Raw genomic sequence first — 72,089 nt, forward strand, 5'->3', positions numbered from 1 at the left:
TAAAATCTGCACCAGGGCATTTTTTAATAGAACAGCACTTGACTTTAGAAAACTGTGTTATAAAGGAGAAGAGCTCATTTGTTCTAATGGTTTTGTTCATGACACAGGCAGAAGAGTGGATTCAAATCCTCCATCGCAAGTTGCAAAAAAAACAACAACACCTTCTATAGATTACATATGTGATACCTTAATGCCTTAATAACTGGTCAATCGGAATGCAACCCTTGTATGTATAGCCACCTATGGCCAATTTGTGGAATAATTATATAGTCACTAGGTGGCACTGGACTTAGTTATATCTGAGTGGAGTCAGGAGGTTCCTATTTCTGTTCTGTTCTTGCTTTAAGAGAGACAATAAAGTTCTTGACTAGCTTCCAGTCTGGTGTGCTCCTGTAAAAGCCTTCCATGGCAACCAGGAACCTCCTGTTTCTGCTGTCTGTGACTAAAAATCAAGGACGTTATCAGGCCTCAGGACATGACTGGTGGGCAACATTCACCTGGGTGGGTCAGAAGTCATGTAGGGTTTGCCTTATTGGCTAGTGGGAAATCAACAGCAAATCCTCCAGCTCATTGACATGAAGGTGGAAATGGTGGATGCAGTTGTTTCACTGGGATCTTATCTCCTGAGCAGTACCCTGCTCCCAGTGCTATTTTTCTAGGAAACAAGGTACCAGAACTCACCACGAATGCTTTCCTTGTTCTCTTATAATGGCAATGGTGCCCACCTGAGAGGTGCTGGAATCGAGTTCTCGTGAGTTTTGCCTGCTCCCCAAATGGATTTTGTTTGTTTGTTTTGAAGATGTGTAGGCACCAGTCTTATTAACCCCTGATATTTGCGGCCCTAGGTAAAGTTAAAGGGACCCCTGACCAATAGGTCCACTCGTGACTGACTCTGGAGTTGCGGCGCTCATATCGCGTTATTGGCCAAGGGAGCTGGTGTACAGCTTCCAGGTCATGTGGCCAGCATGACAAAGCCGCTTCTGGTGAACCAGAGCAGCACACGGAAACGCCATTTACCTTCCCGCTGTAGCAGTACCTATTTATCTACTTGCACTTTTGACGTGCTTTCGAACTGCTAGGTTGGCAGGAGCTGGGACCGAGCAGTGGGAGCTCACCCGTCACGGGGATTCAAACCACCAACCTTCTGATCGGCAAGCCCTAGATTCTGTAGTTTAACCCACAGCGCCACCTGCATCCTATTTGCTGTCCTACGGCACCCCAAATTTGTGGGGTGCTGCTTTGTAGATGACCATGTATACATACTTTGATAGTAGGGTCAGGATTATTGTTGCTTTTATTATTTCATTTGTTCCTTGCCTTATAACAAATGGTCTCAAGATGCCTTAGAACTCCACTTTAAAAAAACACCAAACCATTTCAGTACAAAGATGACACAGAAGAACAAAAACCCAATAAAGAGCCAGCACCAAAACTGATCAAACCCTAGTTCTCAGGATAGGACACCCATCTCCCCCAGCACCAAACGTCAAGAGCAGTGTGACTAGGCGGCTGCCAATGGACAGAGCTCTCCTTCCCTGAAGTTTTTGTTTATCTTCAAAGTCCTTTGTGGACCAGAAACAGAAATGTACTAGAGACTGATTAGGAATCACTTAAGAATGACTGGTGGAGAAATGAGCAGCAGAAGCTCATGCATAGGGAGCATGCTCTTAGGCAAAACTCCCAAACTAAGTGTGAGCAGGCAGTGGAGGAAGGGAGAGCCTTTTTGTCCAAAGTAGACACTTGCCGTGCTGTGTCTGCACAGAAGCCTCTAGCAGCCTGTACCAGCTTGTACGAATGTCACTGGCCTGCGCAGTACCGCCTCGCTCTCATTCTGTTCTTCCTTGCCCTCAGTTGTTCACTTTCCTGTCTCCGGCTGGACCCAAACGGAGAATCATCTTTTAAAAGCACCGAAACTGCCAAGATTCACCAAATCAAACTGGTCCTGTAATACAGACCTGTCTATTTTAGGAAAAGTTTAATTAGAACAAGCATGCCTTCCAGATGACTATAAAGCATTGGGGATAGCGCTACATCCATAGCTATAGCTCCTCTCCCCCATATGCCAGCTTGGTAGTGGGTGATCCTGGTATAATTATTGCAAGAACTATTTTTTTCCAGCTCTCCTGGCTGTTGTTAACACGTGAGCAGCAAAGGGGGGGGAGAGGGAGAAGAGCACAGAGCTAACATTAGACAATAGAAAGTCTTTGCGAACAATGAGTCAATTACTTCTAAAGAACAGGGACACTGGAGGCGAGGGAAAGCAGGGGGCATTCTGAAACTTCAAATGGTTCAGAAAATAGCCATCAGATTATTGACTGTGATTGGCTCATTTGGATATATCTCAGCCTCACCAGTTAAAGCATCTTCACTTGGTTTCCAGCTTGTGCTGGGTGGCATAAATTGAAGCACTGGTTCACCTGTCCATCTTTTAAGTTCACCACCAGAAACCCTTTTCGGTGCACCTTTTCTTTCAGGGGATAGCTGAGTGGTGAACAGATAGGGTCTTTTCTTGCGGTGGTGCCTGGATTATGAAACACCCTCTCCAGAGATACTTGCCCACATATGCTACTGAGTTTTAGGCACCAGTCCAAAATCTTTTTGTATATTCTTGGTTTTAATGAGCACCAATTCTTTCTTTTTATTGTTGCTGCTATTGTTTTATTGATGGCATTTTATGGTTGCTTGTGTTTTGCTGTCATTGTTCTTTGTTTACATTATTGTTGGAATCTGCTTTGGGGCAGTATAAGAATCATAGAATCATAGAATCACGGAGTTGGAAGAGACCACAAGGGCCATCCAGTCCAACCCCCAGCCAAGCAGGAAACACCATCAAAGCATTCTTGACATATGCCTGTCAAGCCTCTGCTTAAAGACCTCCAAAGAAGGAGACTCCACCACACTCATTGGTAGCAAATTCCACTGCTGAACAGCTCTTACTGTCAGGAAGTTCTTCCAAATGTTTAGGTGGAATCTTCTTTCTTGTAGTTTGAATCCATTGCTCCGTGTCCGCTTCTCTGGAGCAGCAGAAAACAACCTTTCTCCCTTCTCTATATGACATCCTTTTATATATTTGAACATGGCTATCATATCACCCCTTAAACTTCTCTTCTCCAGGCTAAACATAACCAGCTCCCTAAGCCGTTCCTCATAAGGCATCGTTTCCAGGCCTTTGACCATTTTGGTTGCCCTCTTCTGGACACGTTCCAGCTTGTCAGTATCCTTCTTGAACTGTGGTGCCCAGAACTGGACACAGTACTCCAGGTGAGGTCTGACCAGAGCAGAATACAGTGGTACTATTACTTCCCTTGATCTAGATGCTATACTCCTATTGATTCAGCCCAGAATTGCATTGGCTTTTTTAGCTGCTGCATCACGCTGTTGACTCATGTCAAGTTTGTGGTCTACCAAGTCTCCTAGATCCTTTTCACATGTACTGCTCTCAAGCCAGGTGTCACCCATCCTGTATTTGTGCCTTTAATTTTTTTTTTTTTGCCCAAGTGTAGTGCTTTACATTTCTCCTTGTTAAAATTCATCTTGTTTGCTTTGGCCCAGTTGTCTAATCTGTTAAGGTTAGACAACCTTAAGAAATGCTGACCCTGTCTCCCTTTCTCCTTTGTTTTCCCTCTGTGTAATTTTAGACTGTATACTCCTTGGGGAAGAGATCTGTCTTCTTCTGTGCTGTAATGTGTGACCTAATTACAAGGCTTGTTGCGGGGCTTGTTGTCGTTGGCCTCCATCTGTCTCGAGTGACAATGGAGTCTGCCTCCACAGCACCAAAGTGACCTCCCCAGGGCACAAGCCAGGCAAGTGTGTACGGAGGTCCTGGGCTGCCCAGATGAGAAGACCTCGCTGATGTAGTCCAAAGGAAAGCAGAGCAATAGGTTTGGCACCAGCGTGGCTGCAGAAGTTGCTGGAAGGAGGGGTACAAGACGCCATCCAACCATCTTAGGGACTCTGCACCAGATTTGTGTATGGTTTACTCCTGAGCCTTGTGGGGATAGGCAGTTAATAATAATTCGAAATAAGATTTCAGAATCTTAGAAATAGGTCCCTCTGCCAAAGAAGCAAGACACTAAATTTATTCCTTTCTTTAGAAATGGAAAGATTACCGAGACTTTCGTTAACCTGAGATTTGTGCATGCTTTCTGGAAATTGCTTTCATACAATATGCTATCCATGGCATTCCAACCCCTTTCTTTTGTTTTTAGCACCTGAGGTTTTTAGAATACACACACCATTGTTCAGAGCAGAGCAACCTGTTGATGTTGTTGGAGGTCTTCGTACATTGTTTAACTACAATCCCCATCATCCCTGACCATTGGCCATGTTGGCTGGGGCTGATAGGAACTGAAGTCCGGCAATGTCTGGAGGGGCTGAGGTTCCTCATCCCTGGCTCAGTGAATCAGCATCTGCTTCGTAATAGTGACATAAAGAAGTTAAAAAGAAATTGCAGCAATGGGAAGATTTGAAGTGCTGTGAGACACAAAATATATTTTGGGACATCTGTTGGATTTTCATCATCTTCTTTTCCATCCTTTTTTATCTTAGCCAGGGACTGTAAACTGTATGATTCATTAAATATATAGACATCTGGCTTTACTGTATATTTTGGTATGCTTGAAGGCAGTACAGAAAGTTTAAATTTCAATCTATTTTTTTTTAAAAAAAGCCAGAGCACCTAGAACAGAACATTACAGATGGTGTTGCTGATAATATCAAATTGAGGTTATTATGTTTGCATAAATATCAGAAGCAGCTCAATGGATTTATGTGCTATTCCCCATATGGACGGACCCTGTCCATTAGCAGAACAAATGAGGAGTTATAGATAGTGCCAGGCTGGGTATCAGCTTAGGTATCACACTTAAACAGACAGATTTCTTCATTTATCTCTCTCTCCTGCTCTCACACACATATACACAAAATTATTCAGATCATTATTCATTCAAGTCATAATTACAGTGGTACCTCGGTTTATGAACACAATTGGTTCCGGAAGTCTGTTCATAAACTGAAGCGAACTTTCCCATTGAATGTAATGGAAAGTGAATTAATACGTCCAGATGGGTCCGCGGCGTTCGTAAACCGAAAATTCATAAACCGAGGTGTTCATAAACCGAGGTTCCACTGTACGTATATCCCCATCAGGGACACTGTTAGGGGGTTAGCCCTAGACACCAGAGTCTCAGATCTTTCATTCCTGCTCCTGAATCTTCTGCCCCCTTTTCTTCCTTTTTCTAAACTTAAAACTTTCTCACATGGCAGCCAATTCATGGCACAGCACCATGACGGTGAAGCCCGAGCCAACCAGGTTGGTTCATTAAGGCAAATGGGGCACTGTCCCACCAACCAAAGCCCGTCCTCACCAGCCTTCACCTGTCTTAACCAGTCAGGTGGTTGCTCTGCCTCTCATTGGCTCTGGCTCCACCTACTTTTGAATCTCTCTTTTGAATCTTCTGCCCTTCTAGCACCAGCCTCCACGGTCAGCCACCCTCTATGGTATCTATACATATAGATTGGCACATGCAAACATTATGCAAATGTCTGCCATGGGTCTATGCCCTGAGTTCTGTATGCCCCTGATCCTCATTGTCAGTGTAACCAGCTGCTACTTATATTACCATCTATTCAATACTATTCTTTTAATCATTTGATTAACATGAAAATATTACTGCTTACATTAAGCATTGGTGTACAAAAGGCAAGTATCCATCACCTTAAAAATCAGGGTTGCTGCTGCTTTTCTTTCAAAAGGCCAATTTTACCAGGTCAAATCAATGGGTCAGCCAGCCAACCCAACATACTGTCTCTGAGAAGGGCCAGTGCTTGAATCTTTAGTGTATTCCTGTTGGTGGACTATGACTCCCTTGACCCGTAACAATTGGACATGCTCTCTGGGACTGTTGAAAGTTTTAATACAAGAACATCTGGGCTGGAAGTGCCACCGTTTTGGCTACCCTTGAAATATATTATTGACATCAGGCTGAAGTGTTGAAGTGGGAAACTGACAAGGATCACAGAATGACTCTATCATGCATTGTGCTTCATCGCTGTGAATTGTGGGCACACAGTGGTGAACTTCATACTTCTTCTCAAGGCATTTTTCAGCCAGAATTTGCTGAAAATGAGTTCTGGCACCTCTAAGGCAACAAGGGAGGCGTTCATGGTGAGTTCCGACACCTCTTTATCTAGAAAAATAGCACTGCTTCTTCTACATTTTGATTTGTTTTACAATTTACACCAATATTCCTTCTTGGTACCTTTTCTTTCTTTCTTAGTCTCTTGTGGTACAGTGCCAAGATCTGCATGATCAGCCAGTTGCAATCCAACAGGCCGTATGGGCTTCCAGTTGCATAGAGTTATTTGCCTGCTAGTTTATTTTGCTTTCCTTCCAAATATTGAATGGTGTGGTGGATTTATTTACTAAGCAATGACAATTTTCAATATTGTCTAAAGAAAAGTATATTCTGGTTTCCTAACTACAACAGTGTCGAACCAGAACCTTTCAGCACTTTGCGCTGACTAAAGGAAATTAAACTCATCACTCAGTTCTGATGCTGCCGCCAAAAGGAGAGCTGTCTTTGCAGACCCTCCAAGTGTCCCTATTTTCCAGGGACATCCCTGATTTAGAGAAGCCATCCCGGTTTCTGATTTGATCCTGGGGTGTCCCACTTTTCCTAAGGATGTCCCTATTTTCATTGGAGAAATGCTGGAGAGTATGTGATCCCCAAGCCAAAGAGAGAAGTAACTATGCAACCTTTAGAAGACATCTGAAGGCAGCCATGTATAGGGAAGTTTTTTAAATGTTGGAAGGTATGGTAGGAAATCTTTTGAGCAACATTCCTCTTCAACCAGGTCTTTGGCTGATCAATATTCTACAGACTTTTAAATGTGTCTGTGGGAAGGGGGGCATTATTGAACCGCCCTGATGAAGAGTGGTATATAAATCTACTAAATAAAAATAGATAGATAGATAGATAGATAGATAGATAGATAGATGATAGATAGATAGATAGATAGATAGATAGATAGATAGAGCACTGTCATATCACTTTAACAGTCATGGAGAATCCTGGAACTGTGGTTTGCTAAGGATCCTGGGAATGGCAGAGTCGGTACCCTTAACAAACTTAACTTTCCAAGACTCTTTGGGGAAAGATGTGACTGTTAAAACAGCAGGAGTGCTTCAAAGGTAACCTATGGCCCCTTGGACATAAGTATCCCCAGGAGGGATTTCCATATGTAAAATAATCCACAGGTTCCAGCTTTCTTTAAAAAGAACAAAAAAGAACAAGAGAGAATAATTTCCTGAGACATAATGCGAAATGAACAGACACCATTATTCTCATTTTATTCTGACTTGCCTACAGTGTTTCATTTTGGCTCCCACCAGCCCCCCCCCCTGGAAAGATTCCTGCAGGTACCCATGCCTTAGGATGAGTTTGTACTTCAGTTCCCATCATCCCTGACCATTGACCATGCTGGCTGGGGCTGATGGGAGCTGGAATCTGATAACATATAGAGTGTTACAGTTTCATCACACCCATGCCCTAGTAGGTGGAAGAATTTGTGGCCTTGACATCCTAAACAAAAGATTTCCCCAAACGCAGCATGTTGCCCTGCCTTCAGCTCTCTCACCGCACTTCTTCTAGCCCTGTACTGCCAAAGCAGTACAAATGGGGAAGGTGGACAAGTAGCCTTGTAGAGATGTAGAAAAGACTGACCCAGAACTATCTGATCAAGAATGATGCTGGTACGCCAACTGAAACAATGCCACAATGATACGAATTTCCCTCAGACAGCGACAGTGTGTGTATTAGCTTAAAGTGGAGTCCCCTGAGTCACTTGGGAAGCAGTTGTGGTAAATGCTCCACTGGAAGTAGATACAGGAAAAGCACACAAGTGCAGAAACCATATTTTGATCCCACTTCTAGCTTACAGCAGCAAAAACAAACAAACAAACAATGGTTGGGTAGCACTTGGAGGCTTGGGTAATTTTGGACTTAATGGCTTTATAAGATCCCTGTGTTAAGATGGTCATGTGTATTAATTTTTAGTTTTTAGTTTTTTGGGTCCCCCCTCCCAAAATTGTTTTAACAGAAAGAGTGCAACATGTAACAGGCAACAAAGGATCTATGATTGAAAAGAAAGCAATGGCTGTCCAGAGAAACAATGCTTGACTTCAAAATGTGGTAAGTCAGAGCTCTTGTGATTGGCAGCCATCCTGCTCCTCCTGTACTGTGAGGTCCTTGACACCCCCCCCCAAAAGTCCTTCCCTGACAGTACCACTGCTAAGAGCCTCCCACTTTATTTCTTATTAGAAATATGGCTGAATGCAAGTGGAAGCAGAGCAGGGTGTTTCCCCTCGCTTGCCAAAGAATGTAGTTTTACCTGTTTGCAATCCAACCTTATTGCTGCCTTTGTTTTTACACAATGAACATCGTTCTAGTGGAAAGCAATCTAATTTATGAGGAGGGGAAGGGATCTGGGTGCAATCTGCACTGCGCCTGCAGATTCAGACAAGAGCTTTGATCACGCATCCATCATTTGTACTTCTCTAGACAAGGCCACGGAAGGAAAAATCCAGACTTCAAAGAAGATGTGTGAGGAATACAGAAATCCTTATTTTTTTATGGTTTTCGCTGGTTTCACTCACTGGCATTTGCCATAGTCTGTTTATAATCTGTCTTCAAATTCATCATGCTAGGTTTTTCTACAGCCCTAAAAATATCAGAGGCAAGGCATGATCTACCATGAAGCTGTCCTGCACAAGTCCCACTGAAGGGAATAAGAGTTATAGTCTCTGCTAATAAGCTGGTTGTCAGGAATCATTATTCCTCTGAATTGCCCAAAGCCTGCCTATCTCCACCAGATTACTTTGGAAGGTTGTGACAGTCCCTGAGAAAACTAGAAATTTATCAGGCAACTTTTGGGCTCTACATTTGTACAAATTCTTTGGGGAGTCCTCTCCATGGGTTCGGGTTCTTGGTTCGGGTTCTACCTTCCAGAGCAGGAGAAAACAAGCTTGCTGCATTTCCCATGTGACAGCCCTTTAGATATTTGATAGCCTCCTCTTTTCCTCCCTCAACTGTTCCTCATTGGGGTTAGTTTTCAGACCCTGAATCACCCTGGTTTCCCCTCCTCTGTACACATTGCTGGACTCCAACTTCAGTTGCATATTTAGACCTTCAAACCTCCCCCTTAAATAAATTCAGACAAGACTCAAATTTTGGTTTGGTTTTTTGGCAGAATTTAGGCCACAACTTTATTGATTACAGCAAGTGAGTGGTTGCATCTGGTTCAACTGGCTCCCTGCACCCTTGCAGGCAGCACTGACCCAGGGCTCCATCATAGGTCAGCTTAGGGTGAACACCTGGAATGGCGGAAAGCCGGGGACATGCTATGTCTACCACCCAGATGTCCCCCTGGACTCAGGCACGGGCACAACCCCCTCACAGGGTTGACCAAACCATTGAGTCCCTGGATTCCTTTAACGGAATACCCTTCACGTAGGGATGGCGAGAGTGTTCCCCCATCCCTATCACCTGAAGCAGAGCCTATCCGCAACCTTACAAGTTGTGATGATTTACTATGCAGCAGGCGAAACCCAAATGGCACCAGCCAATCAGCCAAGTGGGGAAAATTCCTGCTGTGCCCCTGTCCCAACGACAGACAACACACGGCGGCATAGCAAGATCAAGCGTGCAAGCCCTAAATATAGGGAGAGGTGGGCAGGTGTTCCGATGCACTGACCAAGAGAGAAAGCTCAGGGTCACGTGCATAGGCATATATAGGTCACTTGATCCATTTTAAGGGACCCAGGTGGCTCTGTGGGTTAAACCACTGAGCCTAGGGCTTGCTGATCAGAAGGTCGGTGGTTCGAATCCCTGCAACGGGGTGAGCTCCCATTGCTCGGTCCCAGCTCCTGCCCACCTAGCAGTTCGAAAGCACATCAAAGTGCAAGTAGATAAATAGGGACCGCTCCGGCGGGAAGGTAAACGGTGTTTCCGTGTGCTGCTCTGGTTTGCCAGAAGCAGCTTTGTCATGCTGGCCACATGACTCGGAAACTGTCTGCGGACAAATGCTGGCTCCCTCGGCCTATAGAGCGAGATGAGCGCCGCAACCCCAGAGTCGGTCACAACTGGACCTGATGGTCAGGGGCCCCTTTACCTTTACCTGATCCATTTTGGCTAGTGTCCCATTGGTCAGATTGACCCCAGCATCAAGGGACCTACAAATAGGATGTTGTGACTATCCAATCATACCCACCCACAACACAAGGGTTTGGTTGCCAGGTCTCACCTCTTTGAGGGAGGACACGATTTAAGCCCCTCTCCCCCACAAACACACTGTGATTCCCCCCCCAATGGATTTCAATGTGTAGAAAAATATTTTTAAAATGGAAAGGTTCTCCCCAATTCACCCTGGTACAAAGACAAGGCCATCCATTATTTCCTTGCCACAAATCATGTGAACAAATGACATGTTCAGGAGATTTAAACAACAAGCCACTACAGTTCATTCTTGTAGCCTTCTGGCATCTCAGTCTCCTAATACTAAATCTGAAGTCTCCTTCTATAATAACCTCTTAAAGCTGCTTCATATTGGCTGCAGTTCATAAAAAGACAGGTGGTAACCCTCAAAAATAATAGTAGAAGCAAATATTTATTTAATTTAAAAAAATTGTCAATATTTCATACACAGTTTAAAGGGAGTTTCTTCTTAAGGATCAAAATGCATGTTTCTTAATTGTAGCTTTGAGATTAGTTAGCTATATCTATCGTGATCTGTCTACCTACGTATTTACTTAGCTGCCTATCCATCTATTTATCTATGAGAGAGAAGAAACAGCACCTGGTATTTCTTGGGAACAAATCAATAGCTTCTAACGCTTCCAGAGTAAATCTGTACAGTACAGGAGTATCTCCCAACTCACCGGAAGAAAGGTGTTCTGTAAACAAGGACACTGCAGAATTATAGTCATCTCTGCCTTTTGAGGTGGTGGTAGCTCTCTCGGTGGTGGGGAATGGGTGGGGAGAGAGCCCTACTCTGGTAACATTTGATCAGAAAAATAAGGCATGAGGACAGGATTTAAAGCACCATAAAGGTTTATAAAAACCAAAGTAACTATCTGCACGACCATGGACTTAATTTCTTGTAGGGTATTCTCTTTCTCATCCTGTTTTTACTGACGGTTGCAGAAGTAATTTGGTAATGCATATTTCTTCATACAAAGTATTGATTCCTCAGAGGAATAGTTTCATATATCCTTGTTCTTCTAAAGCCATTCGTTCTGTTTTTTTATGGTTTTAGAATTTAACGGTTTTCTAGTTTTATGATTTTATAGAATGCGCTACCTCAATATTTCTTATGAGCTGACGGTTTATAAATAGTCCCGTAAAACAAAATAAGATGATAGAGATCTGGGTTGGAATTTTTGCTGCCTCACACATGCACAAAGAATACTAATTTTGGTATTAACTTTGGGGCAGGAAGTCAAGTGATAGTTACACGTTACATGTAAACAATGTGTGCATTTTTTTTAAAGAAAAAGAAAGAAAAGCTGCATCAGAAGCAGAGAATTTAGAACAAAGAAGAAGCAGGGATGCTTCACCTATTCCTTGGCTGCTATTTCTGCACATCAGATTGCCCCCTCCAGCTGATTACCCCAACAAGCTTCCAAAAGAGCTGTAGCTCAGGAGCATTATTATTATTATTATTATTATTATTATTATTATTATTATTATTATTATTATTTTGCATGCAGAAGGTCTTGAGTTCAGTCCCCAGCATCTCCAGGTAGGGCTGTGAGAGACCCTAGCTGGAAACCCTGGAGACCTGCTCCCAGCCAGTGCAGATGATTCAGAGCAGAGCTAGATAGACCGGTGGTCTGATTCAGTAAAAGGCAGTTTCCTACATTCCTACAAGCATGTTGCAGTCTCTGCTCCTCCAAAGCAGCTTTTCATTTTTAAAAAGCGAGACTAGGACCCAGCTACATGCATTTGCACATAACATGTCATTATCCCCCTTAGTATATGTAGCATCGTGTTTTAAAAATCTTAGCAAATGACACTGTTTAGCTCCTTTACCTAAACTTTGGAAATGCGAACGGATTCCCTCTTCAGTTTCAGCTACAATTATGTTCAGAAAAAACAAATAAGATGTTCTTCCAGCCTGCCCGTGAACATGGCAGCTTTAGATGTAGCAGGATCTGTTATGTGATTTTTCTCATCTATTTCTCTCCAGTCCATAAATGTACTTGACCTCTCTATTTTACTTACCAGATGGCAGCAGCAACTACTTTTTGCCTACTTTCTTTCTAAATTCATGCATCTCAAACTGCTTTTTTGGTGATCTTGTGGCCCCAGCTAGTAATTTATCATCATTGAACAGATTTACAGAATTTACATGGAAAATGCTCTTTTCCACTCCCGCTCCAAAACAAATGGAAATATTTTCTTCTGCTAAAACTGACTCCCACACCTTATGGTGATGATTCTCCAGTCTTCATATAACAATTCTATAGCAGTGGAGTTTAAGTGGAATCAATATTCTTATGCCACAGCTTACTTTGACTGTCACAAATTTGTCGAACTATATACTATTTGCATCCTGCCCGATGCTGACCTGGTCCTTAACAAACCTTGAATTTGGAATGAAGAGAGAGTTCTCTCTTTTGTTGACCAGGTTCTTCTTCCTATGCAGAAGTGGGGCTTGGTCTGAGGGATGGAAACAAAGGACTGGTGGGTGGGATGATTTCCCCCAGTTTGGCAAGAGAGAGGGGGAAGGACCACAGTTGGATTAAATGCCCCACCTCCCCAAAGTGATCAGTACTGTCAGTGCTGGTGGCAGAATCCATCAGTTTGGTGCTTAGGTATGCCTATATAGCCACATACCCCACAAAAAGATAAGGTAATGTTTATAGTCCAAGAGCCAATCAAAATCCTTGTTCAAATGTCTATGTCATTTCACATTATAGAATTTATGAAATGTCTGCTGTGCCTTAAGCTACACAGTTTTACCTTTGAATGAATTTGGATTTACTTGGATTACCTTCTTGATTTATGTTTGTTTCTTTTGAGTTTTTAAACCTCGATGAAGATTGGTTATATGGAACTTAGTTGTACAGCAACTAAGCAATGGTAACGACAATTTTGTGGAAATACAGAAGTATACCTGAAGGAGCGTCTCTACCCGCATCGTTCTGCCCGGACACTGAGGTCCAGTGCCATGGGCCTTCTGGGGTTCCCTCGCTGTGAGAAGCCAAGTTACAGGGAACTAGGCAGAGGGCCTTCTCGGTAGTGGCACCCTCCATGTGGAACGCCCTCCCACCAGATGTCAAAGAGAAAAACAACTACCAGACTTTTAGAAGACATCTGAAGGCAGCCCTGTTTAGGGAAGCTTTTAATGTTTGACAGACTATTGTATTTTAATATTTTGTTGGAAGCCGCCCAGAGTGGCTGGGGAAACCCAGCCGGATGGGCAGGGTATAAATAATAAATTATTATTATTAACCAGAGATAAAGTTTTATTACGATGTTTATATGAATTTTAAAATTTGTTGAGGTGTTCCCCCCGACTCTTTTTTTTTGTGTGTAAATCAAGTCCTCCTCCTTAAAACAAGAGGAAAGCTTTTCATCAACTCAATTCAGGATTTGTTGACTTGAAAGTAGCATAGTCAGCAGCAACATCTCTGAACATTTCCTTCACCCTGCTCCATGGAAGCACCGGACTTGAAGTTTGAAGAGTTAGGGCAGAATGAGGTAGCTGGTTTTGAGTGTCATGAAAGGGCATGCTAGTTATTTAAATCATTATTCTTGTATTTTTACTGCTGTGGTGGATGGGGCGAGAAAGAGCTTGTGGGGTTTTCTGCTTCAGGCGCTACAATAATTTGAGGACTTGGTGGCAGCAGCGATGGCGGTGGTGATTTGCTGCTGTGCTTTAGGCAGCAAGCGGCTTTAGATCAGCCCCCTTAGGAGATCACACAGCCATGTCCCAGATAAATGAAGTTCTCATGTTGACTGGCCCTTTGCTCAATCATGAATCGGGGGCAAATTCACTTTGCTGGTACTCACAAGCACCCCTAGCTGTATTTTCAAAAGGCACACCTCTGTGTATAAATCACTTAGTATGTCTTCACTTCCTGCCTACGACAGGATGGAACCCAAAGAAAGAGCAAAAAGGAAATCTGAGCGCTAACATTGAGTAGGCAGGCTTTTGTACCACAGGTCAGCAGTCTAACATTTTCTGTTTTATAGCCCCCCGTCTTGACCATGCTATGCTCCAAACTGAGTTGCTACATGCCTTCCCACGAAAAGAGCATCAACACATTTTCAGCTTTAATGATCTCCACTTTAGATTGTGAAAGTTATAGCATCAAACAGCTCTCATGCTTTCACACTTAAGTTGCAATATGGGTCAAAGTGAGTTTGTGTGCCGCAAACTGATGCTGAAGTGCCACAGACTAGTGTTTGCTGCAGACTTCTTCCATGTGTTTGCTTCCATTCATTTTAATGAGTGGTGCTGACCTGGTTGTGGTCTCTCGCCAGGAGAAATCCCACTGAAATAAGTCTATTGAATTTTGCCCTGACACTGAGCAAGACGGTGTCAGCATCAGACTGTTTGATTGAAGTCCTTCAGTGCTTCTTTTAGCATGAACTATTCATGGTCCATTTATGAAATATTTCCCCCTTTGCTTCTCTAAGTTGATCAGATGACAGATTCTGCAGAACAAAGAACTGTCCGCCTTATGTGAGGTGAATCAAACATCAGCACTGCCTGTGGAATTTGTGCTAATATGTCATGCAAATGATGCCTTGGGCCACTGTGTGTTAAATATTTTAAACAGCTGAAGACGTTCTAAGATCCAGAAAAGTCATCTACTCCTTTAAGGAGACCAAAAAAAGTTTGTTGAACAGGTCTGATAAAGTTCAGCAAATTGTGTGAGAGAAAGGTCCTTTCAGGGTGTTTTATAGCTGATATAAACCATAGGATATACACCGTAGGAGATACAATCTGAAAGGGCAGGTCTCCATCTATAACTAGAAATGATAAGATTCAGCAGCTGGAAGCATTCACCCATGGTAAGGTCAAAGTGCATTTGTAGCCCCAGTTCTTTGGAAATATAGATGTGATCACAAACCCTTGGTTGACATTGGGATTGATTTTTTCAGGGTGGCATTTACTATTGGCTGGAGGGCCAGTACAAGACCTGCAAACTTCATTTTACACAAGGGAAAGTCACACATTGTTATTTATACAACTTCTATCACACTTGGCAGCCAGAACAAATGAAGGAGGGTGGAGGAGAAACAAACCAAATAGAGAGGTCAAAAATGTAAAATGTGCAGAAGGGGAAACGTGAAAATGCCTAACATTTTGGATAATGGAACAACTTAATCTAGGAAGTTGTGAGGTCTGCTCTGGAGGAAATTTGATAAGCATCTGTCAGAGGATATTTAAGTGTAGCAAATCTTGCCAGTGTGCACAGACTTGGATGGGATTGTTTTTGAAGTTCTTTCAAACACTGTGATTTTAGCAGATCAGAATATGTGAGCAGCGTTCTGTAAAGCCATTCTTCTTGCTTAAGATCGGCAGGAAGACACTTGTCCCAGATGCTGTCTTTGGATGATATCCAACGTTTGTCAATAACTTAAGTTCATTGATTTTAACAGGTCTACTCTGAGTATCATTTAGTTGGATATTACCCTTGGACACGGGTGGCACTGTGGTCAAAACCACCGAGCCTAGGGCTTGCCAATTGGAAAGTTGCCGGTTCAAATCCCCGCGACAGCCACGGGGTGAGCTCCCATTGCTCGGTCCCAGCTCCTGCCAACCTAGCAGTTTGAAATCACATTAAAGTGCAAGTAGATAAATAGGGACCGCTCCGGCGGGAAGGTAAACAGTGTTTCCGTGTGTTGCTCTGGTTTGCCAGAAGCATCTTTGTCATGCTGGCCACATGACCCGGAAGCTGTCTGCGGACAAACGCCGGCTCCCTCGGCCAGTAAAGCAAGATGAGCGCCGCAACCCCAGAGTCATCCGTGACTGGACTTAATGGTCAGGCGTCCCTTTACCTTTACCTTTACACTCTTGCAGGGCTCAGAGTACGATAGAACCATGGTGATGGAATCCTCTCCCCACTGGGAAACTATGGTTGTGTCTGCCAAGTTGCACCTTTGCTTTGCTTTGGTAGGCAGGTAGACACTTATTTGTTTTCTGGCTTTCCCATTAGTATATTTCTATTTTGTTTGTTTATTTAAAAACATTTACAATCTGTTTAATGTTTGAAAAAGTGGTGAGATAGGTTAGATCTAATATAATTTGGGGATTCTGCCCCTTACTTTCTAGACAACAAGGGTGGAACATGTTATGAGGACAATTTTTTAAAATAAAAAATAAATATGTTTTTTGGGAGGAAAAAAAACCAAGGGTGGAACATTGCTAGTAGCTAGCAGATAATCCTTATCATTAAAGAACTCCTGAATCTGAAGCACCACTACACATTCAAACACCTCACCTAAAAATGAATGATTTGGAACTCGTCAGAAAATTTCCAGAGAATGTTTATTCAGCAAAGATCTTACAGCAGCCATCTTAAGGCTACATGGACGGATATCTCCTTCTATGGAACGCCCTCCCATCAGATGTCAAAGAGATAAACAACTACCTGACATTTAGAAGACATCTGAAGGCAGCCCTGTTTAGGGAAGTTTTTAATGTGTGACATTTTAATGTATTTTAAATCTATGTTGGAAGCCACCCAGAGTAGCTGGGGAAGCCCAGCCAGATGGGCGGGGTACAAATAATAAATTGTTGTTGTTGTTGTTGTTGTTGTTGTTGTTGTTGTTGTTGTTGTTGTAAGGAGGCACTTAACCACTTCTATCACCCACTAGGCCAAGCCTCCTCAGGCTGTTTTATGCATGAAATAAATGCTACACACAGAATTAAGTCAGTTTATTTTACTGGCGTTCTTGAGTATATGTAACCGTTCGGTTTTGAGTGATGGCCTCCGTTGTACAGGGAGACTGTGTGGGCCACAAAGAACCCCTTGCAAGCCATATACAACCCACCATTAGCCAGCCCTGCTGTAGGAAGTCTCTTCATCTAAGGATTCCTGGGCTGGGTCTACATTGATCTTCTAAATGCTATTAAACATAACATTCTATAATGTTTAATGACAGCTTCCCTTTGCCAGCGGCTCACTGTTCTGCCATGCCCTCTGGTGTCACATTTTAATAACACATTTTAACGTTGTAAACCATGAGTGTGGATCCGTCACTGGTCTGCTGGTACGGTGGCAAGCACCCTGGACAGCTCTGGGCATGGCTCAGGTTTGATATTCAGTTGTTTCAGCAGCAGCCAACCTCAAGCCAAGCTTAAATAGGAGCTCTAGCACCTCTAGCTGAGTACCTAGCTCTGTCTTCTGTGAGCCAAGCCCCTGAAGAGGGTGAGTCCAATCCCAGGGTCATGACAGTAAATCAGGGTTAGATCATGGCCAAAAGGCTCAAAGGAGACTCATATGGAGCTTTTAGGAGAATGCCTGGAAGATAATGTCTGCAAGTTCAGTTCAATCGAAATCAATGGGACTTAAATTAAGGCTCACTGAGGGTGAAAAGCTCTTCCCCTTATTCATCTGCACATACTGTATCTCTTATAGGCATATGTGCCCAATGAAACACCCACGTACAACTTTGAAAGACCAGGCAGCTGAGGAATGTTAAGGTTTCTTGCTTGTATCAAATGCAAACTGATTTTGACAGATCGATAATAATTTATAAGGACCCTTTCATTAAGTCCTTTTACAATTATTACACGGCTAGTCCTTTGAGCACCTCAGCAAGAACATGACAAAATATTAGCTCCCCCCCCCCAAAAAACCCTAATAACGGTTTGTAAGCTGTGACCCAAACAGCTCACACAAAAAAGAGAGGGAACTGTGCTGCAAAGGAAGATAGTAATTCCCCTCCCCCGCTCAATAAGGCTAAAAAACTGCTACGTATTTAACTTAATGCTTAATTAAGCCAGCCTTCATTCTAACACTGATATAACATTTACAGTAAGACATACTAATTTAAACATTTCTTCTCATTAACCACGATACCCAGAGAGTTTTTCAAGATGCTTGACAAATATTATTAGCTACATAACTCCTTCCTCTCTGTGTGTTTGCGAAAGAGAAGGAAAATATCAACACCTGAGGAAATTGCTGGCTATCATGATCCTAGTGGCAGAAATAGCTCCACTCCCTACAAGAAATGCTTCTCTTCAGGGCACCAGGAATTGTTCTTGTTGTTCACTACAGGCCCTTCACCCTAACGTTTCAGGGCAGATCACAACAGTTTAAAACAAATGTCAGTCATAAGAATAGGCTAGGTCCTAAAAAAGATACATCTTAAATGTCAAAAGCCTGGGCAAAGAGGTTCAGCTCCAGCATATACCGTCCAGTGATTTAGTGCTGCTCAGGATTCCCCTGAGGAGGGAAAGTATACCTTCCAATATTTCTCCGATGAAAATAGGGACATCCTATTCAACAACAACAACAACATTTTACTATTTATACCCTGCCCGTCTGACTGGCTTGCCCCAGCCACTCTGGGCAGCTTCCAACATATATAAAAACACAATCAAACCTTAAACTTTAGAAAAACTTCCCTATATAGGGCTGCTTTCAGATAACTCATGGGGCTGGATAACTCCATACCTGCAACATTTCTCCAATGAAAGCAGGGAAGTCCTAGCATACCCTCCAACATTTAAAAACTTCTCTATACAGGGCTGCCTTCAGATGTCTTCTAAAGGTTGTATAGTTATTTCTCTCTTTGGCACGGGGGGGTCACATAGCTCCATACTCTCCAGCATTTCTCCGATGAAAATAGGGACATCCTAAGGACATTCCAGGATCAAATCTGAAACTGGGATGGTTTCTATAAATCTTGGACTGTCCCTGGAAAATGGAGGGTCTGGGAAAGTTACCCTGCCCTTGGAGGAACTAACTTTCATTGTCTGTCGTCAGTGTTTTATGCTAATATCCTAATATAAAATGCAATGTGTTGATGATATAAATTACTGCATAGATTATAAATACATAATCTATGCAGTAATTTATATAATCAATGTCTTTTCATTCTTCATCAGTCTAAAAACCCTGGTCTACAATAGGAGTCTTTCCCAGTGTTACCTGGAGATGTTAGGGATTGAATCTAGAGCCTTCTATATCCAAAGCATGCGCTCATACTCTTCCCATGTGGGTATGCAAGCATAGATTCTTAAGTGTACAAACTGGCAAATCCCTGGTTCAAATCTCACCACAGCCAGCATAAAGCATAGGCAGCGGCCATTTTGCACGAGGGTTTCCATTTCTGGCCCCCGCACACGTCGGCAGAATGTGCATAAGCCCGCTTGGCCTTGCTCAGCCTCACTCAGCCTCGTTCCACTTCATTCCACCCCCACTTCGCCCTCTTCTGGGTCCGAAAGGACCTGCACATCGGCAGTCACATACAAATTAGCCGTGCCTAAAATGGTTGTGGCCTGTAACCGTTTCTGTCATTGGAAAAGTGTTATCCAAAAAAAAATATGAAAAACAATGTTATTCACTTTGAGAGATATGGATAATTATGTACCACTAATTGATTCACAAATCTGTTTATCAACAGAAATCTGTAGCTGCAGCATTTTGTCCCAGTGGCATTAACAAAGGCTTATCACCTGCATTCTTGTTGAGATTTGTCTCCAAATCATATATGTGTGTGTGTGTATCTAAATTCCCACAACTAACACTTCTTAGAACTTGCAAGAACTTTTAGTATCTGAAAACAATTACAGTAGCTGTTCTAGCTGAAATTTTAGACACTTCTGGGTGATGGTGAGATATGTTGAAAACATCAATATTTCCTGTTTTCAGTTGCATCTTATGGCAGACATTTTATATTGTGAAGAAACTGTTTAATTATGACTTGTACACCTGAAGATGTGGGTGCTTTGTTCACTTGAACAAGTGCAACTTATCCCTACCGGCATCACTTTAGCATCCTGGGCCCTTTGGCACTCTTAAGACAAACCATTTCAAATTCTGAGGCTCCTTTTCCACACACCTTCAGCCAATGTGAACCTTCCCTTTCCCCTCTTTCCCTCAGTTCTATGCCTCTTTTGCCATCTCTCTGTCAGTCAGTTCTCTGTCTCTCCTTCACCCTTCTTATGCCACTGCAGTGGTAGTGGATGGAGATTTGGCAAAGGCTTCTCCACTCTGCCGTGCTGCCCGCCCTGCCTTTGCCACGCCACCTACCTCCTCTGGCACCCTGGCGCCAATTTCTGGTGGGATCTCTTGAGAACGCTCTGAAATTTCATGAGATCGCTTGTGCTCTGTGAGATCTCATGAGATTGTGGTGAAAATCAGTGCTGATTCCAGCATTGCTTCTCCAGTGGCAATGTGGCAGGAGCTTCTGCCACCTGAGGTGACTGCCTCCCCATGCCTCATTGTTGTGTTGGCCCTGCTTCATACTGTGTTTCTTTTGAATGCTCACTGCTGTTAATGGAATTAATCAGCCTAAGGCTGAAGTCCTAAGCATAATAATAATAATAATAATAATAATAATAATAATAATAATAATTTATACCCCGCCCATCTGGCTGGGTTTCCCCAGCCACTCTGGGTGGCTTCCAACTGAATATTAAAAACAATACAGCAGCAAACATTAAAAACTTCCCTAAACGGGGCTGCCTTCAGTTGTCTTTTAAAAGTAAAATAGTTGCTTATTGCCTATGCAGGCTTTCTTTGGGAGTGATCCCTAATCAGCATAGAGGAAGAGATGTCTGAAGATTGGGCTGTGCAACATCACCCCCATTTTGTTCCAATTAACTCAGTGTTTGAAAATGCAAGTATATCTTAGGCGTAGTCTTTATAGATCTATATATAGGCATATAAATATATAGCCTGCAATATTTGAGCGCATCAAACATCTTCTTTTTTTACTTTACAAAGTTCCTATTGTACTTCACCAGATCTTAACCAATTACAGTATTTGTAAGAATGGATTCCAAATCTCATTGAATTTGTCCATGGCAAGTCTGTGTTTATATGCAAGTTGTTCATATGTTGTGAGTTTGTATAAGTCTTCAATCCAGTCGTAGAAGGGAGCCGCATTTTTATTTTTCCAATTCATCTGTATCAGTCTTTTTGCTGTGGTAAGGGCACGGAGAGTCCATTCATATTGTCCTTTTGTAAGGTTCCCTGTGCTGGGTATATAATTCAAAAGGATATTTTGCTCTGTAAATGTAAGGTTGTTCCGCACAGTTCTGTTGATAGTTTCAGTTACCTTCTGCCGAAAAGCTTTCAATGTAGGGCAATGAAAAAACATACATTTTAGCGAAGCATTAGCCCTACTGCTTCTCCAGCAATTAGATACCTTAGACAGCCCTTTTAAAAACAAACATAATGGGGTCCAGTATATTCTAAATATTACTTTTTGTTGTATGAGCCTCAATTGTATGAGCGCATCAAACTCAGTCCATTACTGGAGTGCTGAAAAGTTGGCAAGGTATGAAAACTTCAGTCTAAGAATTTATACTTTAGATAAAGCAAGCTGTACACGCTGCATATATTAAATAGATCAGCATATCAATATCAAAACAGCATGGAGGGTTATTCCTACTGATGACTAAATGTAAAAAAATAGCACAGGCATGGATGTTTCAATGGAAATGTAACTACCTCCTGCACTATCCACTGTCTATGTTTCCTGCTCTCAGGGTGGGGACAACAAATGAGGGAAGAAAGGTGCGATAAAAAGAAGCGATCATGGAAGGGTTAAATTCCCCAAGTTTTTCCGATTAATTTCTTATCGCCTTAAGAGATTATTAAATGTCAAAAAGTGGGTCCCCCCCCCAGCTATCAGTCTAAAACCGAACATACTGCGAGACATAAGGTAGCAGGTGCCTTGGCTCTGAACTACCATGTCTGTGGGCATTCTGTTATAACAGGTGCTCCAAAAATTTGAACAGATTTTAACGAGAGCTGTATGGGCTTTTTAATTAGCCTGGTTACTCAGCATGTGTAAGAAAGCACTAGGTATACGCTTAAAACATCACAGTGTCTTACAGCAAAAAGAAAAAAAAGAAAGGAGTTGGGGGCTGGGGGGGGGGGAAGAAGAAACCTCACATTCCCAGAATGATTTTCTTTTGAGCTGTCGGGGCTTCTTTTCTGCTTTCTGTTCCTGATTGTGGGGAACCAAATGATCTCTTTACAAAGTAACCTTAGTGAAAAGAAACATCTTGCTTAGAGATTAAAAAGGTGGTGTGTGTGTGTGTGTGTGTGTGTGTGTGTGTGTTTAAACCCACTTGGATGGACTTGACTCCACCAGTGGATTTACGCACCCAACAGAACAATGGCATGGCGAACAATAGCAAATTCTGTTTCTGGCGTATTTTTCGAGCATTTGGGTGCTTCGTTCCGTTTCTGCATATCCATTTCTACCCAAGAAGACATTGTCACAATGCAAAGCAAGGGAGGGCTGAGAAAGATTTTGAACTGGAAAGAAAAGGAGATTGTGGCTTTTCCCTTTGGAATTAATGGTCCAGCTAAGGGGAAGAGGGGTGCTTTTGCAAAGTGTATAAAAACTGGGAGCAAATTCCCTGCGGTGCAAATCAAAATTAAGGTCAGAAACCAGTGTCTTTGCAGAACAAAGCAAGCAAGCCCTTTTATTTCTGCCTGCCTGCCTTTCTTTTCTTTTAAAAAAGGCAGTATGGTTAAAATGTGTGACTTTGTTTCGATGAGAAAGCTGTGATCTGCTGAACTGATTATATTCTAGAGACATGTTATTTTCCTCTCTCTAATTTTCAGATTTTGCCTTGGTATGTTTACTAGTATTCACAGATATGTTACAACCATGTCACATAGAGTCTAATGTCGTTTAGCCTGTCACTGGGGTGATTTCCTCTTTCAACCCTATAGTCCCAGTGATTAATGATTTTTCGCTTTTTGACTGTTTCTTTTAGATATATATCTATAATATTGTGCCTGTTCCCGTGTTGCTGCACACCACCCTGATATTTGGTGAGAAGGCAGTATATAAATACTTTTATAAGTAGACGTCTGTTAACCTGTCAGATCAGTGCTTATGTGTTCTATATAAATATTTTGCATAGTAGCTCAGACTGTTGAAAGTGGCTTGCAACATGCACACACCATACCAAAATCAACCGGTAAAGCTCAACGTTGCGTTCTTCCTATCATTCCGTCTGCACAAGGATTCCAGCTTGCCAGATGGAATACTATGCTCCCCCTTCTCCCCTGGGCACTGTTCTGGGGGTCCTCCCAACTCCCCCAGAGCCAGTATTGGGGCACAGGGGGTCAAAGAGAAGGGAGGAATTCCTGTTGTGCAAGTGGAAGTCCTTGTGCAGAACTTCTGCTGGTGTGGCTGTTCAGTGAATCCTGCCCTATAGGGCATCCTTCCATGCAATTTCCATTTTCACTTTTGGGTGGTATGACACCTTTAAATGTACTAACAGCAAATACCAGAAACGCACACTTCAGATATGCATTTTCATGTTACGAGGAACATTGAGTGGCATGGATTTTTTGGCACAATCCTGTACATGTTCACACAGTTGTGTTCAAACTGGATTTACTTCCAGGTGACTACATACCAAATTACCTAGGACCTAGCCCCACTGAACTCCACGGGGCTTACATCTGGGCAGATGTTATACGACTGCAATAAAAGAGTGCCTCTCAAGCTTTCCCAAGTCTTACTACTTATACCCAAGGACCAAATTATGTGTTCAGAAAAATGATGTGGAATGGCATCTTGGAACCGAACTGTTTCATACAAATGCAAGTGTGAGGGTGCAAGGTTCCTTTGACAGGAACTCTTTGCAGGTAGAATATGAGCATTGAAGAGACTGGGTTTAGAGCAGGCATCCCCAAACTGCGGCCCTCCAGATGTTTTGGCCTTCAACTCCCATGATCCCTAGCTAACAGGACCAGTGGTCAGGGAAGATGGAAATTGTAGTCCAAAACATCTGGAGGGCTGAAGTTTGGGGATGCCTGGTTTAGATCCCTTCTTCTGGAGGCCAGGATTAGACATGGTGGACATGGAGCTTCTGCAAATAATAACAACACCCCCCACCTGCCTCCTCTTACTGTAATATTTAGGCATTCTTATGGCTCCTCTGCATGACTAGTCTATTAAGCATTTACCCTGAGTTGCTTGCTCAAAGCTTATGCATAGGTTAGACTACAACCAGTCTATTGAGCATTTGTTCTGATTTGTTTGTGAGGCTGTTATACGACAACGAGCATGCATTCTGACATGCTCATGCAGCAATTATATGCCTTCCCTTCAATCCTTTGCCCATCCCACACTTTTCAGTGCAGTTCCTCGACATGTTCCAGGCTGCAAAAAATCTGGTGTGTGTCCCCCCCACCCCCAAAGTGGATTCATTGAGCTAGGGAAATGGACTGCTTTCATACACATTAACTGCACAAACCTACATTTCCAGGACACACTTGACTCTGTCCTACAAAATATTGACAGTTTGACAGTGACCTTCCTTTGTTTCCCCTGTGATCCCTGCCAATGGCAGGGATCCAGCCAGCCAGCCAGCCAATAATGTGGAGCAGTGAAAGGCGTGGTATGAAGACAGTAATAAGAGACATATAGTCAGTGCCATTCTTCTAGAAAAAGAGGTGCTGGAGCTCACCATGAACCTCTTAGATTGACAATGGTGTCCACTTGAGAAGTGCTGGAACTGGGAGTTTTTCACCAGGGGAAGGATTCAGTCTTCAGATTCCCCTATCTCCATTATGAAACAACAAGACCTAGTGCAGGGGTCAGACCACACTGGATACTTTGCAGATGTTGCTGGAGTGCAACTCTCATTAGCCCCAGCCAACATGGCCAGTGGTCAGGGATGCTAGGCATTGTAGTCCATCAGCATCTGGGAAGGTACCACATTGGCCACCTCTGTTCTTGTGTAACTACTTGATTCCTCCCTGAAATATTTTGATGGAGTAATTCTGCTCTCCACCAGAACTCAAGTGTCTTTTAAGAAGTGTAAAGGGGAAAGAGCTTAGAGGTCTAACCAGGCCAGATGCCCTTGTAACTGCAAGGGGTTAGTATTTTGGGTTGAAGGAGAAGAATAACACAATGATCCCAACTGAGCTCAATTTGGCTTACTTTTCAGTAAACATGCCAAGGACTGGGCTCTGCAATGACTATCAGTTTACATGCTGAGATATATTTCTTTCCACATTTTAAAATAAAATAAATAACTGTATGTGTCACAGTATGTATACAAGAATTGTACATAAAACCTTATGTGCGTATGTCTAGATTCCATATCTGACCAAAAAACCCCTCAAGATAATCAGAATCAGAATATGTAAAGTGATGCTACTTTACACATTCTCTTATTTATGCTTTATGATCTTATACATTTTGTAAGTCACTCAGATACCTTTTTCTGTGTGGCAATATAATGTAATCACACACCACCAAACTGTTCCTTTTAGGATCTCCTCTCTTGGAATTGCCTGCCTAATATTTGTCATTATTTCATATCTTAGATGATGATGATGTGTGGCTAGCTGCTCACTTTATAAAGTCAGAGGGACTAATTTATAAGATCTGCCTGAAAAATAAACTTTTAAGCAAGATGTTGCAATTGCAAGCCACACTTGAGAAATAACAAATTGGGGAGCTAGGAGTTAAGTCACTAATTACAGTTTATTTATCTTCCTTATATTGAGTTTGGCAGTTCTGACTATCTTTTCACTGTACAGTGTTGGAGGTCAATTAGGATTCAGCTGATCCTGGAGTCAGTTGACAATGATATTTATAATTAGATGGAGGGAAAGTGAAGGAGCCGATGTTTTCTCTTTCTCCCCCTCATTAGGGCTGGTTGGCTCAGCCAGTTTTATTGCTAGCTTAAAGTCAAGGAAAAAGGTCATGTGATTGTTTCATAAATGAACTGTTCTGCAAAGCGCTGTTGTCTTTTTTATGGATGTCTCCATCCTTCATAAAGTAACAGTTCTTAGAAAAATATATATATATGAAAATCCCACCATTCCTCATAGTTGTCAGTTGAGATGGGTCATCTACACAAGGCTTTTGGCCACCAAGACTTAGGGAGAGATACTTTTAGGGAGGAGCCACACTGTAAATTTAGAGTGCATACACCATGCATTTGAAGCACATGATGTCTCCCAAAGAATTCTGGGAACTGTGCTTTGTTCAGGACACTGGAAATTGTAGCGCTGCAAGGGGAAACTACAGTTCCCATGATTCTTTAGGTGAAGCTATGTGCTCTAAATGTGCATTGGATGTGCTTTAAATGTAGGGTGTGGATCTGTCCCCTTTTAAAAGTACTCCTGTGTTTGTTTTTGAAACAATAAGGACTGGGTTCCCCCAACCCCCAGTTTGCCTAAATAAACCAGAACTCGCCTTGTGCCTGAGAGCAGAATTTGCTTCTGGAAGATTCTCCTCAGAATTCTCCTATGTGAATTTGGATGAAAAATGTTCCCCAGATATTCTCTGCATATTCATCATGTTGCCCATTTTGTGTGCTCAGTATCCAGGTTTCGATAACTGACCTGCCTTTTGAAGACAGCCTGCTTCTTTTTTGTACTGCCTTGTTGCTGTTTCCACTGAATTGCCTAAAAAAGGAAATATTTTAACATCCTAAAATCAAAAACCAATGGGGGAGGCTCGGGGGGAGGGGGAGAGTGCGTGTCTTTGCAATGTTGAGAAAGCTTGCATGAAGAAAGATATCTGGTATTTAATCAGCAGCATCTCATGTTGTTTTGTACAGGCTTGAAAGTTAAGGTCTGACTGTATTTGAAAACTAGCGTGCAGCAGGATTTTGTCTGGCGTCCAGGCTGCAATCCTCCATGGAGCTCTCCTTCCTGTCTCCTGAGCCCCAAGATCTTCTTGCAGTCTTGCTGCACCAAGGAGAGAAGAGGTGCTGTGGCAAGGTGAGTCGGGGGGGGGGGAACCAATTTTTGGAGGGCTTGTGGGACCTTCACAGAATGATAGTAGGAACACTGTGGCCTGGGACACCTCAGATGAACAGTCCCCCCCACCAAGTAAAATAATTATTTTTAAATAAAGAATGTCAAATTCTTGAGGTTGGGTGTGCAAAAACCTTTGGGCAGGGAGCAGAACTAGTCCATGGGCTGTTGGTTAGCTGCCCCTCCTGTACACAGTTGCTTGGGAGTAGGGAGGGAGGAGAAAGTCTTCAATTTGCATTTAAAGGGGAACCCACCTCATTTGCACCTCATTGAAACAATACACACTACTGGAAAGACGGCCTCCCTTCAAAATGTGCATGTCTCTGAATTTTACTGTGCAATTCTCCAGACAAGTACAGCAATGTGCATAAAAATGCACATACAGGGGCAAAGTGTGCATAAGATGCATATTAGTGACATGTATCATCATCATCTTTTACATTTAAATTAAAACATCCAAAAACACTTCCAATACAGATGCAGACCGGGAAATATCTTTGCAAAAATGGGTGCATTTGGAAAAATTGCATGCAAAGGTGTGAATATTAGGAGAAATTAGCACTGAAATGCTGGGGAATTTTCACAAGGATTAAAAATGAATAAATAACAAACTGATGTTGAAATCTGGAGGGTGGAAGTTAATGTTGGAAAAATGAGAAACAAACGGATATGGCTAGATGCATCTTTCCCTACCTGGGATTCAATCCCATTGAATTCAATCAGGTTTTCTTATTAAGTAGACATATAAAATATTGCAGTGTAACAAGTTTTTGATGGAGAGCATGCAGAGGATGCCTTAAGGACACCTTGACCTGGAGTAACCCTATTAGTAGGCCCCCATGCTACAGAAGTCTGGCTGCCTGGCCTCAAGCAGTCGAGCATTGAGTGTCACTGGTCCATGCCATGGAACACTCTTCCAGCAGAGATTTGGCAGGCACCCTTTTTTATTGAGTTGTTCTTGTTTTATTTTTATTATATATTTTGTATTTTTATATTGTGATTTTATCTTGGGAACTGCCCTGAGACCTGCAGGTATAGGGTGGCATACATTATATTATTATTATTATTATTATTATTATTTACTTTCAGACATCTCTTGAAGAGTTTTTGGTGCAAAACTATGTAGTTGTTTAATTTTTGATTTATCAGTCACCTGCTTATCTATATTATTTATTTACTTTAATTTTAAATAACATTTTGTAGTCTGTATATGGTGGTATAGAAACACTTTTATGAATTAAAAAGGTAAATAGATAATAAGGGCATTTAGTATTTGAAAGCCACTTTGAGCTCCTTCATTTTTACAATCAATGGCATATCCGTTTTGTATAATAATAATAATAATAATAATAATAATAATAATAATAATAATAATACCAGATTCTACACCTGTCACAATCAAAACATGTCTAAAGCACATGATAATTTTTGAGCTAAACATTTCACTCTCACCATGTGAATTCATATCCAGATATCTGCATTCCAATTTACAAATCAGAGAATGTTGGCCAATTATTATTTTCCCCCATTTTTGTGTGCAATTCTTAATGACCTTGGTTTGGTTAGCTCAGTTTGTAACATTATGATTTTGTAACGTTAAAATGCCAGAGAACAACATTAAATGGTTGCTTAACTATCCATTAAAAGCCTTCACTCAATTCTCTCCAACCAGATGCCTATGGGAAGCTGGCAGGTAGGACCTGAGTGCAAGAGGATTTACACATACACCAACATCCATAAAAGGAGTGGAATCAGAAAAATAAAACAACAATACTTTGAAAGAGCAGAAGACACCAGCAGTGAACAGGGAAAAGGGGAGGAGAGCAAGGCATTCTTTTCTCTGACTCCCTCCCCTAGCACAGGGTAGGAACTCACATCAGGAAACAACACGGTCTCTATTTATGGGAACAGGTCTACTCCAGGTCAGTGCTGGAAAGTTAGCTGTAACTTGGGACAGAGACTGCAGTAGACTTGCCAATATTAAGGTGAATGGCTCCTTCCCTAGAAATTGTCTCTGGGTGGCCAGGGACTTTCAGTTCAGAACGCTGCACTGCAGTGAAAATATGTAGGTTTATAAATTATTGTGGCCCTGTCTTCTCTTCTGGTCTGTCACAAACATCATGAGTATACTACTTTACAATAGACCCATTGTAAATACAACATGTGCACAGCTGCAGCAACACAGAGACAAGAGGGAACACATCTTTACAATAGTGCATACATTGTTCAGGGACTGCCACATTAGCAATCTCGAGAATCTGTCATGGGTACCACACACTTCAACCCTAATTTGAGCAGGGAGAGGGGACAGTGGGTACCATGGAAGGTCTCTGTAGGTTCTTATGCACCTGCAGGTATCACATTGGCCATCATAGTTTAACTATGAAATTTGTTGCCATTAAGACGTGGTGGTGGCCACAGACCTGCACAGCTTTCAACCTGCTGTTCATCCTAAGCTTTTGATTGTCTGGCAGGTTGTTTGGACAAAGGACCATAGCTCATGAATGGGAGAGCATCTATCGTGCATACAAAAAATCCCAGGTTCAATCTCTAGGTAAGGCCAGAAAAGATTTCTGCCGGTCAGGATAGATGATACTGAGATGGGAGGATGAATGGTCTAACTCAATGCAAGGCAGCTTCCTAGGTCCCAGATACTGAAAAATCACATCTCCAAATGCATAATACTGGTTTAAAATAATGAGGGTTTTTTTTTTAAAAAAAAATGATTTTGGAGATGCTTTAATTTGCCGGCTTGTTGCTGGGCCTTTGGGACACAAACTGTAGCCATGATGCCAAGATTTTCTTTACAGCCAGGAGAACAAGATTTTTTATTATTTTTATTTTTTTAAAAAAACTTCTTTTTTTGAAATGCCAAAGGCTCCTTCCTCCTCCCCCCTTTTTTTTACACCACTGAAAATGCGGAATCTATTGTAAAGATAAATTTCATACGATGTGTCAAAATACTGAAGCCAGAGCCAGTTGGCTGCTTTGGCTAGCATGACCAAATGCCAGCACAATGAAACCTCCTTGTCTAGGAAGACCTCATGCTGAATTAGAAGCTGTTGCTGCATTACAGAGCGAATTCATCTTTCTTTTGTGTTGGCTTTGCCAATAGACAACACATTTTAGGAGACAATGGAAAATTTCCATCTTCCCTTCATTCCCGCTTTCTGATGAAGAAGCTTCTCACCTGAAGTGGATGGAATGGTCAAGAAAGGTGCCATTGTGGAGACATTTTCTACATGACGCTGGTACGAAATGAAGGCTACGAAGAACAAAAGGAACATAGAATGATTCCTCAGTCTGATGATGTTTTATGTCACTTGAAGGTACTTGCTCAGTAGAAAGTGGTGATCATAGCTGCCAAGTTTTCCCTTTTCTCGCGAGGAAGCCTATTCAGCATAAGGGAAAATCCCTTTAAAAAAGGGATAACTTGGCAGCTATGGTGGTGATGGGGTTGTCATCCACATATTGTGATGGATGATGCTCAAGCAAGAGTATCTAAGAAAGCATTTCTGAAAGTGAATGCATCCTTTCGGTGAGCATGGGAGCTGCAGGCCATCGTTTCTCAACCTGCCACCTTCCAGATGTTTGGGACTATAGTTCCCATCCTTGCTGGCCATTGGCCAGGCTGGTCAGCAAATTAGATGTAGTCTAAAACATATGGAGGGCAACCAGTTTCAGGAAGGCTGCTGTAAGCAACCGCTGGGCAACTCCATCAGTGACAGCAACAGAACAAATGAGGCTGCAGGACCCACCATAACATTGCAGCTGCAATCTCAAGCGCACTTAGCAGCAAAATTAATAGGATTGAATTCAGTGTGACTTCCCCCTGTTTAAATATGATAAAGGCTGGGGCAGGGGACTTTCAGCCCTCTAGATGTTATGGGACTGCAATGGCCATCATCCCTGACATGGCTGGGACTAATGGGAGGGCCACTTGGGTGGGAGGGCCACACAGGATGTCTCCTAGGGTATTTCCATTATAACATTGTCATCTGGATCCAGTGATCCTTTTTATGTATGGAAACAGAATTGCACATCCAGAGCTATCCTTAAGCCGGATCCCATCAATGCTCATGCATTTGTTCACATTGGATACTATGTTGACATGGATGTGGACATTCATTTCCACTTCTTGATAACACTGTACTATGGTATTTGTCCAAATGAAGCTGTCCAGAAACCAGCCTTGGGTCAAGGTGTCATCTAAAGAGAAGTTGTACGGATGAGACTTTTGGATGAAAAGTCCTAGTATGTACGCAAGGGAATTGCACCAGGCTTGGTGACTAACTGCTACATAGCACAGTTGCTCAGGTGAACTCAATGAGGAACATAGGAACCTACTTATTTGTTTCGTGGCATAAACAAGCCACCTTGAACATTTTAAATGGAAAAATCATGTATTGTTTAAATAAAACAATAAATGAAGTACAACAACATTGGCTATCTCTTGATCTACTGTATGCATTTTTCATTGGTTTCTTTACGTTTTCCACCCTCAGAATGATCACAGAAATAAAACATCATATTTAACAATTCCCAAAATGACAGCAAGTATGCATCCATTTAAATAGATCTGAATCTTTTCCAGATTTGTCTTCCAAGCATCACTTAAGAAACTGTTTGTTCAGTTTCGTATGAGGAGCTGCCAAAATATGTAGTGCCAGATCTGGTCTCTCATTGCAAAATAAAAGTGTGGTCACTTAACAGTATATGCAAAGAAAATTTCTGTTTTGCAAAAAGTTTAAAATGTCGTTTTAGGGGTGGTTTTCTCCCCCCCTTTTTTTCTTTCAAAAGTAAATTGCTGTGTTGAGCTGCTAAGAACCAACTGGGTTTTGTTCAGCTTTTCACGGCTTACTGCAAATGTATTTAACTATGGTCCGGGGATTTACAGTCTCTAAGCTGATGCGCTGAGCTCTAGCTTACGCTCATAATGATTTTTGTAGCATAATAGGCTGTCAAAACAAATCTGCTTCTATATTTGTGTGTGTATGTGTGTGCTTGCATTTTCGTGTTTCCAGATTTTTGTCCATCTCTTATTAAAACAAGGATTTTATTTTTACCTATAAGGGTGTGTCAGTTTTAATGCGGACAATAGTCACCGACGTCAAAGAAAAAGATTGGGAATCAAGATTCAGAAGTAATATTATATGTGATTATATTAGCAGTTTTGCACATTGTGCCCTGTGCATAATGTGTGGTGTAAGGCACAAAGAAATATTTCCTGCTGGTAATGTTAGGTACAATATAATCATATTAAGAAGGAAGAAGAGCTTACCAACCTACCTACAGAAGCACACACCATATTATGCTGAATTAAAAGAGGAATAAGGTAAAAACAATATAAATTTGTTAGCTTCTTGGCACCCTATGAAAAGAGCTCTCAAATAAAGAACTTTAAAAAGCAGCCCAATCCAGTGTCGGTTTAAATGTGCCTAACCCTTTGAAATCAATTGATTTTGGATGCCTAATTCTGCGTAGGAATGAATGGAAGAGACTCTAATCCCAGATCAAGGAGAATATGTTACTAAGGAGTCTAGAGGGGCTTGGCTATTATTTTATTTTATTTTAATTAATATTCTTCATGTATGCTTTGCTTTTTTGATTCAAAGGTCTACCAGGTTGAATTACTTAAATTTTTATTGTGTTCTGAAGGGCAAAGCAATCACACTGGACAGCAGTATAATACCAAACGCTGAATCCTATTCTCTCTCTCTCTGTTGAAAATATTTTAGAACAAGCTCTGCAGGAATGTTCAGCTATCATAGGTCAGATATAATGAAGAGACAATGTAATCACAAGTAGGTACAAAAGGTACACACAGCAAAAGAGTTGGGGTGGGAGGAATAGTGGATAGTTAGATTTAGCAAAGAAATGATTCACCTTGTGTGTTCTATTGCGCTGCGACTTGTACTGGGCTCTGTCTGGAACCTGGCTTCTGATGTTCTAGGTATTTGACTTGGTTCAAAATGCTGCTGAACATAGACGCTGCATATTAATTTATGAAGGGGCAACATCCAGTTGTGTTTTATACCGGTTTATCAGTTGGGTTCAGCTGTCGTCTGAAGCGAGTGGAGCTCACATAGAGAGACTTTGGACACACAGTATGATGACAGAGTGATCCAAAAGCGCAACCACCTCCCATTTTGCTCTTCCTCTGCCATATCCCCATGGGCCTTATTTTCACTGCCTCCACACCTAATACCCCATACTTAACTTTCAACCTTTGCCAAACAGATGCACTCTGTATAGCGGGAGGGCTACTCCCATTTGCTACTCCCGAAGAAAATATAACGCCGCCATCGTAACTGAGCTCTAGTCTTAATTTTTGCATATGATCGGTTTCTCAATATTGTTATTTCCACATAGGGTGTAATTTCCAGATAATAAAACACGGCTCTCATTTCCACCCAATTGCTGCATGATTATTTTAATGCTAAAAATACACTTAGTGGGTACAGAGTGATAGGGACCATTACCCTCCACCCCCACAAACGTTGTGCTTATCACCCCATCTGCCACCCCAAATGCTAAGCTTTAGCAACATCACTGCTTTCCAGCATGGTTTATTATTCAGGTTTTTTTTTTTTGAGGAAAGAGAGTTAGAGGAAATACAGACATTTCGGGATTAAAGGAAGAGAGTGGAAAACGTAGACTGAGAATAAATGGCGCTGCTGTTCTGCCAGGGCTTTGTGGTGGATACAACGTTTTCTCACTGTGTGGGTCTCATGTGTCACATATATAGGGTATATCTCATATCTAATGTGTCCTAAGAATAGTGAGCCCAACATTAGTCGTGCTTCAATCCATTGAAATTAGCGATTTCAGTTACTTCTCCATAAATTTCAATGGGTTGACTCTGAATTCACAGCCACACCTAATTTTTTAAGCACACGTCTTTCCTCAAAGAAACTTGGGAACTGTAGTTTACTCCTCACAGAGATCCGATTCAAAGCACCCTTTAACAAACTATAGTTCCCAGGATAGTTTGGCAAAGCTGTGTGCTTTAAATGCATAGTGTGGCTGGGACCTAGGTATGATTATAGTCAGAGAAGGAAGATGTGAACGTCAGTTCAAAGACATTTAAGATAGCTTTGTAGGCTAGGGTCATATGGTGTAATAAAACATGCTTTGAGGGGGCGGGAACCCTATATATTTCAAAAATAAGAAATGGGAAATGTACGCTTGTCCTGCATTAAACTGTCATGGAATCTGATACCAGTTTTGGAATTCCTTCTTGCTGCAGGAGAAGCAAAGCTGCTGAGGGGAAAAAATCAGCTGCCGAGAAATGCTAATGGAAGGGATTAGTGGACTTTAAGTTTACTTTGAAACACTTACTGGTGATGTCTACATGTGAGTATCTTGTCAAAATATTTTCATTTCTGTTACTACTGTGAGATCCTCCAGGACTGGCTCCCAGAATTTTACTCACTGTATTAAAGACTCTAATCAGGCATGTCAAACTTGCGGCCCTCCAGATGTTTTGGACTACAATTCCCATCTTCCCCAACCGCTGGTCCTGCTAGCTAGGGATCATGGGAGTTGTAGGCCAAAACATCTGGAGGGCCGCAAGTTTGACATGCCTATATGTTAAACAAATTTAGATATATTTTTTCAAAGGCTTCATTATGATACAAACATACATTTTTCTTAAAAGGCCTTGTTTAGGAGGTGATGCACACAAACTAGTTTGCTTTGTAATTACATGAAAAGTAGGACAAATCGTTTGTGTGTGTGTCTTATTTGTGTATTCTTTGTAGTGCAATGAATAGAATATTGTGCAGTGTGAAGGAGATGAACATCAAATGCCTGCTCAGCCATGAAACTCCCTGGGTAGTATTTGGAAAGGTATTATCCACCTCACCTACTTCATAGGTAAGTTGTAATTGACTGAATAGAAACTATAAAGTATAATGCACACTAAAGATTTTGTAATTTCCTCCGCTTAAGAATATTTTCCCATGTCCACTCCCTGAGCATCCCTAAGATATTTTGCAGTTTTCTTGCAGTTTTCAGCATGATCATTGTTGGTTTTAGTATTTTTATATTTTGATTAAAAGGAAATAAACATTAGGTAAAATAAAAGGAGAATTCCCTGCATGCCTAGATCCAAATTTGGAGCAAATGCCCTCAGGTGGGAGAGTCACACCAAAGATTTAAAATCACAAAACATGCAGCAAAGTAAAGGGTGGAAATACAGACGGTTAGGCTTTTAAAATATCTGCTTCTAGGTTGCTTCCAAAGTTCCCCACTTCCCTCAGCATAGAAAGAGACCACATGTTTGGTAAGCTAAAAATAGTTTACTTACAACCTTTTCAAAGGTCAGATTCATGTGTTTTTCCATACAGTGGCATGAAAAGACAGGCAGTTTAACTGAGTTTCAAAGTGGTAATACTTTCTAAATTATTTGTATAGAAACACAAAGATTGCTTGCTTAAGCCATGCAGTCTAAGCTTAGAGCATCCAGTTTACACCTCCTTACTGGTAGAATTCACTAGGTAGAAAAAGAGAACGAAGAGTTTGGTAACCTTTCCTCCCAAGGTATGGGTGTGTGAAACTAGCTAAGTCTGGCAGGACAGCTTACTCTATTGTTTTAACTCATCATGCATTAATTAGAGTTAAGCATGCTGGTAATATGAGGCTAGATATATCCCACAATCACAAGATAACTTCCCCTGCATTCAGGTCAGAGTATGATGCTTGATTCACTGCTGATATTCACTGCTGACATGCAGGAATCACACAAAGAATTATATTGAGTTGTTACTTTGCCATATTAACTATCCCAGAATTAAGCACTGTCAAGCTCCAAAATAGTTTTGCAAAATAGGTTTTGAGAAGACGAATAAACAAATATAAATCCAGTTTAAATAATTCTTTATTAGGAGTACTGAGGCAGGTTGCATACTGAAAAGGGACAAAAGATAAATTTGTTCAGTTGGCACTGTAAGGTGAAACTATCTAGTGTAAGGTGAAGCAAAATGCAGCTGTCCTTCAAAAACTGCACTTTTTGATGCAGTCATCCAACCAAAAGATACATACAAAAATGTACATATTGGGGGAAGTCGGTGCAATATATTGTATGTTAGTGAACGTAATGTACAGAAATTCATTCTATTGGGGGAATTGCTTGCAAAAAAGTACCTTAGGCATGCAAAGAAACATATATTGGAAGTTAGCACAAAAATATGCACATATTTTCATGCAGGCTTTTAAACAAAATTGTAACTTGTGGGGATAAGGCTTGACAAATGAGGAATGGAGGAAACCAAAGGTGACAGATCTGTCCATGTGTCCAGTGAAGCGGAATTTTCATGCATTGCTCAGAAATGTAATGGCAATGGATTTTCTTTATCCTGAGCAACTCTTTAGTTTTGGAGAATGTTCTGTAACAACTAAGCTTCTTTTTCAAGCAAACTGAAGAAAGAAAGAAGTGTTTCCGGGCAGAGAGGTTTTGGGTGAAAGAGAACTCTAGCACACTTGGTGTTCCGATGCCAGGAAGTCAATAGCAAGAATGGTTTGTGAAGGCAACAAACATAAGAAGTGGGAACCACAACTAGGTTTGAATATTTGCTGCCAGAAAACTGTTTTCACCGGGATTGAGTGTGGAGCAAAATAGTACAACCCATTGCTCTCTAGCCACTGTGATAAATAATAACTAGCCTTTTCCAGGTTGGAGCCATAGCTCAGTGGTAGAGCACAGGCATGGAATGCTGAAAGCCCCAGGTTCAAACCCTGGCATCTCCAGCACAAAGGATCAAGAAGCAGGTGATGGGGAAGATCTCTTCCAGGGTCCCTGGAGAGCCACTGCCATTCAAAGAAGATAATCCTGAACCAGATGGACCAATGATCTGGTACTGTATAAGGCAGCTCCTATGCTTTACAATAAGAACAGGTTGCATTCCTAGCCCCTTCTCTCAAAAACTGGTACTTGAATGAGTTTGGAATGGTGGGCACCTTTAAGAACTCTGCTACTGAAATTCTATATCCTGATGCTACTTAGTCTATTCCTGCTCATACTTTGTTGTGCAGAAAACCTACTGGTGGCTGCTGTCCAATGCCATTTCCCCAATTTTCGCTTTGCCCGCCAACAATACTTGTTGTCAGATGTTTTGCACTGTTTTAGGCCAATGAGAAACCAGGGCAATGCAATGGTACCTGACCTTTAGTCCTCAGCAAAGCTGGGAGCACTGATGTCTGGTTTTTCACTTGGCATTTTGATAAACCATCACATTCCCAATACAAAAGGCAGTGTGTAATTAAGACTCCAGTCCTTTTCACCTGGGAGTAAGTCCCACTGACTACAATGGGTCTTACTTCTGAGTAAGGATAGAAGGAACTGTCTATTTCAGTTCTCCCAGTTTCTCCATTTTGCCACCATAAATCCAGTTCTCCACATTTTGCAGCAATTTACATTTAAAAAAATACACCTGAAAATTCACCAGCATTTTATTGTGAGAATTTCTTCTAATAAACAGATTTTATATGGAGTTTAAACTAATGTGCAGATATTTTTCAATCAATTTCCCCATATAGAATGCATTTTGTGTGCTATTTTCAGTAATGTCTTTATTTTTACGTACACATCCCTATAATATATGCATATTTTAAAACAGTGTTTGGTTGGAAAACTGCATTGCAAAATTCGGAGATGTGTGAATTTCAAACGATAGCTGTGTTTAAGTTTGCATATGTTTCAGAGAGCACGAATTCGACAGTTTCAGCTTTAAACGCATACGGACTCAAATTTCTTCTCCATCCCTACTTCTGAGTTGACATGCATAAGTTTGTATTGTTGGTGTTATCTGAATAACTCATCTTGTATTCCATGATCTCTGATGCCCATTTGTGTCTCTTTCCAGATGGTGCACAGGGCAGGTCATCCCACCCTTGCTACATGACAGAGAATAAATCTCACACTCCCATTTCAGATATGCTATGTAGAACACAGAACCTGAAATGCTTAACTCCCACTCCCCCCCAAAAAAGATAAATGAACCAATAAGAGCTCAGTCGGAGAACATGATTGGCCAATGAGGAACAGCTGGGAGGGAACATGGGGAACGACTTGGGATCATGACATTAGCCATAGCTGCCTGATGCCAGTCTCCATGGGAAGGCAAGGACCCTTCAGATTGGTCTAGATTTGGGGTGTTACTGCCTCAACACCTATACCGTAACAATTAACATTAAGAATTATGTATACAAAGTATATGCATGATGTGAAAAGAACAGCATCTTGACAATTAAAGAAATCAGGGGAACAGTGAAGGATGCCATGAAGGAAGCGCATATTTTGGCCCAACTTAAAGTAGGAGGAGGAGAAGAGGGTGGGAGAAAGAAAAACAGGCCCTTCTCAGCAGTGAAGCAGAGAGAAGTATTATCACATTGTCAAAGAATCTTTTGATCTTGGAAGGATGCAGTCTCCAGAACGTAACCATATTTGACTGAACCCCCAAAGAAATCTTTTGTTTTAATTGCTAATTCGCGAGATGGGAGAGTTGCATCTGCTGAGAATGAAGAGGGACCACACACAGGCCCATTTGTTACCTGGAAGACTTCATAGTGGCATTCCCAACTCAGTGGGAAGGCACTGGGACTCACACACCGTCTGCTGCCTAATTGTCTTTTGGCTCAATTTGGTGCATGCAAATAGGACTGGGCTGCAAAAGATGGTTCAGGAAACCCTAACAGGATATCAAATACCAGGCAGTGCAGAGCAGATGGTAAAATAATTTTCTAAAGCAATCTTCAGGAAGTTTACAGTAGACTAAGGAATGGGGAAATAGCAGGTGGGTAAAAACAGAACTGTAACAGGTTATGAATTGTCAATTATATAGAGAGCGGGAGACAGAGTGGGAGACAGAGAGGAGTTGGGAGGGATTGACTTTGATGATGAATGGGTAGGAAAAATCAACAGGAAGAAGGGTGACAAGAGACACATAGCCACAGTCCAAGGTGACAACATTTATCAGGACAGATAGTAGTGCAGGGTAGTTTTCAGTTGGAGTTGGGTTTGGTTGATAAATGCATGCTCATCACTTGAAGACTGCCACATTATATGCGCAAATGTCTCCTTTCAGAAATAGCAGCACAGAGGGCACTTTAGTAACTCCTCGCATCTCCTCAAACACAATTCTTTCCAATGGAACTGGAGGACACATTTTCAACTTACTAATAATAATCTTGGATAAATGCCTCTTCAATTGCTCTTTAGCGCTCTCTGTTGTTTGCTCGCTGCATCCACACAAGCTCTGCTGTTAGTTTTAGATTTTAGATAATCAGTTCTATAATAATCAAGGGTAGAGAAACCCTGCCTTTGATATATGTTTGCAGGCCCTATCCTATTCCCATGACTGTTATTTGTTTTATTAAAAGCAGTTTAATATAGACTTTAAAATGCTTTGTAACCTGCTCTCAGACCTTATGGTGAAGGACAGGAAAGAAAACAAATTCATCACCATGTGACACAGACTTTACAGTGCCACCAACCTGATATAATTCAGCGTAAGGACTGTTTCAAGTTGTTTGCCTTCCTCATAGAAATTGTCACAACTTTGATGGAAAAAAGGCATTGGGTTGAATCCATAGTCTAAAGTTGGGGTGGTGGTGGTGGATAAATCTCAGGGTACCCTGGTAAAGGGGCCCAAGGTAGAGTTTTGTCTAAAAGCCCAGAGGGACCTGATGGGCCATAGAACACCCCTGGAAAATGTCCTGGTGGGATTTCCCCATTAGTTCTGCGTCAATGGGGGTGAGTGTGCCCTTTCACCAGGATTGACCCTGATGGAGATATTAGCCAGCAATTGGGTTGACTGATTCAGGATACATACTGAATGCCTATGCCAAATCTGGCTTACACCTGTAATCAATAAAATTGTGACCATTTCGATCCCAAGCTGGGTGTCATATATTTCTTACTGAATGCACACTTTCAATCAGGACACTTTTAATGTGTTGTGTTGTGTTGTGGTTGTTGTTGTTGTATTTCTGTATATTATGTTGGAAGATGCCCAGAGTGGCAACCCACTCAGATAGACAGAGTACAAAAATATTACTTGTTATGTACTGAGCTGAATCATAGAACAATAGGATCCAGAATCAGCAGTCTGATTGGTCCGCAGGAGCCACCCAATCCAACTCCAGGTGGAAGTGAATCCGCAACCTGATTGGCCTGCAGGAGCAGCCAATCAGGCGGCTGGCAGAAGTGAATCTGCAACCTGATTGGCCCACAGGTGTAGCCCTGAAGTAGCCAATCACGCAAAGCCCATTGTGTAAATAATGTATATAAGCAGATGGTTTTGGGAAAAGGGCATTCTTCTTCTCCTTGATGACTACGAGCTGAATAAAGAGCATGAAATTCACTCTCAACTCCGAGTATATTTCATTACTCCTCCTCCTCCTCTTCCCCTCCTGGGTAACCACTGGCTAGCTGTGCTGTGGCCTACAATGGCTGTGGTGTTTGTGGTGAAACAAGAACGTTATTAAAGTGAGTTTAAGAGGAATATTGGCAAACTGGAAAGTTATCCAGTGGAAGGCAACTGGGGTGGTGAGGGTGGAAACCACGTCCTAGAAAGAACAGTTCAAAGGTCTGGGTATATATTCAACCTGGGAAGAGAAGGTTAACAGGAGGCATGGCAGCTGCCTTCAAATATCTGAGGAGCTGTAATGCAGAAGATAGAGAAGACTTGTTCTTTTTTGCTTTGGAGGCAGTGCCAGATTTATTCACAAGTTAAGTTTAGGGCCTCAGATTTTGAGGAGTCTCCACATAAAAGAGCTGATTAAGTTTCCAGTGTTTACACAATTGGCAAGTAAAGGAAATGGGGGGGGGACTTATTCGAAAACAGACATTATTATGATATGACAAAAATGCACTTAATGGATGCACAATTATTTGTTGTATTGTGTTTATAAATCTGTGCAGGAAATGAATATATTTTTATGTAAAAGTGTTTCATGTGAAATAAGCTTATTGCAAGATATACATTTTAATTTCCAGTTGCCTATGTACCAGTACTCATTTACATTACACCAGTACCCATTATAACACTTCAGGTTTTTTTTTTCTATTTTCATTGCCTGTTCTGTTGGAACAATATACTTTTGGCGGCGGGGGGTGGGGGTGAGGTTGGGGTGCAATGCCATAGGACCTCCTAAGTTTTGACATGGCTTCCTAGGCATGGCCTCAGCATGTCTTAATCTGGTCCTGTTCAGAGGGCAGGTCTAGAACTAATGAGTGGAAATTACAAGGAAGCAGATTTTGGATAACATTACGGGACACTTCCTAACAGTAGGTGTGTTGTTGACAGTGGAACAGGCTGCTGTGGGTAGCAGTGAGTGTGTTGTCTTCTGCTGCTTATTTAGAAACTCATGAAAAGTTGAGTTAAGGGTATTTCTGAAGAGGCCTGGGAACGGCACAGAGTAATAATTCACTTCTTTAGCCAGGCCACTACTCTTGAGACAGCTCTCCTGGAGCCCAACTCCTCCTGCATCATAGCCATTTCTCTGAAAGGTCACACATGCCAGATATTTAATAGGTGATGCATACATTACAGTGAGGGACCCAGGTGGCGCTGTGGTTAAATCACTGAGCCTAGGGCTTGCTGATCAGAAGGTCGGCGGTTCGAATCCCTGTGACGGGGTGAGCTCCCGTTGCTTGGTCCCAGCTCCTGCCAACCTAGCAGTTCGAAAGCACGTCAAAATGCAAGTAGATAAATAGGAACCGCTACAGCGGGAAGGTAAACGGCGTTTCCATGTGCTGCTCTGGTTTGCCAGAAGCGGCTTTGTCATGCTGGCCACATGACCTGGAAGCTATACGCCGGCTCCCTCGGCCAATAATGCGAGATGAGCGCGCAACCCCAGAGTCGGTCACGACTGGACCTAATGGTCAGGGGTCCCTTTACCTTTACCTTTACATTACAGTGAGCTCTATTTTGCTGGTGACACGTAAGCAGAAGCTCCACATCATCTGTCATGGATACTGTAGTTGCATGCTGCATTGCGGATCCTCACTCAGCCGTGGGGGGGGGGGGTTGACTCCATGGCCCTCGAGGTCCTTGTCACTTCTAAAACCTTATATTGTAAATGCTCTTCAGAGCATAGCACAGAGTTCGTGAGAGTAACTACACACATATGCTGGAATTGGGCTAGCTGGCCCTAGTTGGAAGACGTTGCTGGGACTGGCGTCTGGCCCCCTCCTTCCCTCTCTAGCCCTCTGCCTCTGGACTCCTCCCAAGCAGGTGTAAACTACGGTGAGGAGGAGGGACTCCACCCACTGCTCAGCTGTGCAAGGCTTCTCATCATTTGGGTGTCAGTGGAAGAGGAGAGCTCGCTATAGAAGGGCTGGCAGCTGCTGTGAAAGCGAGGCATCACCTGGCTCCTCTCTGTCAGAGTCTGTGCTTAAACTGAGACCCTTGGCCCTTAGCTGTGTGCTTGAACAGCTTCCTTCTTCTACCTCCCCATGTTCCTGCTTCTTTCACCTCCCAGCTGGTCCCCTTCTCAGATCTGTCTTCAGTGTTCCACCACCACTGTCCTGGGTCTAAGTCTTCTTCCTCCTCTGTGTCATCCCTGGGGAGTTCTTGGACCGGCGTCTCCTGACACTCTTCGTCATCCAGCCAGTCCCTGATACCCTGGGAAGCAGGGTATCCTATTTATCTCTCTTATAGACCATGCCCAATGCATCCCACATCTGTAATGACAAGTTAAGTCAAATACAGTATCAAATAAATGAACCATAAATGCATGAGAAGTTGCTAGGAGGAAGGAAAACATGCACTACACAGAGAGCTACCGTTCCTTGTGTTGTGGAACTGATTGTTAAATCGCTCTGTAAACTGTAGCTCTGTGAGGGGAATGTGGGGGTCTCCTAACAATTTTCAGCACGCTTAACAAACTATAGCTCCCAGAATTCCTTAGGGGAAACCACAATTGTTTAAAGTGCTTTGAATGTATGGTGTGAATGTGGTCATTGTCTCCAACAGCCAGTTCTGGCAACACGACATAACACTTTCAGAACCCCTATGACCCACTTTGAATAATATTTCAGTGGTGCTTCCAAGATATGTAAGGATTTATATAAGTATGAGATACACTCAGTGTGAGAGCCAAATCTTTGGGTGGTTCACTCACTACAAGCTCCAGAATCCTTGGAATAATATCTGAATGCTACTGATTCACACAGTTTGTAGCGTAATGTAATCAATACAAGATGCTGCATATAAATAAACTGTTTAGATTCTCGCACATTTTAAGATTAGAGAGGGCATCTTTCCCAGCAGTATTCCCCCTCCCTCAGAGTTCACACCTTTTAAGGGGAAATGGTTGCAAAGTATTAATTTAAGCCAATAGTGAAAGCTTATGTTATTCATTTTTTCAGTGATATACATAGTGCTCTTTTTGTATACTATTAACTATGGGCATATGTTTTTCATTTGACTATGCTACTTACACACTAGATTCTTTTCTCTTTTCTGACAAAAAATGTAAGATATAACAGCTGTTGCAAAAGTATTTTTAGATCACAAACTATTAACAAGAGCTGCATGAATCTGGTGGACAATGACAAGTCTGATCAGTTTTCCACAGCCACAGTTTGGGAGATAGAGGGAAATCCCAAGAATGTATTGTTGTATCTTTGCAGCCAGCTACTAGTTTTTCAGCTTCAGTGTCAACACTCTTGGAATCTGTTTCTTGAAGGTATTGACGTTTTGACAACCCTGCATTAATAAATTCAGTTGCATTTGCGCTGAGAGAGGTCAGATTCCCATTGATGCCCTAGACTCTGATACCCTAGAGCCCGGAAGAAGACACTATGATCACTGATAAAAGAAAGAGTCACTTTGAAGAAATGGCTAACTTCAGAAAGACGGTTGCGAAAGTGAATTTCTGCAACATTCTACAACAATGGACATACAGTATATTCCTGCGTATAAGACTACTTTTTAACCCAGGAAAATCTTCTCAAAAGTCAGGGGTCGTCTTATACGTCGGGTCGTAATTCTTATACAGTGAGTATATCCCAAACTCTATATTTTAACTGGAAAAGTTGGGGATCGTCTTATACGCCCAGTCGTCTTATACGCCGGAATATACGGGCACTTTGGATTATTTTTCATGGGTGATGTGACAACTGCAGAGGGTGTTAAACTGTTTGCTGGATTTGATTTATTATTCCTGTCCATATTCTGTTCCTCCTTGGAGAAACACAGGCAAGTGTGCAGAGGAGGCCCACATTTTATACACACTACAACTTTATGTTAGGCGAAGACAGGGATATGGAACCAGTGGCCCTCCAGATCTTGTTGGGCTCCAGTTCCCATCAGGCCCAGCCCCTCTTGGACATCCTTTTTATGGTGCGTTCATGATGATGTGTGTTCATGGTGCTATCAGGGCTATCTTGCATTTGATACTGTTTGCTCTAGCAAAAACAGTTAAGGAAGTCACACTGCTTCATTTCCAGTCAGTGCATATCCCACACCTTCCTCCTGAAATCTGGTAACTCTCTGTACCGCAGATGTTCTTATTTATTTTTGCTCCACTTTTGTTGTGCTGTAGCCCCCCCCCCAACAGCAATTATGTGGTGACATTGGGGTAGCATTGCGGAACAAGCTAAAGCGGAACCAGCCCACCCATAATGCATTATAATTGTGTTCAATAACACGTTGTAGAATACACCCGCAATAAACACCAGTCTGGAAGGGCCCATATCACTGGTCAGGGGTGATGAAGTTGTAGTCCAGCAACATCTAGAAGGCCAGATGTTCCCTATCCCTGGGTGAAGAGATAACATGGTCTCAAGGTCTCCTAGTATTTTGTGATTGAGTGGGGATTCGAATAAAGCACTCTGTTTTGAGTCACATCTACATGCATAGGTACCACTCTGCCTCTCATTTGTGGACTTCTGTTAGGCCTTGACAATACAGGTTTCTGAAAGAGGGGAGAAAGCCATTTTATATTAAAAAATATTATGTCATCGTTAATTGTTTGCTTGTACTTATCCTCATCTATCCTTCAGTTTTTGTTGGAAATTCTTCCCTTTTCCAAGTCCTGTATAAGAGTTCCTGGAGAGGGAAGAAATCAGATTGTGAAGTAACCCTCATAATCCTTTGTGGAACCAGTTGTTCCCCTTGCCCCTCCCCTCTCCCATGTTGAGATGAACTAAATCAATCATATTCCACATGTGGCAGAGTGTTCAATGGTTTACCTTCAGCTGTTTAAAACAAAACAAAACAAAACAAAAAACCCAACCACCACAGCAACCTGTTTTTCAGCCTTCTCCTTTCTTCTCTCCCACTCCACCTCCATCTTGTGTGGGCCCATAATTTTTGCATTTTAAATTTCCCATAAAATAGGTTCCCCCTTCATGGCATTTTGAGATTTATGCACCTCCTGCGGGGAAGAGTTCTACAGAGGTAAATTTGCAATAGAGTTCAGACTGCAGACTCTCATTTCCTGTCTAAGGCCACTCCACTCGTTTGGGTGGAGGGGGACGCCTTATCATGTGCAACCAATGGATTGGGACCATTAGTTTTGGATTTTTAATGTCTGTGACACTTGGAATTCACATTTCTTACAGTATCAGAAGAGCCAAATTCTACATTGTTTAACTGAACTTTTAAAAAAGGGTCTACTGTTGCCTGTTTTTCATTTTCTAGGTGCATGCACTGTTCTGTTTGTCCTCTCTGCCTACACTGCTGCATTTCAAATGGTGCGCCCGAAGCATTTCTTAATGAGCTGATTCACACTGAGTCAAACACGCAAGAGTGTAGTTGCTGCCTTTTTGGTGCAAAGCAAAGAGGTTTTGTGAAACTCATTAAGTCTCAATCATGCGAATCATTATTGAAAGGAAATGTTGGGCTAGCTCTCCGAGGTCTTTCTGTAACAACAGATCTCATTGTATTAATTTCCACGAAAGGAGAAGAATATCGAGAAGGTGCCCTTAATAGGAATAAATTAGTCGAGGTCCTCTCCCAAGATCATCGGTAGACATAACCTGCTCCTGTAATAATGCAATAAATCTCACAATCTCAAAACGACGGCAATTTCAGTAACAAAGTGAGATGCTAATATGCTCATTAAAAGGACCCTTCGTGGTTGGAGTTTACAGCTGAAATAGCAAAGATATTAATTGGGATCATCCTGTTCTTGCATTTCACTTGTATGCATCACTTTCGGCATACATGTTTATTTTTATTTTTCAGATAACAACTAGGAGTCTGGTTCAGCTTTTGCTACCTTCGGTTTCACACAGGGTTGATTTTATACCACAGCTGTATTATTTAAGGCAGGGGTGGGGGAAACTCTTTTTGGTCCATACACCACATTTCCTCTGGGGCAACCGGGGGCACTATAATGATGGGTAAGGACAGAGGATGTTAGTGGGTGTGACTAGAGGCAAAAGTGAGTGGAGAAACAGATGCAACTCTTACCTTTCTTCAGCAGTCTACATCTGAGCTTGGCAAATGTCAGAGGTTTTGAAACCAGCCGACAGCTTCTCTCCATCCTCTGTCCAGGTGAAGAAGAGTCATGATCAAATTCAAGGACATATTCCACATACACAAGCACTCAAGGAGACCACAAAGTAGGCCTGGCGATGGAGAACAGCCTGAGAAGGGCATATGGTTTATGGAGATTTCGGGGGGTCATGAAATATAGAGATGGCTGGAGGGCTACATCCAGCACCTTGGCCTGAGGTTCCTCACCCCCAATTTAATTTTGTACAGTATAATATTTGGCTAGTGTTGGACTAGGCCTGGAGAGACCCAGGTTCAAATCTCCACTCAGCCATGGAAGCTCACTGGGTGACATTCGTTCAGTCATGCTTTCTCAGCATAACAGGGTTGTTGTGAGGATAGAACAGGGAAGCTGTAGAACTCTGTGTATAAATAACATGAGTTAAAGACAGAAGGGAGATGTAGTTTGCCCATCTTTCCACTCCTTCACAGGTTTTCTCGATGGTGCACCTGAGCTGGACCTCAGGGCCAAAGTCTGGGACCTCGCAGCCTCCCTTGAATGGCTACCTGGAGATGGTTAGATGATGGAGGCAGTGATAGACAGGCCCAGTGTAAATCAAGGGTAACAAACCCATACCCCCCAACATTTCTCCGATGAAAATAGGGACGTCCTATTCTATTATTATTATTATTATTATTATTATTATTATTATTATTATTATTATTCCCTGCCCATCTGACTGGGTTGCCCCAGCCACTCTAGGCAGCTTCCAACATATATAAAAGCATAATAAAACATTAAATATTTAAAAAACCTTCCTATACAGCACTACCTTCACATTTCTTGTTGTATAGTTACTTATTTCTGTGGCTCGGGGGTAGCATAACTCTATACTCTCCAGCATTTCTCCAATGAAAATAGGGAATGCTAAGGAAAAGTGGGACATGCTGGAATCAAATCAGAAACTGGGATGGCTTCTGTAAATTTGGGACTGTCCCTGTAAATTGGGGATACTTGAAGGATCTGCAAACCTGTGTAGCCCTCTGATGTTAATGAACTACATACAACACATTTAAAGCATCTTCCCTACAAAGAATCAAAAGAACTGTCATTTTCCCCTCACAGTCAACACCCTCAATAAAATTAATTAGGTAGCAGGACACAAGCCCACAGTCTCAGTCTGCAATCCACTCTCCCAAAAGCACGATAAAAAGATGCCATCTGCAAAATGGAAATAAGGTTGCAGAACAACACAAACACTCCATTCACTTAATGGCATTTTCCCCCTTTAAAATACTTTGCAGTATAAATTGTGTGTGTGTTTGTGTGTGTGTGTGTGTGTGTGTGTGTGTGTGTGTAAAACAGGAAGAAATTTGTACTGAAAAGCTGGAGAGTACAATAAGTGTGCTCCAGTCCTGACTTCTTTTAAAATACCTGAGGTACCGGTAAATTCAAAACTAATAATAAGAAATCTAGTGGCCTGTTTTAGTAGGATAAGAATTGGCACTAGGGGGCAGCCTTTAACTGATCTCCTAATTAGTGTAAAGCCTGTATCATCTGATTTCAATTAAAAATTGGCCCAGAAGGCAATTATACTCCTTGCACAGTTTCTAGGGAAAAATTTATGCTTGTAGAAACTGTTGAATCAGCACACTCTCACAGTTGTAAGTACAGGAAGGAAAAGGTCTTGCATAACATTAGAATGTTAGCATGTACGCACACAAAGGAGAAAAGAATATATCACTCACCATAGCATGCTCCTATGCTGTAAAAACATAGCACAGACATTTCCAAGTAACAGAAAAAGGTTTCAGGTTTCCTTTCAACTGAACTGCAGGGGGTGGGGAAATGGTGAACATGGTTTTGGTGTTGCTAATGAGAGAGTGGGGGACATCAGTAACCTACAATTGCTATATAAATCATTGATGAAAATTAGTAACTGCTGAGCTGAAATGTACACGTGTGCATATAAAATATGTCTCACCTCGTGATACAAATTCAATGCAGCCTCCCCTGCGAGGGTTAGCCTCTTAGCCCAGATGAACTGCTACTTCAATATCTAGTTTGTATTCACCCAACACCAACAGTGACTACCGGTAGTGATGTTATTCCATAGCCAATCAGACCTGACAATTGTCAGACTTGGGTGGGGGGGCACAGTTAATTCAGCATGAGGTTAAGAGCGCAAGGCTAATCTGCCTGATGTAGATGGCTATCGAGCTGGGGTGGACAACCAACTTTGATGGCTAGGCGGGACAACCCCACCTGCCAATCACAATGGCATCAGGTGATTGACAGGTGAGTTGGGCCACCCACTTGTCAAAGTCCTTTGCACAGTGCTTCCCAAGCACCCAATAGCCAGCTGGTTGTCAGGCACGGAAACCATTGTGCAAAAGGTCTTTGGTCAGTGCTTAAGAAGTGCCAAACACAGGGCTGGCAATGCTGTTTTCTGCAAGAATCAGCAGCATGACTGAGTTCTCCATGGGGCACTTGGTCACACAGCCAATTCAGCTGCTATTATTATTATTATTATTATTATTATTATTATTATTATTATTCTGCCCATCTGACTGTCTAGCTGTCTCACACCTGACATAACATAGGATCAAGTATTGGACAGGTGGATGTGGTGTGGGGGAAACAGTGTTGTGGGCCAAATTTGGCTCACAGGGCAGAGCTTCTCTACCCCTACTGCAGAGCATAGCTGCCAAGTTATCCCTTTTTTTAAGGGAAATTCCCTTATGCTGAATAGGCTTCCTCGTGAGAAAAGGGAAAACTTGGCAGCTATGCTGCAGAGGTTTTCAACCCTTGGGGCCCACAGCTCCCTTGACCAAATACATTCTGCAGCACCCCTGTGGGGCTCAGGAGTCTAGTTATGTCACCCCTTGCCTGCAGAGCCACCAGCCCCTCAGCCCTTTTCGGACACCCTCCCTTGTGAAGTGTTCCTCAGCCTCCCCTCCTCTCTCCTCTTCTTGGGAGTCCTCTGGGCAGCCACAGCTGCTAGCCCTGGTCTCCAAGCTTCCCTCCCCACCCCACCCCAAAGAGAGGTGCCTCATCACACTGCCCCACAGGGGCCTGGGAATAACCCTCTGGCCAGCCCCAGAGGCACCATTCACCTGGGGAGCTTGTAGCCAGGGCAGCTGGAACAAACATCTGTGCTGGGAGGCAGAGACATGAGAAGGCATCCGAGGAGGGAGGGAAGGAAAGAGGGAGAGTGGCCAGAGTTGCCCATTGCACCATCATCATTCAAGGCACCCCAGGGTGGCATGGCACACTGGTTGAAAACCACTACCCTACAGTATAGGAGCACTGCTGCTGTTTGTGGTGGCAACTCAGCCACAAAGGAGGTTCCAACCGTGGCCAGTGGGTGTAAAGTTACTGCAAGTGGAGCTGGTGGAAAGCCCTGAAACACGGTTTTCCAAGGACATAGTGGAATATCAGGGGATTGGGATTTGCTGCATCCAGGCCTCTATGAAGAACCTTGCTCTCAGGTGCTTCAGCTGTGGCCCAGTGAAAGTCAGGATAAAGTACAGTGCCCTTATTCCATGGGCTGCATGAGCTGGCAAATCTTGGGATGTGTGATGGGTCTGCTGCTCCACTTCAGTCTGCTCTGCCCCAGGATTGCTCCATATATCTGCTTACATGGCAATGCTTCAAAAGCAGCAGTCAGCTGGAGCAGTAAACTAACCTCCCCAAAGAAGCCTTCTCTTTCCTGCCATAAATGCTTGCTCCCCCAAATCTGGCGCAGTGTTGGTGTTGTTGTCAACAGGCATTTCCATGGTTATATGAAGGCAGATTCCACACCCGCTGCTCTCCCCCTGTCAAGGTGTGCGTGTTTCTGTGATGAATGCGGGGGAGAGATCAACAGGAAGACGTTCTCTGTTGGAAATCAAAATAGCACTACCAACGCACAGCTTTCGGCACAAAATGAGGCCTAGTTCAGATGCTAAACAATTTTCAGGGAAAAAAAGAGATGCCCACCCACTAGTCATTCTATGTCTAAAAACAGATGTCAATGTTTTGTTGGAATAACAATGCAAATAAAGATGCAGGCAAAAAAATGTATAAAACTGGTCCCAAGTCATGAACTATGAGGATTCACAACTGACTCCGCAGTATTGTCATGTGTATGGAATATTATTAGCAAGTAGGTCTGCTTCCAGGAGTGATTCTCTAGATTACTCCAGTGACAGAAGCATTGGTCAACCTGGTGCACTCCACTTGTGCTGGCTGGAGCTGATGGGACTGCAGAACTGAAAGAGAAGCAAACTTTGGGCCCATATTCAGCCCAAGACCCCACTGGAAAGTTGTACCCCTTGCCTCCCAAGAAGAACATCACAGCAAGAGGGGAAAACCAACTTTATTCCATACATCAGGTGGAGAAGGAGCAGTTGCATGGAGTTTGCTTCCCCCTCCTTCCCAGAAAGAACGCTCTGTTCCTCTGACTCTTAGCTGCCTTGAGACTTCAGAATGGAAGGGAAGCATGTGTTCATCAGCAACTGGGCTGAGGGCAGTTAGGTGAAGGTTTCCTTTATTTGAATGGTTTGTGTTGCTGCAAGCTGCCTTGAGGATCATTGCACCGAAAGGCTGGGACGAAATATTCAAAACATAAGCTAACAAGCTCAATGCTCCAAGCATTTATTCTGACTGAGCCTTCCTTGCAAGAACTTCCCCTGCAATCAAACTGCACACATTGGGTCATAGTCTGTGCATATTAAAAGTGGTGGTTTTGCCATGGTTGTTGCAAATATTTCCTCTAGAGATATCTGTAGAGCCATGATCTGTCTCATATCATGCCAGGTGAAGCTGTGGATAGGTGAAAACAATGTGCAAATTTCAAAATCACCCCTAACCACTTACCATATTTGCTGGTGCTCAGTGCTACTTTTCTAGAAAAAGAGGTGCCAGAACTCACCTCCCTTGTTCTCTTAAAATGGCAATGGCTCTCACCTGAGAGGTGCCAGAATTCAGTTCTAGTGTGTTCCAGCTTGGGGGGGGGGGGGAAATCCCTGCTGGTGCTGATGGAAGCTGGAGTCCAACAGTGTGTGGACCTCTCTTCTTGGTACTCCAATTTTCCTTCTAATTCTTCTTTTCCCCCTCCTTCACAACCTGGTATTCTTCTTTAATTTCCCAGCCCTAAACGAAGCTATATATTGATTTATTACTTTTTTCAGTGTGGCAGCAAATCAATAAACTAGACAGTGGTTTATCGGATGACCCAAGGAATTCTGGGCAATTATCTTCGTTGGTTTTTTGGATTTTTTTAAGGTTAGCTGCTAAACAGACCCAGCAACAGAAATGAATAAAAATGAGATGCCTGCTTAAAATTCTCTTCCTTTTATTCTTGATGGCTGAATTGATTGGAAGCCTAGCTACATCAGGCATCATATCCCTGGTTCTCTAGAAAATGAACATGTTGAATTCTCTTGAGGCATCCCTGTGCTTGATGAAAGGAGCATAAGAGAAAATAAAGCACTGAATTTGTGGTAAAGCCTATTTATTTTCTCACCTTTGCTTCTGATGGGGGGAGGGGAGCAATAGCTTAACCTGTTGTGATCCGGGTTGTTCTGATTCATTTATCATTTCCTAAACTAATCAGCCACCCATTCTACATGGTGATACATTGATCTAGTCACCAGGTAATTTCTCCCACCATAGCAACTGACTGGGGACAGTCTAAGATTCATTTTCAAATTTCTAGAGGAATTATTCCGAAGCTTTAAATTAAACTGGGAGCCTTGCATAGACTTGAAGAAATGTAGCCCACACATGGGCTGCAGTCCAAGACTGAGGCACTGAGGCAAGTAAGTTTTGAATTTTGGTGTATCTTCATACTTGCAGTTTCACATCAGCAATAATTACTGTAACCTCTAATTTGGTTTCCCTATGGAAAGCTTCCAATTGCCATTTTGACACCATGGTGTGACTTCCAAGGGTTCTAGGCTTTGGCACGGGGGCTAACAAACCACCAAGATAAACATATGAGGCCAAGGCAATCAGTGTGTAAGGAGATGACAATGAAATTGCCTCTAAATAAATGGGTAGAAAGAGCTGAAAATATGTAGATTCGAAGTTCGTGTTAAGTAGCAAAGAAAGCGCAGGTGCCTAGATCTAATCATGTTACTCAGCAACATGAGCAAACTTCTGAAATGTGAGGCGTAATATATCATTTGCAACAAGACCAGTCTCCACGCCCAATGTGGCTGCTGGATTATCCCTAAATGGTTTGTGTGAACTAGTCGTGAGTCACCTGATCTAGAGTTGTGTACGGAGCCTAACATTCCAGATGTACACATACTACTGGCTGAAAATGCAGCTAGGTCGCTCCTTTTCTTGAAACTGGTTCTGGGGAAACCATATCGAAACACCATGTTCCACAAGAAATGGCAGGATAGACATGGATTGTGGCTAATATCATATGTAAAATACTTCCCAAACAGGTACACACAACATTGCACTCTATGAGGCTTCTAGCGTGGGCCTTTGATTTGTTACAGAGTACTTACTGCTCAGTCTCCAAAAAACTTTACACATCACTTGAGAAGACCAATGCCAATGTACTGGAAGAAGCAAAGATCACCAGTGCCGAAGCAATGATTCTTCAACATTAACTTCGTTGGACTGGTCATGTTGTTCGGTTACCTGATTATCATCTTCCGAAGCAACTACTCTATTCTGAACTTAAAAATGGAAAGTGAAATGCTGGTGGTCAACAAAAGAGGTTTAAAGACTCTCTCAAGGCAAATCTTAAAAAATGGGACAAATGGGAAACACTGGTCTGCGAGTGCTCCAATTGGAGAAAAGTCTTTACCAAAGTTGTCATGGCTTTGAAGATGCCCGAACTCAGGACAAAAGGGAGAAACGTGCTAAGAGGAAGGCACGTTTGGCAATGATCCACTCCCGCCTGGAAACCTATGTCCTCACTGTGGAAGGACGTGTGGATCCAGAATCGGTCTCCACAGTCACTTACGGACTCACTGTTAAAATCGTCTTTATGGAAGACAATCTTACTCAGCAACGAGTGATCACCAAAGAAGAAGAACAACTTACTGCTTAGCAAATAAGCAGCGTAACACCACAAGAAGAGCCTGCTGTATCAGGCCACTGGCCTCCCTAAACCAGCATCCTGTTCTCACAAGGGCCAACCAGATGTCTGTGGGAAACTTGCAAGCAGGATCTGAGTACAACAGCACTCTGTCTTCCTGTGGTTTCTTTGCATACTCTAAGCAGGAGTTGACAGAATGCACTGGTAGATCTCTGCATTCCAGCTCCCAATGATTTAAAACAGGCAAAGTAATAATAATAATCTCCCCCTCCATGAATTAAGATGCTGAAATGAAGAAAGCAAACCAGGAGTGGACTTTTGTGTGTGAAAGGACTGCAAGCTCAGTACAGCTCTGGAAGTGAAAACAAATCCCCCAGCTCAGAATGTGCTCAGAGAAACACTGTAACCGTAAATCAGGCACCCCCAAACTGTGGCCCTCCAGATGTTTTGGCCTACAATCTTAGAATTCTGAAGTGTCAGGCATAGCTCTAGTGGCTTTAGCCCAAACGTAGCAGAGTTTTCCTGCACAGCGCAGAAGCTAGTTGAGGTAGAAATGACTAGTTGGCTAGACGCAGAATAACTATTTACAGGATTTATTAAAAGAAAATAAAACCAGCAGAGTTTCTGCATACAAAGCAAAGCAAAATAAATCCTCTCTGTCTCTCTCTCTCCAACCACACGCAGCACTCCTACTCTTAACACCCAACAAGAAACAACTGTGCTAGCATTCCTAGATAACAGAGTTCATTGCTGGTCATTAACCAATCAGAGAGTACTTTCCAGGTCAGGCAGACCTTGGCTTTATGCCAAGAGTAAATTGATACTGCCTTGAGTTAATTGTATGAAGCAAGAATCTGTAAGTTTCCCATGAGAACCAATTAACAGAAACTGAACATTCAACTCCCATGATCCCTAGCTAACAGGACCAGTGGTCGGAGAAGATGGGAATTGTAGTCCAAAACATCTGGAGGGCCGAAGTTTGGGGATACCTGCCGTCGATCTTTTGTACCTGTCTTTGGGGTTCCAGTAGATCTGACAAGCCTGAAGCCTATCTACCAGTGCTATAGGACACTTCATCTAAGGGCATAGGTACCAACTCTCTGGGCATAGCTGCCAAGTTATCCATTTTTTAAAGGGATTTTCCCTTATGCTGAGTAGGCTTCCTCGCGAGAAAAGGGAAAACTTGGCAGCTATGTCTCTGGGGCCCTCACCCACAAAATTCCCCACGAAGGGGCTGGGCACTCACAAATCTCGGTGCCAGGGCCATGCACGCTGCATGGCACCCACAGCACTAGGCACCCACAGTCACGGGGCCAAGTTGGCACTCCTGTCTAAGAGTGAGTGGTTTAACCTTCCTTTCCTAGCAATCTTTTGGGTGAAAAAGCATGTTATCTAGATGAAGGGACAAGTAAATCTTGGAAATAGCTAGCTGCAAAAGTAGGCAAGAGAGGGTGAAGAAGTGAAGGCAGGCACTGCTGAGGTGGGGCAGGCTGCAGAAGAAAGAAAGAACCAGGAAGAGAAATCAACTTGTGCTAAGCCTCAAAAACTCTGCTAAGATAACACAAGCTTTAGTGAATGCATATACATTTTTATATTTTCCTACCAAATTATAAATCATACCTTTTGGGGAATAAAGTGATATGTTTTTCTTGCATTTGTTTACTTTTCTGTAAGCTCCTGAGATGGCTAACATGCTAGTTGTTAACCACACCATCTGTTCTAGTGAGTCTCCGCTAAACGAATCACTTCATACTTCCTCCCCTCTCCCTTTCTAAGCAGCTTTTTCTGAACAATATGTTTGTGTCTATTACCCCCATCATTTGGCAGTGTAATATGAGATATTTTAATTCTCCTATTTTTCAATCTCCAAATATTTTTAAAAAAATATGTGTACACCATGGAAAAAGCTGTGTCTATTGATTTCTCTAGCACTGCAAACAGGGGGGAAAATCTGTTCCTTTCTGCTGTCAAATTTCAACCATCTGATTATGCCGAAATGAGTTGTTTTCAATATGTTTCCTCTAAATGACCCTCTGCAAAAGGATTTGCGTCTCGCACAGAAGATGGCAGTGGTGCTCAACGCAGGAGACAGATCTGCCGCCTTTGGGGGGGGGGACAGGGGAGAATTATCTGTGGTTTGGATACTAATTGCAAGCAGCTACATTGTAAAGCCCTAATTCTGTTTCCATTTACACTGTTGCAGTTCCAGCTCTTTTGGTGCACTTGCAAGGAAATAAACGAAAACAGAAAACTCTCTCTCTTCTCCCTTTTCCACCCTCCCCCCCCCTTTCTGGAACAGGTTGACGTTTAATACAAATTGCCTCAAAATCTTATCCTGGAATGCAAGCCAAGCACTCTTGCGAGTCCAAAAGGTTATACTGTTTGTTGTGTTTATTCTTTGCATTCCTCGGTGCTCCCTTGCTTCAGCTGAAACCAGCAACACAAATACCGCAAGAGAGGTTGCTTCACAACAGGAGAGGAGCCTTGCCAAAACCCTGGCATGTTCGAAGCGCCCAAGAATCCAAGTGGATTATTGTTGGCTGTACACTTAGATAAGCTTGGATAAATAGCCTCGGATTCTACAGAGGGTTTTTTGGACCCAAAACATACTTTGACCCATTACAAAAAGGAAAAGGGGGGGGGAACCCTGAAAGAAGAGAAGAATGTGGGCTGGCTGTCTTGTGAGGGGTGGGGTGTGTGAGAACTGAGGTCTGAGAGAATCCTTACTCAGGCTCCAATTTCTGACTACTGATAAACTCCCTGGGTGGTCCTGCACAAGCCACAGGCTGGGTCTGCTCCTTAGCTGAGCTTGCTCACTGCACAGTTCTCTCAGTTATATTGTTGGTTCCTTCCAGTGATCATACATCAGAATGGCATCTTTATTCGCAGGAAGACACCTAGAGGGTTTGTAGGGTCCCTTGCAGATTGTTCCTTTTAAGTGAATAGGAGGCATGTCCCTTCCAGTCCAGCATAGGATTGTGGGATGGAGGCAGGGGCCCGTCATCCACCATGGTTCCAATCTAGGTAACCCTCAACGCCCATGACTGCGACTTGCACTGAAAGGGACAGTCCTTTTTTCAAATTTTTACTGAAAGCTTTCAACATAAAAATGCAATAACAAAGAATAAAGAAAAACCAAAATAAGAAGAAAGGAAATTCAAGAAACAGAGAGACAGAAATGATAAAGAAAAGAATAAAGAAAAAGAATGTATACTAAGGCCATTCAAATAATAATAATAATAATAAATTATTTATACCCTGTCCATCTGGCTGGGCTTCCCCTGCCACTCCGGGCAGCTTCCAACAAACATTAAAATACATCAAATATCACAGATTAAAAACTTCCCTAAACAGGGCTGCCTTTAGGTATTTTCTAAATGTCAGGTAGTTGTTTATCTCACTGACCTCTGATGGGAGGGTGTTCCACAGGGCGGGTGCCACTTCCAAGAAGGCCCTCTGCCTGGTTTCCTGTAGCTTTGCTTCTCACAGTGAGGGAACCACCACTGGACCTCAGTGTCCGGGCAGAACGATGGGGGTGGAGATGCTCCTTCAGGAATACTGGACCGAGGCCGTTTAGGGTTTTAAAGGTTCATCACATTTATACCTACAGTAATAGTGATAATAATAATAATAATAATAATAATAATAATAATAATTAATAATAATAATACTCCACCCATCTGGCTGGGTTTCCCCAACCACTCTGGGTGCTCTAATAATAATAATAATAATAATAATACCGGTAATAATAATAATAATGCGATAAAACATCAAACATTAAGAACTTCCCTAAACAGGGCTGCCTTCAGATGTCTTCTAAAAGTCAGATAGTTGTTTATTTCCTTGACGTATGATGGGAGGGTGTTCCACAGGGCGGGTGCCACTACCGAGAAGGCCCTCTGCCTGGTTCCCTGTAGCTTCACTTCTCGCAGTGACAGAACCGCCAGAAGGCCCTCGGAGTATGGATATCTTTTATCCATACACAGAAAGGTAGACCCTCCCAGCTCCCACCTGGAAGCCAGTTTCTTCAGCCAGCCTCCCACCCTGGGAGACTCACCTCCTACCACCTTCCAGCTGTTACCTTCCTGAAAGGGACATTCCTGCTGTCTCCTGCCCATCATGCAATTATTCCATTCTTTCTTGATTCCAGTGTGTATTTTGCTGTGCTGTGCTGGCCAAAAAAGAAGAAGCAACTGGGTAGGATTAGCATTTTGATGCCCCCTCACTGTGAGACTTCTCTAAGCAGCAATGGGGAACCAGTGGCTCTCCACATGGGCTTCAACTCCCATAAGCCCCAGCCAGCATCCACACCTGATGCTTTGGTACCAAGCAGAACCACCAAGAATATTTGTCATGTCCCACAGCTATATTAATTTCTCATGAATAACTCCGTCAAAAGACACCAAAAGAGCACATGAGAGAATCAAACTGGTATAAATATTCTTACAGATCCAAGGATGAAGATCAAGAGCCAAGCAGAGTCCAGGAAAAAGCCAGATTGACAGCCATCTGGGAAACCAGTGGCACCCATGAGCCAAGCTCATGTTCTCCAGATCTTGCTGGACTACAGCTCCCATCATCCCTGACCAATTGACTAACTGGCTGGGTCTGATGGGAATTGGAGTGCCACAACATTGGCTACTCATAATGGACATTGACATGGATCTCCACAATACTGAACACATGGGTCCTAGTGGATACAAGTTGGGCATCTAAGTCATGGAAGACCACTAACAGTAGGCCTCCCACCCACCGAAAGTGACTGGACCGGGGTATTATTTATTTATTCCATAAAACTTACTGGTATATACCACTTGATTGTAGAAAACCCTGAAGTGGTTTACCAAGGGCACTAGGAAGTCCCATGAGGTGTATGAGTGGAAAAGATCTACAAGCATGAAGGACAAGGAGAAGCCATGGTAGGGAGAGGCTGATTTGAACTTAAACTTGTATCTGAGGTCCATCACATTGGATATCCACGATGCTTGAGAGTAGGCGGAGGGATCACAAACTGAAAAGTGTGGTTCTCTGAGTAAAAATAGGTAGGCAGTCCTCTTTGCTGCATGTTATATTTCACCTGTACCTGCCCTTGTGTCACTCAACCTGGGGTGTGACATAGACAGCTGGCCCACTTCCCCAATGGTCATGGCATTCTTTAAGGTGTGTCATATACCACCAAGCCCTTCAGGTACGACAGCACAACATGACTTTTCCATTTTTTCTGTGACCGATGTGAAAAGCCTACACAAACACACACCACCCCCATTAATGCCATTAAACAGAACCAAGTGTCTTGTCAGGATAAGAACTTAAGAGTGCACGCACTTGCCACTGTCAATCACAAAGCACTTGGAGGAGAGGTGGAAGAATCAGACCCAACATGAAAGTCACCATTCCTGCAAAGATACTTGACTGTACCTGAAACATCCACACCCCAGAATCAGCCCACACCTGAATGACAAACCCAGAATAATTGAACGCTAGTGGGACAAGTCCAAATGTCTGCAAGTGTGAAGTCACTTGATGGAAAACTCCAAGTGAATAAATATAACTTCAGCTTAGTAGGAACAGTGCTTTTGATATAACAGAGGAAATGACTCCTAGCATATTAAGCTACTTTAATTATTTTCACAAGCAAAAATTAAAATAAATCAACAATGTCATTTTATCAGTTCCTGATGCAGTCTACTTTTAAAAGCGACAACAGCAACAACAGCAACAACAACACCCCAAATAATTGCCTTCCATTCTTCTGCTGAAATTTCTTTGGTCAGAGTACAATTAATCTCTCTTTCACATGTTCTACATGACTTAACCTTGTTGCCTGTTTTAGAAACATGGTATGCTTCCAACAGCTGTGGTTGCTCTGCTAATAACAATAATGATGATGATAAGACATGTAATGAAGGCACTGGGTGCTTTTGTACCAAAAAGGGAGAAGTTTGGGTTTTTTTTTAAAAAAAATCATGTGTGTTCATATCAGGTGCAGAAGCTTTGGATCAGTTTCAATCTGTGTATGGATACAAGAATACTGAGCTCAAGCTGGAATTTTGGGGTCTAGCAAAAGCTGTGTATGCAAATTTTATTGTGGAATCAATGGGTAGTGAGGACTGTTTGTTCTATGTAGTCCAAAGAGAACCTAGACCTATTGCATATTTTTTGCTCTTGAAAAGCACTTCCTGGGAAACATGTTTCATCCTGAAATTGAAAGCTCATTGTAGATTCATCCTACATGACCCCACAGTGTGTCCATTTGAAAACAAATGTAGGTGATCCTGGAAATGGTGTGTGTGTGTTATCCACACCAGCTCAAAGTTGTTGCGGGTGTACAGATACCAAGCTCTGAATCACTACTCCCTTCTTCCTTTCCCTGAGGCATGTGCAGGGAGGACAAAGGGTGGGTGACATAATAAAGGATGGGTGATTATAATCAAGGGGAGGCATTTCAAATGTGCATCAAGTAACCACATTGTGGACAACAGGATCTAGAATCAATTGAAAGTAGCATGTTCAGGTTGAGCGTGAATAATTCTGAACTGGGAAAAACTACATTTTCGTACTACCAATGGGTTAGTGTGTGCACAGCCTAAGTCTAGTTCTCAGCCTTCAACAGTAAAGGAATAGTTCTTGTGATCCTGATACATTGATCATAGAATAATACTGTAGAACTGAAGAGTTGGAAGACATCATGAGGGTCATCTAGTCCTGCAATGTCCTGCAATGCATGAATTTTTTGCCCAGCCTGGATGGGCTCCTTATACAGAATTGTTTGGGGTGGGGCTCCTGATTTTTTTTTTAAAAGAAAAGTCTTTATTAATAGCTCAAAAAACAAATACAAGTACAAATCAGTAAAATCAATGGACAAAAAGAAAAATATATCACAATGAAATATCATTCTTGTTTTACCCCCTCCCTCCCTCCCACTCCTCCCCGTCCCCCTTCCCCCGCACTTCTCATCCTGTTTCGGGCTTATCCTTGTGTTCCACATATTATTTACATACCTTGATTCATTCAACTATAAAAGAAAAGAAAAAAAGACAAAGAAAAATACATGTGATTGCATGTTTTCTCGGTCAGATATTCGTGACAAGATCGTTAAACATCTGAGATTACATTTGGGTTTTCCAATTTGCTCTTGATGTAATTAATAAATGGTTTCCAAATTTTTACGGTCTCCTCTGAATTCATTCCTCTGATTTCAGGGTGGGGCTCCTGATTTAACTTGATTACACACCAGTATCCAATTGCATATGAAGATGTGACAATGGGATGGAGCTAGTGGGGATGGCTTTCCTCTCCTTTTATCATGACGGTTAACTGTGTGAGGGCAATCAATCAAATAGGGCTTCAGTCTGCCTGAGAATCCAAATTATATGTCTGAAAATAACCACCAGGATGTTCTAAACATCCTATCACATGATTGTTAATCACATGACTTGGGAATCTTATTAGGCATGACAATTTTAAAGCATGTTTTGCATTTACCCTGAAAACGCTTCATAAAAGTCATGGTCCTGTATTGTAGCTGATTCAAAAGAATAGAATATTTACACAATCACTGTGTAATATGACTTCAAGAGTTGGATTTCTGTTTGGTGTGTTATTTTCTACTATTTTCCTTTCCTATTTCCTGCCAATTTTCGGTGATAAGTGAGCTCTTGGGTTTATGGAGGGTTGGTGAAGGAGTTTATCAAGCAAGACAGAATCAGGACAGACTTTCTGCTCTGTTCTCATGGCTGTATGCAGTCAGTTTACTCTGAAACTGTCTTTCCTTTCTCTTTCCCATATTTTCCCGTCTTGGACTATGTGGAAATGTGTCTAAGCTTAGAACATCAGTTGAGAAATGTACTTGTTATAGCTCTAATGGAGATGTTTTGTGGAGGAAAGATTAATGATACCCGTCCAAGCGCTTTCATATTGTTGTACGCCAAGCCCACACAACAGAGTTATGTAGCTTTTTGCTCTTGTTTAAAAAAGTAAACATTGTGCAAACTTTGTGCATGAACCAACACAAAACACCTTTACATCTTATTGCAGGAGTGTGTAACCCCCCTGCCCCAGCATGCAGGCCACATTCCCTTTTCAGCAACCTTCCAGAGCCCACCTGCCCATGGTGGGCGGGGCCAAAGGCAGAAGTGGGCGGAGCAACCAATGTCAATTTGACATTGTTACAGTTTCTAGGCATGCTCCCACACCACTCTCTCTCCGCCATCCAGGCAAGCAGGAGGCATTGCCAGGGTTCAAGCGCACATGACAGCCAGGCAAAAGCAACCAAGGATAGTTCAAAGCAGGGCCAGGAGGGGTGTGCCTTGGGGAGGGTCCAGATAAGGAAGCCAGGTGAGCCACATGTGGCTCCTAGACCTAAGGCTAGGGGTTTAAATCAGAAAAGTTAAAAATATGCTTAAATATCTCCCTTTGAAATCAAGGCTGCTATGACTGGATCTCGCCTTTTCCCCCCCAGGACATAGTAAACTCTAAACTACATGAGGAAAGCTGGTAAAACAAGATATATGGGTAGCCTGTTCTTTATTGCTGCAACCTGTTCATACGATTCTGTCAGTCGTGATCATGCTTCCCACCAGCGACAGAGCACGTTTAGCTGGAGCGACGCCAACCCTGCACTGGATGATCCCAGCCTCACAAATCAACTCAGGGAGGAGGGCATGAGAAGGACACAACCGCTATGCGCCCTTCAATCCCAGCCTGGGCTCGAAGGGCACATAACTGTTGCCAGCCTGACAAAGAGGCATAGGCATAGCCAGGATTTATTTTGTGGTAGTACAGGCTTTATGTTGGGGGAGGGGGGGCAGAATCAAGTTATCTGCGACGCAATTGGTCAGTTAGTTAAGTATTTTTTTTTTATTTACCACCCACACCCCCTGGCTACGCCCATGAAAAGAGGCATGGGTTGGCAGGGTGGCAAGAGCAGTCCCCCCCCCCCTGAAAAATGTGCCTGGCACCATCACCCTAGCAGCTCCACACACCCCATGCTATGCCCCTCCTTCCCACCATGACTCAGACTGCTGGGTCCTGACAACAGTGTTGTTCACTCTCCCTGTTCCCACTGAGTTATGTCCCCCCAACCCCATGTCCCCCCCCCACCCAACCCCTCCCCACCAGAAGATGCCAGAGTGACATCAGTACTTGGTTGTGTTCTTGCCAGTACTATTTTTCTAGAAAAAGAGGTGCTGGAACTCACCGTGAACACCTCTTTGGTTCTCTTAGAATGGCAATGGCACCCACTTGAGAGACAAAGGCACCCACCTGAGAGACAAAGCAGAGTAAGAACCAGGGCTCCCCCCCCCAGTTCTGGCACCCACCTGAGAAGTTGTATTGTTTTATGCACTGGGGCTTGCTGTTGTTTTATTGATTATTGTTTTGAAATCATTTATTGTAAATGTTAAGAGTGGGTTTCTGTTTAATTTTCATATGCTGATATTATTCTATACTATTGTAATGATTGTTGAACGTTACATTATTTGATTGCTTATTTTAAAGCTATGGTTGATTATCATATTTTTGTATTGCATTAGATTGTTATAAGGTTGTTTTGTATTTCGTTAGATTCTGTTTCTTCAGCTTGTAAACCGCTTTGAGTATTGTATGATAGAAAGGCGGTATACAAATTAAAAGTGATGATGATGATGATGATGCTTTGTCTTCATGACTTCCCAAGATAACACTGTCCTAAAGCCGAAGCACAGTAAAGGCAGGAGCAGAAGACAATACTTCCTGCTCTCACTGGGATGTCTTCTGGATAGGAAGTTTATATTATTTCTAAATAATAAAAAATTAGATGTCGCTAATTTTTAAAAAAACAAACAAACCACAGAGCAATTTACAACAAGTGCGCATAAAAACCAATCAATAAAAATCACATTAAAAAGTTAAAACCAGACACCAATTAACCATTGTGAAAAGATGTACGTACTGTACTCTTAATTGCCTGCAATAGCCTGATGGAATAGAAACGTTTTCAGCAGGTGTTTAAAAGTTGGCACAGAAGGTGCTTGCTGAATCTCTGTTGGCAGAGACTGGGTCAATGGCACTACTGTAAAGGCTCGGTTTCTTCTTTTGTCGACTGAGTCTCACCAACTCAGAGAAGGACCAAGGATGTTCCTACATATGATCTCAAATGTAAGCCTTCAGGCAGTCCCTGAACTTCCCTTGAAGAAACATGGTGTTCATCAGCAGTGGGAAGCCTGGTTGGCACCACCAGCAAGTTCAGGTGCCTACTGAAGACATGTGTGTTTAAGAAGGCTTTCCCTGAAGGCCAATTCTATATCTGATAAAATGGTTTTGTTGTGTTTAGAGTTTGCATGGATGGTTTTATTATTTTAAGATTCCTTGAATTGACTTTATGGTTCTTAGGGTTTGTTCTTCTGTGACTCTGTTTTCACAGAATGAATGCACAATAAAAAGGCTGTCCGGAGGGTTCAATGAGACGACATGTGTTTCTGGCTGTAGAGTTTATATGAGCGCTTTCACACATAAGGCTGAAAGTGGTTCTTGCTTAAGCTGGTTTCGCAGCAATGCCCATTTGCATTACAAATGCCTCTCTTCTGCTTCCATAGACAACAGGTGTTAACATCAATAGCAGGGAGTGTTTCAAAGGCGGCTTGAGAATAGTTTTCTGAAGCACAAAGGTCCATGTTTTTTTATTAACACTCTGCACATCACTGTTGCTGCAAAATATTAGTGGCTTCAAACAACATCATTTATGTTTTCTCCCCTTTCCTTCTTAATCTTCTGCTGTAGTAATGAGCATATTTAAGACCTATGATAAGCCCATTAATCTTTCCTAGCATTGATAGATGGTGGGGGTTGTGGTTGTTTTTATTTTTGGGTTAAACTTCCAGAGGTTTCAGCCCCAAATGAAAGGAATTCAGAGATTGTTTCAGTTGGATTCCTTCTGGTTATTATTGTGAATGATTTGCTCACCCTTTACAGGCATCCAGCTGTTATCCAGCTGCTCTACTGCATAAGCAAAATGTTCTGGCTAGACTATTATTTTTGCACAAACTGAGGGCCACTTTTCATGCTACTTTCTTTTGCATGCACTTGTAAAATGCAAGGTAGGCTGCTGCACCTGGGGGATGGGATTAGCTGTGGCTATCCTGGTAACTGATGATGGTGAACATTGCCTTTTCTTTTGCAATATGTGAAGCAAGCCTGAACTGTGGTTTCATAACCATACCCTTCTACGGTATAGGTCAGCAATTCACAAGCTCTGGCCCAAATCAGTCTTTGACAGGGATGCCATCTGACCTACCGAGCCCTGCAATTTTCCAATCCCAAAGAGAAAAGAGTGTGTATGAGCAGAATCTGACAACTAGACTTGATTGCAGGCCAGCTGGGAAGCAAGGATGAAGCTATGGCTCACTCCACACACTTGCCATGTCTATACCTACATCCGATCCAAGACAAAAGCACTTCATTTCCACCTCCTTCTCAGTCCAAAGAATGCACCAGCAAATAAGTGCTATTTGCCCACTGTGCCAGTGAAACATCACAGGCCATATAATTCAGACAGATATGTCAACAGGAACGCAGGGGGAAGTTACTTGGTTCATGTTTTTATGCAGATCTACATATTTGCACTTGCTGCAGAAGGGCACAAAGCAGAACACAGCTATTTTTTTTTATAAAAAAAATCATGCACTTCTCCAACTTTTCTGATGCAGCTTTCTAGACCAAAAAAACAAAAAATGCACCATTGAAGGGAATAAGAAATGCCTATATTTATTGAAAGACATGTATAAAAATGCATCATATTAAGAAGAATCACTTTTAAAAAAACTATATATTAGGCAAAGTTGCATACAAAACTATTTAGAGAAATGTGCACCAAAAATTGCACACACACACACACACACACATATATGCAAACTGCTGTGGAAATGGTGTGAACTGAATTAAACTTGGGAAAATGAGAAATGGAGAAAGCCTGAAATTAATAGGTTCATCCCGTTCTAGATTTCAGCACAAATATTTAGTAGAGGGATGAGAAACCTCTGTCCCTCCCAGATGTTGTTGGATTCTAATTCCCTTCAGCCCTAGCCAGCATTGGCAACTGTTGGAGATTAAACAATCCAACAACAAATGGAGGGCCATAGGTACTTTATCCCTGATTTAGAAGCAGAGTCATCAATAGTTACTTCTGGAAAATATAAGACATGCCATTATCTGGTCACATTATTGCAACTCTTCTGTATAACTTCTTGTTGTTTTTAAATTCATTAGATGTTGATGATAAATTTGGATAATATGGCATGCTTTGTTAGGCTGCCAGAGACATTTGCCCTGGAAAAAGTTGTGCAATTCATCTTCATCGACCTGTGGAAAGAGGAACGGGGAGATCTCTTTGTGGTAGATCTGTTTGATGCAATCCTCTTAAGATTGCACAATAATGACCTTTATATATTCCTACTCAATTCACCAAAACTAAGAGAGAATGAAACATGGCAATCATATGATTCATGTCTACTCAGAAGTGCATTCTATTGAGTTCAGTGGGACTTTTGCGGCCTCAGACCTCAGCAAAAACCGCACCATCACAATCCCCACTTACCCCAACTGGCCTTCAGAGAATACAGCATTAATGGACCCCAGCCCTTGCCTTTGGAAGCTCAAGCAAAAGCCAGGCACATGCTGATACTGGTCAGTGACGCTCAAAATGGAAAATACTGTTTTTGTGCTTCTCCCTGAGCACAGGAAGTTCCAAGCAGACTTTACAGATCATTTTGTTTTACAGAAAGACCACTGGGGAGTTACAGATGTTTTTATAATCATTAGTTCATTTGCAAGTGAACAGATTGTTGAGCAGGTATTACAGGCAATGCAGGCAATATGAAAATTGTAACTTCAGACCCTTGGAAATGTACGAACTGGCTTTCTCTAGGAACCTTCTGAAGAACTCTGAAAGCCAACTCCAAACTACTTCTGTTCCATAGCCTCCCACCCTCCTGCTTAGACTCAGACAAAACTGGTTTTAGACGCTTTTCAGGCAAGTCAATGTGACACAGATTCCTGATAGCTGGAATGGCCAAATGCCCAGCACATTAAGCATACACCTGTGGTTCACCACTGAATATTGGGTTGTACAAAAAAAAACCACCCCCAAAAAACCTCTCACAGAAACAGCCCCTTCTATAGAACAGAAGATAACGGCTTTGGAGTTCTGAAAATTGCCCCCTAATTTTCATTGTTTGGGTAAGATCAAGCCAAGAGACAGATATCTGTGATAATAATATTATGCTATTATCAATTATAATAATAAAATCCCAACACTTTGAAGTGCTTTCTGTTATGTGTCTCCTCTCTCTCCCTGACAACATTTCCATACCAGGAAATGATAACCCTGTTAAATTAAGTGGTATTTTCTCTTGCAGAGCATAATTAAAGTTGACTTCCTAAGTGTACATGTGCACTTCAGTTCTATCATATCATAATGCAGAGGAAATGGATTGTTTGGGAGAGAGGGGAAGTGTTTTCTGGCGTCTGCATATTATCGAGCGGTGAGATGGATCAGTCCTTGTTCATGCTTGAGTCTTCTGGCAGTAACAAACCAACCATTTTTAAAAATAAAAAAAAAATCACCCCTTTGGGGTGCTGGGATTGCTTGATTTTCTCCTGAAGAACTTCCTTATGTGGAAGAAAATCTCTCCCTAGAAATAGATGCTAGTACAACACAAAATGAGAAATTTGGAATTGAAAAGGGGGCATGGCATAGACCCCCTCCAGATGGATGTTTTGAAGCAGGTCTATTCCACAACACCCCCTTAACCCAATAAAAGCACATTGCTGGTGGAGTTATTCTGCTTTGTTTTGTGCTGTGATGCTTTCACAATGCTGCCACATTTTTGTTGTTTGGAGCAGCTACATAGAACAACACGAGTGGCCCCAAAACAAACCAGGGCTTTTGTAGTATAAAACGTTGAGTGATCTCAGCAGAAAGTGACACGTTATGCATGGATTGGAAATGAAGCAGTGTGATGGCTCCCAAAACATTTGCAGGCACAAAGCTTGTCGAAAGCAGGAACGTGTGTGGCCATCCCATAGAATCAAAAGCACAAATCCTCATGAATGCACATTTAAAAGTACGTCTGGAGGGGCCCCTTAAAATGTTGGAAAGCACTGAGAAGGGGCACAGCAGAATTTCTCTAAAAGATTGGAGAATATTTCTCTCACCTTCCTGAAATACAGAGGAAAGGGGGGCACTGACAACATTTTCAGTCCCCCCCCAACAACATTTAAAGCACATAACCAAATAATCTTGGGGATTGCAGAGTATTAAGAGTATTAAGAGTGCTAAGAGCTATAGCTCTGAGAGGGGTGAACTACAGTTCCCAGGATTCTTTGGAGGGAGAAATTGTGCTTTAAATCTATGATGTATGCACCAAAATTGTAAATTCATTACCTTGGGGAGTTTTGTTTTGCTTTTACTCTTCTTTGCCTGCCCTCTGTTCTCCTTGCACTCGTAAAATGTCTGAAGGAGAAAGAACTCAGGTTTTTCTTTGTGTGTGTGTGTGTGTGTGTGTGTGTGTGTGTTGTTTTGAGTGAAACCACATTTATGCCCCACAGTAACATTTCATCCTCCTGACTCACGGGGGTGGAGGGGGTGGGGGGAGAAATTACACATCCAGTCCAATGCCCAGCAAACCTTATATTTAAAATTGTATTGCTACATAATTATCCTGTTTACAATGCCCTTTGCATCTTTTCTCACAGAGAGGGGGGAAAAAATTAGATTTGGATTCCAATCTTCACATAAACGCCAGGAAGCTTTGGCAAAGAGATGGCCTCTGCATACTTAGGGATATTTCACGGAGAAAAGAAATGTGGTTGTAATTAGGGATAGGCAGAAGTACTCTGACTCCATCTGAGCAAAGGAAAGCCAACCAGTCCTGCCTTCCAGAGGAATGACCGTGTGAGCTGAAGTGGATAAACATAATGTAGGTTGGAATCATTAAAAGGGATAAGTCAGGGCCTCTTGACTCCTCCGTCAGGCTCTCCAGTCTTTTGTAACCTAGTCTTCAATAAGAAAAGAATATCACTTGAGTCCCCTGACATTCAATGCAGTACATATTAGTGCATGGGTAGGCAAACTAAGGCCCGGGGGCCGGATCCGGCCCAATCACCTTCTAAATCCGGCCCGCGGATGGTCCGGGAATCAGCATGTTTTTACATGAGTAGAATGTGTCCTTTTATTTAAAATGCATATCTGGGTTATTTGTGGAGCCTGCCTGGTGTTTTTACACAAGTAGAATGTGTGCTTTTATTTAAAATGCATCTCTGGGTTATTTGTGGGGCATAGGAATTCGTTCCCCCCCCCTCCAAAATATAGTCCACAAGGTTTGAGGGACAGTGGACCGGCCCCCTGCTGAAAAAGTTTGCTGGCCCCTGCATTAGTGGCTTCAAACACAGCCACTTCCCCACCCCCTGTATTTCAAGTCACATTTTATGTTGCTATGCACACCTTTACCTGACTGTCCTATTCTAAAGCAATAGAATGTCCCTATTTTCACACATAATGTTGGAACATAGCTGCCAAGTTTTCCCTTTTCTCGCGAGGAAGCCTATTCAGCATAAGGGAAAATCCCTGTAAAAAAGGGATAACTTGGCAGCTATGTGTTGGAAGGTATGCAATTTATTTCCCCATGCATTATTTTATTTGTTTTCCCATGGCTGCAACCCAGCAACACCTATTAAATAAAGCCATCATCTACACATGCACTGTCTTCTGCACATGTACAATGGATGTCTCAAATGTACAGTATACATCTTAGCTTCAATGCGGCATAAGTGACTGTATAGGTTGAAGCCTTCACCACCTGCCTTTCATGTCTCCCCGCACCCCCATCCATAACACTTCTCTTCTGTCCCTCCTGGTGTGTGCAAGCAGCTAAATTTTCAATATATTTGGGTCTGGTGTAGCATATACTCTCCTTCCTGAATCATCAGTTCAAATCCCTTTGCAGGCTTTCCTGGAATTGACTCCCCTTCTCTTTGCTTTGGTCTCCTGCCATTTTCCATACTAGCTGCAGGTTACTTTTTTACATTTCGGGTGTTCCATCTTTCTGCCCTTTATTATGAGAGAGAGGTAGCCTGCACATAGAGCTTTCCTCACCGCCAACCATCAGCTGGTTTTGGGGCACTTAGGAAGTTTCTTTGCCCATGCAGTTTGACTTCAAACCGCACAGGCAAAAAAAAAAGGTTCGCATGATGTCGTTGTGATGTCAGTTGATTGACAGGTGGGCAGTCCAGCCAACCTGTAAACCGTAGCCCGTGGGTGTGTCTGGATCTAGCCATCCAGATCCAGTTCCCCGCCCCCGGTATATATGATGCTGACACTGGAGTGCCCTCAACATTTAACTCCAATCTGGGATGCACCAGCAGACATTGCTGATTTATTATATTCCCAAGAGTGCAATGTTCAGAGTACCAATTGGAAGCACAGAAAGGTCCATCTTGCACGTATGTGATAATTCTTTGAGAACAGTTCTGCTTCCTAAAACAAGTAACCAAAGAAGATAATAGGTGCAAAAGAGCTGATTGACAAAATCAACATGTTTTAAGCTAGAATGTGCTGATGGCAAGGGGTATACACAGGCTAGCCTTTCACACAGAAAAACTAACTGGCCCCAGACGGGGAGTGTATTTTAGCTTGACACACACACTGGCCAATAAACCATACAGTTTGTGCCTCTTATTTATTTTCTTTGGACCTTGATGAAAAACCAACTGCAAAAATGCTCTTTAAATACTCTGCTTCCTACTCACGCACCCCTCCCCACCGAATCCAGTTTTGCATTTCGTTTGAACCTCGCTGTGATTTCTGCTTTTCCCATGCTGAAACTTGAAATCCTGTTTGTTTATTTGCTAGATTTTTCTACCAACGTTTAGCAAATCACATTTTTCCATCTTGGGGAAAGGAGAGGAGGGCACCACTCTGTAATGTGCGTGGGAGGTCCAGCAGAAATAGAGATGGTTAAAATACTTCATTTTAAAACATAAAAAGAATATACGGTAAGCCACTCAGCATGCATCCAGCTCTCAAACATTCAGTCCTGAAGCCTTCCAAATCTAGCTGAAATCCTTATACTTAAAAGTCCCAAAGGATCTTCACTAGCTCCCAGTATGTTCCTGAGCACAACTGAAAGTGTTGTGGCTGACTTTTAAAACCCTAAAAGTCCCGGTATACCTGAAGGAGCACCTCCACCCTCATCGCTCAGCCTGGACATTGCGGTCGTCCTCTGAGGGTCTTCTGCTGTTTCCCTCACTGTGAGAAGCGAAGTTACAGGGAACCAGGCAGAGAGGGCCTTCTCGTTAGTGGAGCCTGCCACATGGAACGTCCTTTCTTCAGAGATCAGGAGTCAAGGAGATAAAGAAGACATCTGAAGGCAGCCCTGTGTCAGGAAGTTTTTAATGCTTGATATTTGACTATGTTATTTGATATTTAAATATGCTATAAGCCGCCCAGAGTGACTGGGGAAACCCAACCAGATGGACTGAGTATTATTATTATTATTATTATTATTATTATTATTATTATTATTATTTTTCCTATTGACCTGCGAAAGGCTGCAAGCTCCACTGAAAACGGGAAATACTAAGTAGACACATCTTGAATTGTTCTGCAAGAACAGAATCAAATAATAATACACAACTAGCATTTTACTTCTAGAATGAATTCTTTGAATCTGCCAATGCTTTACTCTTCAGCTAAGGCCAGCAGATGCAAACAAGGAAAGGGTTCCTGCCCCTTCAAGCAGCAGTGTAGCTAACTGCTTGGGTGCCTGGTGCAGGGGTATGTCCTGCAGCCGGGATGGGGTGATCCACGCCCATGGGGTAGGGTGATCCCCCATGGGGGTGGGGCGAGCCTCTCTGATGCTTGGAGCCTCTCCGCTACCTCCCCCTCAGCTGTAGGGTGGCTGAGGGAGAGGCAGCAGGCAGATGCAAGTCCCATGCTGCTGTCACTCCCATTTTTTTATTTCTATTTTCAAACTCATTTTGTCACCCACCCCCCTCAGTGATGACACCCGGGGAGGACCACACCCTCTGCACCCCCCTTCTTTCGCCACTGCCTTTAAGTGTTGTAGAGACAAACGAATTTCAGAAGGTGCAACTTGCCATGTCAAGACACACCTGCTTTATTACGACCGAAATGTAATTGAAACTAATAAGATTTTGGAATGCGGAAATAAAGAAAACCATCAAATCTTGCACATGGGGGCCACTTTATCTAAATTATATAATTCGGTATTTGAATGAATGCTAATTAATAATTGTGTTATAAATTGGTATTGTTATAACGAGGCTATTATTGGACTGTAATTGAAAACTAATAAAACTTTATTATTTAAAAAAAGACAAATAAGTATGGGGCTCCAAGACCAACTTTAGATATCTGTGAGCATTTCATTTGTATTATTTTAAAATCTATCTTAAAATTTATTGGGGGGGGGGTTGTATTGTTTTTCAACCTACGGTTGTAAATTGCATTGAGACTTTCATGAAAGGAGATTTGTAAATTAATAAAATAAATAAATAAACAATGTTAGAAATGGTAATAATGACAAAAAAGCT

The 72,089-nt window shown here is 42.4% G+C and overlaps 1 long non-coding RNA gene across 1 annotated transcript; it reads left to right on the top strand.

The window, feature by feature from the left end:
• The first annotated feature begins 26,702 nt into the window (after positions 1–26,702).
• Positions 26,703–39,061, top strand: LOC132592801 (uncharacterized). The gene is made up of 4 exons (XR_009558322.2): positions 26,703–26,968; positions 34,254–34,360; positions 34,768–34,882; positions 37,870–39,061. It is a non-coding gene; the product is annotated as an uncharacterized LOC132592801 (long non-coding RNA).
• Positions 39,062–72,089: the final 33,028 nt, after the last annotated feature.

This window comes from Zootoca vivipara, chromosome 1 (assembly GCF_965207765.1).
Source record: "Zootoca vivipara chromosome 1, rZooViv2.hap1.1, whole genome shotgun sequence".
NCBI lineage: Eukaryota > Metazoa > Chordata > Lepidosauria > Squamata > Lacertidae > Zootoca > Zootoca vivipara.